The sequence below is a fragment of the Vigna umbellata genome, chromosome 5 (assembly GCF_029865625.1).
Source record: "Vigna umbellata cultivar VRB3 chromosome 5, Vumbellata_1.0, whole genome shotgun sequence".
In the NCBI taxonomy this organism is placed as follows: Eukaryota; Viridiplantae; Streptophyta; class Magnoliopsida; order Fabales; family Fabaceae; genus Vigna; species Vigna umbellata.
The window spans coordinates 40,493,908-40,565,996 of NC_142169.1; the positions used below are offsets into that span (position 1 = coordinate 40,493,908).

The 72,089-nt window shown below is 37.6% G+C and overlaps 2 protein-coding genes across 2 annotated transcripts; both read left to right on the top strand.

Moving 5' to 3' along the window:
- The first annotated feature begins 3,024 nt into the window (after window positions 1-3,024).
- LOC148198350 (uncharacterized) lies at window positions 3,025-3,489 on the top strand. The gene has a single exon (XM_088115771.1). It carries the CDS (start codon window positions 3,025-3,027, stop codon window positions 3,487-3,489), a length of 465 nt encoding a protein of 154 aa, XP_087971897.1.
- Window positions 3,490-24,305: 20,816 nt separating this feature from the next.
- Window positions 24,306-25,640, top strand: LOC148198351 (uncharacterized). The gene is made up of 3 exons (XM_088115252.1): window positions 24,306-24,593; window positions 24,685-24,789; window positions 24,875-25,640. The coding sequence occupies exons 1-3, from the start codon at window positions 24,306-24,308 to the stop codon at window positions 25,439-25,441; spliced, it is 960 nt and encodes a 319-aa protein (XP_087971378.1). The 3' UTR covers window positions 25,442-25,640.
- Window positions 25,641-72,089: the final 46,449 nt, after the last annotated feature.

Consider the following 72,089-nt stretch of genomic DNA (forward strand, 5'->3'; position numbering starts at 1 on the left):
AACTGTTATCACATTGCCTCCCAAAGAAAAAGGGAACAAGCTAAGTTTAATAGCTTCATCTGGCACGTCATTGATCTTCACAATATTGCATATTTCATTGAATGTGGTCATATTCTCATATGGATTTTCATGTGATAATCCATTGAATTGGTTGCTCTTCACTAGTTGAATCAAAGCAGGCTTCATCTCCATATTTGTAGCATTAACCCTTGGCCTTGAAATGCTATTAAAATGATGAGGTCCAATAACTATTGCATAATCTGCCAGGGTACGTCTACCATTCTGATCTTCAGCCATATTTTCTATTTCCTGGTCAGATCTTTGAGGTGAAGGTTGTAAAAGAGTCTTAGGAGAAGGGAAAAGTTCTCTAGACGTTGATAACAGTTGAAAAACTGTTATTTTCATGATTAAAATTGACACTAAAAGCAACCTTTACACTTAGAAACTAGCTTGAAATCATGCTTTTCTTCATATTTTTAGAAATAAGAGAGCTGGACAGGTTTATGCTTGATTTCAGTGTTTTTGTGCAGGTTTAAGGTGAATTTGGTGAAAGAAGTGAAGAAGGAGAGAGATGAAATCAGAAAAGACAATAAAAAGTGCAAAAGAAGAAGCCGAAGTCACCGCTCAGCGGCAGTTTACCGCTGAGCGGCACTCAGGAGCTTGCGGGAGGTCCGCTGAGTGGCAAAATGGCCGCTGAGGGGAGAAAACAAGTCACGCACTCACCGCTGAGCGGTATTTTACCGCTGAGCGGCACTTTAATGGGCTTGGATTTGACTTTTTGTAATTTACGAATGAGATATAAGCTGTAGGGTTTCCTAGGGTTAGGCATCTCTGGCAGGAACGAAGCAAACACTCTCTCTTCCACCCCTTTGAAGGAGGATTTTGGATGCTGAGGCTTCCTCTTCACCTTTTTAGGGTTTATTCTTTCATTCTTTCATTGTAATTCATCTAGGTTCACCATGAATATGGTGAACTAAACTCTGTATGTTTGTTGGGGAATCAATGTAATCTTGTGAAACTCTCATATATGGAATCTGTTTTTACATCTTTTAATTAAGACTTATGCTTTCTTTCATCATTAGTTAGGGTTTTTCCTCTTTGCTTAATGCTTGCATTGTTTAACTCATTCGATGCATGATTATTGGTTTTGTCGATACGGGCACGTACGGGGAAGTCTAGATCCGGGGAATTTCTCCCAATATGATATTGGTTGTCGTTAAGCTCCTGCACTTATGAACTGATCATTAGGAATGCTAGGAATTGTATGAACTCGTGATTAGGGAGAAGCCTTCTGGAAAGGTACATTAGAGAGTGGCATTAACAATGATGATTTGAATGTTGAATTCCGAAAATATATGAGAGTGGATAAGATGAAATTGACCCCCAACAACATATTCATATCTATATTTCATTGAAAGTGTTTACCTTTTGATTTTTGCCATTGATCAAAATTCATGCATACATGTTTATTTTCTGTCTTGCATTTTAAACCTCAAATATTTCGTTTGTAAGTCTTAGTAAATCAAGAAACCACATAACTAAACTAGGCCGTGAGTCCTTTGGGAAGAACGATACTTGGTCTAACCAAGTTTATTACTTGAACGATTCGGTCATACTTGCCGATTGAAAACAAGTTTGTGACATCATAATTTGGTGTTCATAAATTTGTCCATCAGACGTCCTGTTTCTCCTTTTTCTTCTACTGTTGTCCATACCTGCAAGAAGAGGTTAAGAGACTTTTGTGCTGCTAGTCTGAATTGTACCATGCATACACTAGAGAACAAAATACTAGAGCACCTAATTAGCACTAACAGATAGAAAAGATAAAATAAAAATTAAAGATAAAAAGATAAAAAATAAAATATAAAAAAAAATAAAAAAAAAGATAAAATTAAAGATAAAGTCTAATCGGTTAAGAATCACAAAAAAGTATAGTTTAAACCACGAGTCCTCGACAATGACGCCAAAAACTTGTTAACAACATTTTTGCATAAAGAAGAATTCTTACATACATGAGAGGAAACTTGGTGAAATACAACCCCAACAACATATTCATCTCATATTAAACAACATTCGTTCATCACTATGTTATTTTGCTATTGATCAAATTGTATTCATATTTAATTTTTTGTCTTTGCATCTGAAACCAATAATCTCGTTTTCTTGAAGTCTTAATTAATCGAATTATCACACGACTGTCTAGTGCCGAGAGTCCTTTGGGATACGATACTTGGTCCTACCATTTTATATTACTTGTTCAATTCGATACACTTGCCAATTCATCAACAAGTTTTTGGCGTCATTGTCGGGGATCAAAAATGTTGTTAATGGTTTAAACTATTCTATTTTGTGATTCATGATTAACTTTGAATTTGTTTTTGTTTTTAATTTTTGTCGTAATTTTAATTTGTGTTTAGTGTCGTTTTTCTTTGTTTTTGTGCTAACAAAGTTTTCTAGGGTTTTGTGTTAATTGCTTACAAGATGCAATTCAGACAAGGTAATGTCAACCACTGGTGGAAACCTCACTCAAATATGGGACCAAGTCAATATGGACAAGCTGCCGGACAACAACAATGGCAGCAACAACCCTCTCTATCAGAAAGAATGGCTAAGATGGATGACACACTTCAACTGCTAACATCTGATTCTCATCATAAAAGTACTGAAGTAGCATTCAGAAGGATAGAGAGGCATCTCGGTCACATAATTCAGAAGCTGGAGCATTTTGGGGGTAATATGAAAGTAAACCCTAGAGAGGAGTGCAAAGCTGTTGTTACTAGAAGTGGCAGAATTGTAGATTAGAGAAAAATAGAGAGAAAAGAAAAAGAGAGAGAGTGAAAAATAAAAAGATGAAAAAAAGAAAGAAAAAGAAGAGAGTGAGAGAAAAGAAAAAGAGAAAGAGAGGGAAGAAAAGAAAAAAAAAGACGAAGAGGATGAGCGAAAAAAGAAAGATTTGCATGAAAAACTCCTTCCTTACCCAAAGAATTATTCTAGGAAAGAAAAAAAAAACAATTTGAGCGTTTCATGGAGATTTTCAAGAAATTGGAGATTAACATACCTTTCTCCGAAGCTCTGCAACAAATGCCCTCATATGCTAAATTTCTGAAGGAACTCCTCACTAAGAAAAGGAAGTACATTGAAGAGGAAACCATTGAAGTTCAAGGAAATTGCAGTGCTATCATACAAAAGCTTCTACCCCCCAAGTTGAAAGATCCAAGAAGCTTCACTCTTCCTTGCACTATAAGGAATATCTCTGTTGGAAAAGCTCTAATTAATTTGGGAGCCAGTATCAATCTCATGCCACTCTCCATGTTTGAAAAGATTGAAGGTTTGCAACTCAAGCCTACTCGGATGACTCTTCAATTAGCAGATAGATCTTTGAAATATCCTTATGGGGTAGCTGAAGATGTGATTGTGAAGGTAGACAAATTTCCGTTTCTTGTGGATTTTGTTATCATGGAGATGGAGGAGGATGTTGATAACGGTTGAAAATACCGTTATTTGTGATATAATTTTGATACTAAATCCACCCTTTTCTGCTTAGAAACTTGCTTGGAATCATGTTTTTATGTTAAGTTTTGCGAATAAGAGAGTTGAGGTTGAATTCAATGATTTTATGACTAATTCTCCTTGTTTTGATATAAAATGAAATAATATGCAAAGCAGGGATGACGTGCTAAGGAGATGGATCTCAGAAAGGCCTGGAAAAGCACCAGAAGGGAGGGATGCTCGAAGCTTGGGCGCCCTTTTAGGAGGGTTCAGCGCAGAAGAGTGCCGCTCACCGCCCGGGCGCCCCTTTTGGGACGCTTGAGCGCCAGCAGCACGAAGCTTGAGCGTCACCTGGAAGGCTTGGTGATAACAGTTGAAAACTGTTATTTTTAGACTTAATTTTGACCTTAAAGAGAACCTTTATGACTTAGAAACTAGCTAATAATCATGCTTTTGCTTATGTTTTGGAAATAAGAGAGTTGGATGGGTTTTATGCTTGGTTTTCCTTGTTTTTGCAGGTTTTAAGACGAATTGAATGGAAGAAGTGAAGTAGCCATAAGTTGGAGTCAGAAAAGGAAGAAAAAGTACATAAAAGAAGAGCTGTAAGTACCGCTCAACGAAAATTACCGCTGAAGCGACACTTTGAAGTCCCGTAGTCACCGCTACAGGGAAAAACTGCAACTAAGCGTCAAATAGAAGAACCGCACTTACCGTTGAGCTCCATTTTAATGGGCCTTGGGCCACTTTTCTATAATCTTTAGGAGTCTATATAAGGTTTTAGTCGACCTAGGGTTAGTATCTTTTGGTATAATGAAGCAAAATCACACTTTCTTCACCCCTTGGAGAAGGAATTTTGGATGCTCAAGCTCCACTCTTCAAATTCTAGGGTTTTATCTTTCATTCTTTCATTATTTTTCATCTAGTTTCGCCATGATTATGGTGAACTAAACCTTCATTGGTGTTGGGGAATCAGTGTAATCCTTTGAAACTCTCATGTATTGAAATGGTTCTTTAATCCATATGCTTTCTTTCATTAATTGTTAGTGTTTTTCTTCTATACTGTTGATAACAATTGAAAAACTGTTATTTTCATGCTTAAAATTGATACTAAAAGTAACCTTTAACACTTAGAAACTAGCATGGAATCATGCTTTTGTTTATATTTTTGGAAATAAGAGAGTTGGACAGGTTTATGCTTGATTTCAGTGTTTTATGCAGGTTTTAAGGTGAATTTAATGAAAGAAGTGAAGAAGGATAGAGATGGAATCAGAAAAGAACTCAAAAAGTGCAAAAGAAGAGAAGCCGCAAGTATCGTTCAGCATCATTTTACCGCTGAGCGGCACTAATGAACACCCGTTGGCTCCGCTGAAGGGTGAAAGTGCAACTAAGGGGAAGAATTCAACACACACACTTACCGTTGAGCGGTAGTTTACCGCTGAGCGCCATTATTTTGGGCTTAGGCCCACTTTTCTACAATATTTCGAATAGTATATAAGCTTTAGGACTTCCTAGGGTTTGTATCTTTGGCTGGAGACGAAGCAAACACTCACTTTTCCACCCCTTGGAGGAAGATCTTGGATGCTCAGGCTACCTACTCATCTTTCTAGGGTTCTATCTTTCATTCTTTCATTATTATTCATCTAGTTTCATCATGAATATGGTGAACTAAACTTTGTATTGTTGTTGGGGAATCAATGTAATCTTTTGAAGCTCTCATATATGGAACTTGTGTTTAAACATCTTATTTGAGATACATGCTTTCTTTCATCATTAGTTAGGGTTTTTCCTCTTTGCTCAAAGCATGCATCGTTTAACTCATTCAATGTCATGATTATTGGTTTTGTCGATATGGGAACGTACGGGGAAATCTAGATCCAGGGAAATTCTCCCAATAGCATATTGCCTAGACATAGGAATATGAGGGTTGGTTGCCTTTAAGCTTCTGTGCTTCAGAATTAATTATTAGGGATGCTAGGAATTGTATGAACTCGTAATTAAGGATAAGCCTTCTTGCAAGGTGATTTAGAGAGTGGCATTAACATTGATGAAAATAATGATGAATTCCTAAAGTACATGAGAGTGCATAAGATGAAATTGATTACCCCAACAACATACTCATCCATCTAATTCGTTCAAGTGTTTGTGTTCATCTTTTCCATTGATCAAAACTCATGCATACATGTTTACTTATTGTCTTTTGCATTTAAAACCTTAAGAATTTGTTCACAAGTCTTAAATAATCAACAAATCATATAACTAACTAGGCCGTGAGTATTTTGGGAGAACGATACTTAGTCTTACCGAGTTTATTACTTGATACGATTCGGTCACACTTGCCGAGGGTTAAACAAGTTTTTGGCGCCGTTTTTCGGTGTTCATAAATTTGTCATCAACTGTATGCATGCTTTGTTTAACTCATTCAATTGCATGATCATTGATTTTATTTGTATGAACACATATAGATAAATCTAGACATGAAGAAATTCTCCCAATAGTAATATTGCCTAGACATAGGGATAGGAGGATTGGTTGCCTTTAAGCTTCTGTGCGAATGTAATGCATGAATAATTGCTAGGGAGACAAGACATTGTAAACTAGTGATTAGGAATAGGCTTTTTTCACCAAGACATTGGGTTTAAGGTAAATTAGAAAGTGACATTAACATTAATGAAGAAGATGAATTCTTGAATACATGAGAGTGGATAGGATGAATTGAAAACTCCCAACAACATCATCATTCCATATATTTCAATCACGATTTGCTTCTTTTTTTCAATTGATCAATACATGCATTCATATTTACTTTTTAGTATTTGCATTTAAATCTACAAGACTTTGTTCACAAGTTTAATTTAATCAACAAATCACATAACTGTTTAGGTCGTGAGTCCTTTTGGTCTTACCATTTCTTATTACTTGATACGATTTGATTACACTTGCCGAGGGTTAACACTTAAGCCTAGAAGAGTATCGCTCATCGCCCAGACACCCCTTTTAGAGCGCAAGCGTGAAGGACTACCGCTCACCGCCTGGGCGCCCTAAGTGGGGCGCTTGAGCGCCACTGACTCGGGCCTAGGCTTTGTTTCTGTTCTGTCTTCCCTCTATTTAAAGGACCCATGCATCCTATGTTTTGTATCTCTGGCTGGTGCAACACAACAACACACTCTTCCACTCTCTAAAGGCGGATTTGGATGCGGGAGCTTTCATCCTCTACTTTTAGGGTTTTGCTATCTCATGCTTTTCCGTTATTCATCTAGTTTCATCATGTCTATGGTGAACTAAACTCTATTTGTTGTTGGGGGATGATGTAACCTTGTGAACTCCATGTATTTGAATTGATTCTTAGTAACACATGTTTTTTCATTAATTGTTAAAGTAATTCATCTGTGCTTATTACATGCTTTGTTTAACTCATTCATAGCATGATTTATGAATTGCATGAGTGCCGGGAGGTTCCTTACAATTCAGGTTCTTGTTGAATTCTCCCAAGAGTAATATTTCTCAGGGATGAGGGTATGAGTCTTGGTCGTCTTAAAGCTCTTGATCTTCACATTGCATTGCTAGGAATGCTAGGAATTGCATGAGCTAGTACTTGAGGACATGCTTATTTCACCGAGGGATCGAGTTTAAGTGATTTAGTGAGTGACATTAACATTAATGCATAAAGAAGAATTCTTACATACATGAGAGGAAACTTGGTGAAATCTAAACCCAACAACATACTCATCTCATATTAAACAACATCCGTTCATCACTATGCTATTATACTATTGATCAAATTGCATTCATATTTAATTTTCTGTCTTTGCATCTGAAACCAATGATCTCGTTTTCTTGAAGTCTTAATTAATTGAATTATCACATGACTGTCTGATGCTGAGAGTCCTTTGGGATACGATACTTGGTCTTACTAATGGGCGTTCTGAAGCATCGCGATGGGGCTGTCGCGACCCATACAAATTTGATGTGCATTAAGAATGCAGTATAATGCTAGGAAGTGACTCCTAGGTCATCTCTCAAGGACCAAATGTGGTTCGAGAATCAGGTCAAACACGTAGTGGGGGGTTTTGAAAGTGTTTTTGTGATTAGAAATGAACTAAATTAAAAATGAAAATTAAACACAACCGAATACAATTGAAGGCATTAAAGTGCATGAAAACATTGAATTGAACACTGCAACAGATAAATATCCAAATACGATACAAGCTATAGAAATGCAACGCTTCAGCTAAAACATTAATTGAACAATGGAGCAGTAAAAATTAAAATCACAAGGTGAATGCAAGAAAATAAAATTTAAGATTAACCATGCTAAATAGCTAAACATCTGTAATCACAAAATAAGGCAATGAAAAATTGCATTGGCAAGAAATAAAGAAAGTAATGCATAAAAATCTGAAATTTAAATGCAAGAATGTAACAAGGAAAATCATAACCCCAAATTAAAAATCTCTGCAAAAGAAAGGAAATGAATGTGCTTAAACAAAAAAACAAAAAAATTATCCAGCCGTGAAAGAAAATTAAATTCTACTGGACATCACCGTCCATGTGCATCCACTTTAAAAAAAAAGAAAACAAAACAATCCTATTTGGTGGTTGTTGTAGGAAGGTAACCCATTTCTAATTGAAAACTCATAGCACCTCTCCAAAATAGCCAAGTCATTCCTACTGTAGGTGGCGGCTTTGCACAACAACAGCGTGTTCAATCCTCAAGCAATAAAAAAAAAACGTCCTCCTCCTCCGAAATGAAAACCGAGAGCTGCACTTCTTCTATTTCTATCCACCACCGCGCCCTTCCATGCCTTGCTCCACTTTGTTCTAAAATGAAAATCCCCAAAAATGTCCAGCGTGTGCTGCTTCCATTTTAAAAGAAAGACAAACTATGCACTCCACTGGACGGTGCTAGCAAAAAAACCGTGAGGGTGGTGGCTCTCATCGTCCCCCTCTTTTAAAAGCAAGCCCAAGATATAAAATTCCCTCTCAACCCCACTCACCGTGTGCTCCTCTAAAAATGAAAAGATGAATCCCCTAGTCGTCCTCCATATGCGTGGCGTCTGGACACTTTAAATGAAGGTTGAATGACCCGTGGAGACTTGGGCTCCCTGCTGCCAGCGTGTGCTTCTTTTTAGAAGGTCCAGATCCCGCTGCTTCCCTCTCATTCCAGGACGTGGCAGCTGGACTTCCCTTCCTTGTGCATCAGGCCGTGGCAGCAATTTTCCAAGGATCCAGCACCGTAAGCTTGTTGGCGCGTGAAGCTTGCTGGACCGCCCCTTACGTGCTGCTGTGTGCTCCCATTAAATCAGGGTGTTGCTCCCTCCACCACCACACCTTTCTCCCTCCACCTCCCCTTTATTATTTTGCCCCTCAGTAAAATTTTATTTTTAGGATTATTATTTTTTAATTTTACCCATTCACAACTTATTTCACTAATAACTTATTCTAGTCCCGTAGATGAGTAAAATATTTTTCTTTCATTTTAACATTATATTTCTTCCTCTCTTTCTTTCGTCATTGTGAGATACTACAAGTTGCAAAGGTGTAGTGTCGCTCTCGTGGTGTAGTGTCGCTCTCGTTGTGTAGTGCGTGGAGTGGTGCAGTGTGTGTCGTGCTTTCTCCAGGTGCGTATTCGAATAAACCTTGAAATAAAACCCTAAAATAAAAAACGTAATCTTTAAACGGAGACATCCTTCAACGAATGTCAACATCCGTTTAAGGAAAAACGGATGTCGACATCCGTTGAAGATGTCACTTTCGTTTAAAGATTACGTTTTTTATTTTAGAGTTTGTTTTATTAGGGGACATCCGTTGAAGGATGTCACCTCCGTTGATATATACTTTCTCATGCTGGTTGATGCTTTAGACGCTCCTCGATGTTCCTCCACACCACGGCGGCGACACTCCTTCACACCACGGCGGCAATGGAAGCTTTTAAACCAAAAAAAAAACTGGGAAGAAAAAGGAATGGAAGTGCGGGAGTTGGGGAAGTGAAACGGAAATGGGGAAAAGGGAAGAGAGTTTCGTGGGTGGGTGCTGGGAAAGTAAAATTAGGGTTTCAAATTATTTAAAATTGGGTAAAAGTAAAAATCTTTTTAACTTAAGGATATAATTGTATTTAAAATAATGTGGGGAGGTGGAGGAAGTATAGGGTGGGGAGGTGGAGGAAGTATAGGGTGGTGGTGGAGGGAGCAACACCCATTAAATCAACGTGTTCTTTCTCCAAAAATTCAATAAGCTCCTGCTGGTTGCGCTGGACTTCACGTTTTGCTGGACATGTGTTGTCTTTCTTCTAAGCTGCTGGGCCGACGTGTGCTTCTGTCCGCGTGAAGCCACTTCTGCTGGACTGTGCAGGCCGTGCTTCAAGATTCATTACCGAGTGCACCTCCTGGACGCTGCTGTTGGACCGAGATGCTCCTGGACGTGCAGCCTATCCAAGCTTCTTCGTCTGCTGCTGCACCTCCTAATCTCTCCAACCACACACCTAAAGCCCATCCACGCTTGATGCTCGGTGGCTGCTTCTATTTTTCTAAGCACACATGTGCCTTCTTCAGCCAACAAAACTCGTGCCCAGGTCTCCAATTTGCTCATGGGCCCGCTGCTGCCAGCCTTTCAACGTGCTGCTGCTATTGTTCTTCAGCCCGTGAGCGTGCACCTCCTAGCCAATAAAAAAGCCAAAGACCTTTAATCTGTGGGCCGTGACATACTAGAAGCCCAACAAAAATGAAGCTGCTCGTTGAGCGTGCTTTCTTCTATTTTTTAGCCAAACCAAACAGCATATTCCAACTCAAGTCTCCACGGATCAACACATCTTTTTCTATTCAACACAAAATAAATCAATGCAGCGGAGCTTCTTCCAAGTAAATAACACCGTGTGCAAATGAATGCTCTTCCAAATGTCCCAAAATGTATTTTCAAAATTTTTCCTACTCCTACAATCAATATTGCAAATAATTACCCTCAAATAATTCAACTTAATTAAAATAAGAATTTCTGGTCAAATTAAGCACAATTAGAAAAAATGGGAAAATACTCGACATTCAAGCACAATTCCCAGATTAAATCTAGCACAATAAGCTAGGTGAAATCAAGAAAATATTGACTCATCACACTGCAGTCACTATTGAAGGCTAAAACTGCAGCTGAGCGTCTTCTTGAAGAGCCGCACTTACCGCTGAGCGGCAAAAGTGCCGCTGAGCGCCATTTAATTTTGCTTGGGCCTATTTTCTATAATTCTTAATAAACTATATAAGGGTTTAGTCGACCTAGGGTTAGTATCTTTGGACAGAAAGAGACGAAATCACACTTTCTTCACCCGTTGGAGGAAGATTTTGGATGCGGAAGCTCCTTTCTTCAAATTCAAGGGTTCTATCTTTCATTCTTTCATTATTTTTCATCTAGCTTCACCATGTCTATGGTGAACTAAACCTCCAGTGTTATTGGGGAACCGATGTAATCCTTTGAAACTCTCATGTATTGAATTGGTTCTATATTTTATATGCTTTGCTTCATTAATTGTTAGGGTTTTTCCTCTTTACTCTATGCATGCTTTGTTTAACTCATTCAATTGCATGAACATTGATGTTATCTATATGGACACATATAGGTAAATCTAGAACTGAGGAAGTTCTCCCAAGAGCAATATTACCTAGACATAGGGATATGAGGATTGGTCGCCTTTAAGCTTTTGTGCGAATGTAATGCATAAATAATTGCTAGGGAGACAAGACATTTTAAACTAGTGATGAGGAGCTGAGATAGCATCTACTGATGGATGCCATCACCTCTAGAGCAGGATTTTTTCTATCTTTTGTTTTGTATTGTTGAACTTATTTGCTTATGTTATTAGAATAGGTTGTGATGTACTCAGTGTGAAACTTTATCTGCTATGATGGTTTGCTTGTGATTTATACATGATGAGTATTGCTTGATGATGCTTGGATATTGATTGATGTTGAGATTGTGCACTACATGCTGATATACAGGTGGTTGTTCACAAGCTATGGGAACAGATGCATGATGTTGTGATTGTGATTATGATGCTAAGCAAGATGTGTATGTGGAATGATTGGATGAGCTTATGTGTGAGGTGTTGAACTCCAGAGTTTTTGTGATTGAATGTTATTACATTGAAAGCATGAATGACGTTGCCCAGGTTTCTATGATTGAATAACTTGCTTGTATGTGTCATATGATCAAGGTCATTTGTTGGTAACCCTTTATTAGCCAAATGCATGATTTTAGCCCAATAAAAGAGAGCACAATATGTTCTATCCTTTGAACCTTTATCTTTGAACATGATAGAAAACCCTTTTTGAAAATCTTCACCTTGAGTTATGTTGAGAATATCTTGTGGTATTGATAAAGGTTCAAGTTTGGGGTTGTTGGGAAGTCTAAAAAGGAAATACAACAAGCATTGAGCTAAGCAAGTGAAATTAAAAATAAAAAGGAATGAAAAGAAAGAAAAAGAAAAGCTCAATGCAAAGGAAAGTTGGGAAGAAGTAAAAATGGTTGTGTTTAAATGATAATTCTCTTAACTCAAGGATTTTGTGATCTAGAAAAACCAATTTTCTTCTTAACCCAGCCACATTATAGGCCATAGAAAGTCCTTGTGATGATGCTTCCTTGTGAGTGTATTTAATTGTGGTTAAATGAAAGGCAAAGTTGATTCATGTGACATTGTAATAGTAGAGTGAATGAGTGATCTCTATACACTTGTGTGGTTGACTGATCTTTATACACTTGTGTGATCTCCATGAGCACATGATTACAACTATGCTTAGTTAATTGATCATTCATGAGAATAGCATTTGTAAGATACTTTTTGACTATGTGAACACCACAATGAGTTTGATTGAATTAAAGCATGTGTGCATCTTGACTAAATTCTTTTTGATGATCTGATTTGAGTAATTACTTGTCTTGAAAGAAATAGTTTTTGAATATGATGAACCATTGTATGGATTGATGGAAAATTGAGTTACATTTTGTTTGCTTGAGGACAAGCAAAGTTCTAAGTTTGGGGTTGTGATAATGGTTGGAAAACCGTTATTTTTATACTTAATTTTGATATTAAAAACAACCTTTAGGACTTAGAAACTAGCTAGGAATCATGCTTTTTTTTAAGCTTTGGAAATAAGAGAGTTGGATAGGTTTTATGCTTAGTTTTCCTTGTTTTTGCAAGAATTAAGATGAAAGAATTTGAAGTACTAAGGAGCTGGACTTAGGAAAGGAAGTAAAAGTGCACAAAAGAAGAGTCGCATTCACTGCTCAACGCAACTTTTACAGCTGAGCGACGTTCTGAAGCACCGTAGTCAACGCTGAGGGCTAAAACTACAGCTGAGTGTCTTCTTGAAGAGCCGCACTTACCACTGAGTGGAAAAAGTGCTGCTGAGCGCCATTTAATTGGGCTTGGGCCTATTTTCTGTAATTCTTAATAAACTATATAAGGGTTTAGTCGACCAAGGGTTTAGTCGACCTAGGGTTAGTATCTTTGGACAGAAAGAGGCGAAATCACACTTTCTTCACATTCTAAGGTTCTATCTTTCATTCTTTCATTGTTTTTCATCTAGTTTCACCATGTCTATGGTGAACTAAACCTCCATTGTTATTGGGGAACCGATGTAATCCTTTGAAACTCTCATGTATTGAATTGGTTTTATATTTTATATGCTTTGCTTCATTAATTGTTAGGGTTTTTCCTCTTTACTCTATGCATGCTTTGTTTAACTCATTCAATTGCATGAACATTGATGTTATCTATATGGACACATATAGGGAAATCTAGAACTGAGGAAATTCTCCCAAGAGTAATATTACCTAGACATACACTACAAGAAAAACAATTAATACCGACGGTTTATTACCGAAGGCTTTTTGGCCTTCGGTAAATGTAATTTACCGAAGGCTTTTCCGAGGGCTTGTGTAACATGACTTTACCGAAGGATAAAGGCCGTCTGTAATGGACATGAGTGATTATCGAAGGCAAACGACCGTCGGTAAGTGAGTAATGTTTATCAAATTAGAAAGTCAGATATTTCGGAAGCATTTCGCGAAAACTCCTTCTTCCCCCCAATTTTCACATTCTCTGCCCTAACTTCATCAACGAACTCAGTGGCTGGCTTGTGCAGACTGCTTCCCACCCTAAGCACAATCTGGATACGCTTCTTCTCCACTCCTCCATTATAGGTGAAGTGTCCCATTCTCCCATCTCATTTTGTGTTGCTGTTACTGTTTTGGATTACGCGTCAATGGTGTAACCTTTTTCCTTGTAGCGTTTTGCAGTGTTCTGAGCTGAGGAAGGTGGTGGGTGGCTGAGTTGAAGGCTACCATTGTCGAGGGAGGATATTGGACGATGCGGCATGGACGAGGCGGCGAAACCAGGGCAGTGTCGCTACGTGACAAGGTCTTCCACTACTGCTTCAGAGGCTATCGAAGGGGCTACCGTCGAGGTAAGTTGTTATTTTCATTGATGAACTATGAAAGCTAAGAAGCATTACTTCTAACTTTGTTAAATGTATGCTCTGAATTATTTTGTGCAATATGATTTGGTATAGAAAAATTGTTCAAAGTTGGCATTTTGATTGGTAATGCATTTTTTAGAATTAGGCATTTTAAAACTAAAGCAAGCTAATATCAGTAGATTATGAAAACTGATAACAGTTACTCACTGAGAGTAAAAAGCTACTGGTACACCTAAAGAGCCAATTTGATATAGCATAAGTAGCGAAATACTCAAGATATCTCTGTCCCATAACTATAGAAGGTGTAATATTCCTGTCAAGGTTAATGCATAGACCTAAGGAAGGTAAGCCTGTCACAGACATAACTGCAGAAGCAGAAGCAGATGTGTAGGCTAAGTTTTCCATCCCAAGGGTGTTTTGGGGCTGCATGCTAGTCACAGACATAACTGCCTCCGATTTTGAAACCATCTGCGAAAAACAGTCTTCTGCCACCATCCCATTCGGATCAAAGCAACTACTTTCTTCGTACATGTTTGGACCCCGAGTGATTTTGATATTTGCCTCTACAAAGAAAAGGTCTAATTAATATAACATAGGAACTAATGCAGCTTATAGAAAACAAAAGGGTCAATATATTACTGTGAGTGAAATCTGACATTACTGAACTTAGGATTGATTTATTGTTAATCTTACTACTTGATGTAGAAGGATAAAAGTATTGATGTAGAAGGATAAAAGTACCTTAAACTATTTATGGTACTAGACACAATTGTCAATGGTGCATGATGTCCATTGCTACCAAGCAAGGAATTCTTAATCTTCAGCTAATCCAGAGTTTGAACATAGTTTTGAACTCTTTTTAACTTTAAAATTAATTTGGAATCTCACATTAGAAGTACAAGTGGTCAAACAAATGTAGTTTGAGATATAGTGATAATCAAAATTCAGTAAAATGCATCTAAGTATTTGGCATGACCTGAACTTTCCTCTTTAATTTCACATCCCCTTCAACCATTATACCATCTAGTTTAAGCAATTGATTCAGCAATAACTGAATGAGATTAAGCACATCTGTTTGTGCAAATCTTCCACCTTTGTTGATAATTCACTCAAATGTTGATACCTAACCAAATCCAATCACTGATCATTAGCAACCACAACACTATTTTTTCCCTTATAGCCTATCTACTTCCAATCACTCAAATGTTTCTAAAAATGGACTGCACCTCAAAGTCTTTAGAACACCACTATTTCAGACATAAATTAGCACCAAAGCAGATAAAAAACTGCACCAGAAATGTACAAGGACAACAATTTGAACACTATAAGAGGGTCCTTTAAGGACTCCAAAATATATTTTCTCTCGGTTTTTAATTTGCCTTCAACAAGTGAAGTGAATTTTGTTCCACTTCCCAAGTTTGTCCAACATTAAAAAAAGTTTACAGTGTTTCCAAATTGGTTGTTTGAATAGAACACATAGACCCTGGTTTAGGTTCAGATGACCCCTTGGCTTGTAGCTTTGGCTAACAAGAATACTCAAAAACAAATTCAAAGAAAAAATAATTATGTTACTGGCCACTACTGCTACAGTGTAGTTTGTGGTCCAAATTCCTTGTGTAAAGCAAGATGCATGTGATCATATCAGCATGGTTTTGGACCACCTAATCAAAGTGAATTCAATACTCAAAATGAATGTAAACAGTTTTGGCTTTTCAAATGATAGAGGTTTGTTATCTGTTTAGAAACTGTCCACATAACACTCTCTCTTATTGCCAAAGATTAGCCACACAAAGGTCATAAAAATGAGTGTTATCTCTGCTGTTTAGTGCAGTGGATTAGGCAAAATGTATTTTTCAGCACTTGGTCAATCTTTCTTTCTCTTTCAATCAGTGTCCTACATTAGTGATATGTAGAGCCTAGTTTTCTTCTCAGTAGACCAGAACCTGTTTGTATGTAAACACAAGTTCACAAATCAACAAAGAAAGAAAGATTACAATTAAAAGGTTATGTGATATACAACAGTAAAGTACAAACAACCTCTAATATACGTAGATGATTCAAAGTTTAAACTTATTCTGATGCTACTCCAAAACAGATTGAGAAACATTATTATGTAAACCCAAGAAATCTGTGTCTGCTGGAATGTCGAGTCTATGAGTCCAGCACGTGTAGCCTCATAATTGTTCTTTTCACAGACATCACAGGACCTCACAAAGTCTTGGACATCTCCCTGGCCAACCCTAAAGAGATAGCAGTAGAACAGGTTTGACTTTCCCTGTCCTCTCTCCAACCAAGGCCAGTCATTTTCTTCTACAATTATCAATTTAAACTGTTTATTAGTACAGTTAAGTAGAGGGTGCAATTTCTCACCACAATGAAAGCAAATGCCTTTTTTCACTGAATGAACTCAAGGTAAAAGAAAAGTTGCAAGTATTGTACTACATAAGAGCTTGGGAAGAAAACCAAAGCTTAAGGCCCCTTCAGAGATTGTATCTCTGCCACAAAATTAGAGTAAGATTCAATCGTTAGTTGGAAGAAAATTGAACTGTTAAATAAATTAAACCTATTTTTCTAGAGTAAGATTCAATCTTTAGTTGGAAGAAAATTGAACTGTTTGACTGCATCTTCTAACCTCACTGTTGTGCCTCTCTAACTCAATGGTACTACTACTGTTTGACTGCTACCCAATAGGAGTAAGGAGGTATTATTGTTAACTTGTTGAAAAACAGAAGAGTTAGGGTCTATTATCTATATTTGGAAACTATTTTCAAAAACTAATAAAATATATTGTTTTATGAGAATAGTTTTTGTAACAGTTTTGGAAGTTAGCTATTTTCTATCATTTGCCATCTTCTTAGTGCTGTGACATCTCCCCCAACTCCTCCATATAAAGTAGTTTTTCAAATTTATTTTATAGGGCAGTTTTTAAAAACTAAAGACTCCACAAACCCTACTATAAAGAATTTGTTAGAACAATTACCATTTTCCAGTGGTTATAAGAGAATATAAACAAATGTTAACTTCATTAATTTTTTTTGTTTTGACAGTTGTCTGTTAGGCTGTTATAAACTGACACTGCTGTAACCTCATGGTTATATCATTCTACGAGGATGTTTATTTATAATTCTTGTACAATGAAAGCTTAGCATCATTGTAATCTTTCCATACTCAGTAATGCAATAATATAGTTTCCTCTTCTTGTGTCTATCTCTTCTATGTTTATTCAATATTATTTAATTTAAAATAAGCAACCACTTCCAAGGGCTTATTTGTTTTTCATCATTACTACTCCAATTGTCCAATAATTCCTAATCTAGATCACTCCTCCTTCATCTGTGTGTCCCTCTCACTCAAAAATAAAATTAAAAATCTCAAGCCAAATGAACTTGCCATGCTATCTGCTCTGTTTTCTAGCACCTAAATGAGATGATGAAATATTAGGAAGGATAAATATCTTGCTGATTTATTTCGACTTTAACATATTAAAATGTGAAGACTATCTTGGGAATTCAAGTTTCCTTTTGACTGTCCAGACTACTCTTCTCGTTGGATAAACAACATGTTTTACTTGTTTTTATTTGCAGGGTAGTACTGTGATATTGTCTGCTCCTTCAGGTCCACCATTAACATCCGTGCCTAATCAGAACTTTGAGCTGGTAAGTTCTCAGTTTTATATTGTCTTAAATTCTCTATATTTGTCACATATTGTAATGTCATGCAGTGATTCGAGCAGAAATCATTATCGAAATTATAATTGAATGTGAAACACTAATTTAATGCATCTACTTTTTTGGAAACTGTAGTATTGTAAGATAACATTCTCTGACTCCTGGGTGAAACACTTATTTGCTGTTATTCAATTGATCTCTTACAATAAATTTCATCTTCTCTAGTTCTGTCTACAAACTTAACAGACTCTTAAGTTTAGATGACCTTTTGCCTTGTAGCTTTGGCTAACAAGACAGACTCACCATTTTTTTTTCTTCGATAGGAAATCAATAGCAATATTTTCACATTCTTTAGCACATGATTCTTAGATTCCCCTAAAAAAATGAAGAAGAAGTCACTGGTTTCACATTTGAAAAACAATTTAAAAGGAAAATTATCGAAAATGAAGCCTAGGCAACCGCGATCTGGGATTGAGGGAAGAGGACAGATCGAAACATGTTTTCTTAAACATAAAGTGTTTGATGTGGAAACATATAATACTCTTTTTTTCAATATAGATAATAAAACATATTATATAACCTAAGACTTTAACTAATGTAAAGTCAAGTAATATTAAAAAACACAACAAACTAAGGTTTTAATATAATAGAATTTCTAATCTTAAACCACCATATTTAGTTACTTTACTTTGTCGTTATAAACACTCTGACTATATAGAATTGTAACAAGGAAGTAATATAAGGCAATTTTTTCTTAAAATTTAATTTATAAGAAGATTGCAATACAGTTTAGAGTTTACTTTTGATCAAGAGGAATTTATAGAATTATTTTGTTCACTGCAAACCTGTTAAGAATCTGTATAGATACTTTTTACTAGGATTTTAAAATAGTTTAAAGTAATTAAATCTGGGGTTCATTCATTAGTACTAAAAAGACTACAAATTTGCAGTATGTGATATCCCTGGACCATTTTTAGAAGATGTTGGTAACAAGTGTGATTGGTTGGGAATAGAACTAACTTCTACTTTGAAAACTGGAACACGTGAACATCTTGGTCCCGTGATGTTCTGAATGATGATAATCAAAGCTTACTTGAAACACATACAATATATGGGCGGACCATGATAGTATGCTACCACTTACACTTTTATTTCTCCAAACTAACCTTTTATGTCAAAATTTGTACATAGTTTTGCGGTCATTTGTTTTACTTCAATAAAATAACAATTTTTATTGAACAAAATCAAATAAATGATGTAGCTTCCTTTTCCCCTTCCACTGGACAATAATAGTGCATTCTGTAGCTTCCTTTTCCCCTTCCACTGGACAATGCAGGAACTGATCAAAACAATTAAAACAAAGAGCCTCCAAACAAAATGTCTCTTCATAAATTTCCTTGATGCATCTTCCACAGCGAATGCAGCGTGTTATGCAAAGAAGTAGATGAAGTAGCTCAAAATACTACTCAAACCTCAAAAATATTTACACAATTTGCAGAGTGCACTAAAGTAGGAAAATATACTACAATAAACTATCCTAACAAGTTAAGAATGGTAGAACCTACCTATTTAAGAACTCACACTAAAAGATATAGGTAAAAGTAGTAGCTTAAACTCAAATTTTGACAACTTAGAACCTAAAACTAGTATCTCAAATACACTAAAAGTGCAAACCTGCATTTAGACCATCAGTGAATGTTCATCTATATGTTGTATGTTGATGTATATATTGTATGTTCCTATATATTGTATGTTGATTTATTAGGCTACGAATTGATTAAGTTAATTAGTCATTTAAAGTCATATGGTGTTCAAAACATTCTCAGTAGAATGAGAAGGGTAACACTACCTTAACCACTTACAATTGACAAAATATATGAAAGTCCTCTATAAAAGAGAACTTTAGTAATGTCAACATATTGACAACCCCCAAATTTTATTTACAACCACTTAGGATGTTAGAGGCATTTCAATACTAAGGACTTGTCTTTGCATGCCCTTATTGAATGCCTATGACCATAGTGTTGAAATTGCCTTCCATGTTCGACTTCAATAGTAATAGGTTTATTACTTATGTCACATGGAGTGTTGCTGTTTTGGCTAAGTTTTTATTTGTTTGGCTTGTCACAGAACATGGCCCATTTTCCCAACCATCATGGATGGATGTACGACCGTTGTTATAGTGGAAGGAGAGGTTTGAAAGAATCTTTTGTCATCGGAGTTGAAGAGTTCGTGGAGACGGCACGATGATATCAATATTATGCCCTTGATGGAGGGATTCGATGTCCATGCATCAAGTGCGAATGTACAAGCATTCTGAAAGATGAAGTCGTCAAAGTTCACCTTTACCAAAAAGGGTTCATGCCTAATTACACGGTTTGGACATTTCATGGTGAAGAAATTCCTTCGACCTCCACTGCAGCTGAAAAACGGCTTGCATCAGGTTCGAATGCTATTGTAAATACATCTGAGATAGATCAATTTGCCTATATGCAAGAGATGGTCGACAATGCTCTTCGTCACCATGCTGAAGAAGCATACGATAGTCATGATGAAGAGCCTCCAAATGAAACGACGCAGAGGTTTTACAATTTACTGACAGAGGCAAATCTACATGTATTTGAAGGTTCATCTGAGTCAAAATTGTCAGTGTGCATTAGACTCATGGCTGGAAAATCTAATTGGAACGTTCCCATTCAAGCAGTGGACTTCTATACAAAATTGATGTTAGATTTGACACCACCAAACAATTTCATGCCGAAGAATTATTACCAAGCCAAAAAATGTGTTTCAAAGTTGGGATTGGATGTCAAGAAGATTGATTGTTGTGTTAATGGATGTATGTTATTCTATGACAATGACAGTGGCAAAAATGATGCATTGTTGGTTGAATGCAAGTTTTGTGGCTCACCTCGATATCATACAATGCATGCTGGACGGAGGCAAAAAAAACCAATTCCAATAAAGTCCATGTTCTACTTGCCTATAATTCCAAGATTACAAAGATTGTTTACCTCAATGCAAAGATCACAACACATGACATGGCATGATGGTAACAAAACTCCGGGATTTTTGCGTCATCCTTCTGATGGTGAAGCTTGGAAGCACTTCAATCGTAAACATCCATCCTTTGCTAGCGAACCACGTAACGTCAGACTTGGTCTATGCTCTGATGGGTTTACCCCGTACATTCAGGCGTCTGCATCACCATATTCATGCTGGCCCGTGATAGTTACCCCATACAATCTACCACCTGAGATGTGTATGACAAAGCCTTACATGTTTCTATCGTGTATAATACCAGGTCCATCTAACCCCAAATCATTGATTGATGTTTATTTGGAGCCTTTGATTGATGATTTGAAGAAGTTATGGAATGGTGTTTGGACGTATGACGTTTCAAGGAAGCAAAATTTCCTTATGAGGGCAGCCTTGATGTGGACTATTAATGACTTCCCAGCGTATGGCATGTTATCTGGTTGGAGCATGCATGGTCGATTAGCTTGTCCACATTGCATGGAACATACAAAGTCATTCCAATTGAGTTATGGTCGGAAAAGTAGTTGGTTTGACTGGCATCGACGGTTCTTGCCCATTGATCACCCCTTTAGAAGAAACAAAAAGGCATTTCGCAAAGGGCAAGTTGAAACGGATATGCCCCCACCCAAGTTCACTGGATCACACGTTTGGAGAAGAGTGAAAGACTATCCAAAAGTCACTGAATCTGGTCAGAATAGGACAGAAGGGTTTGGACAATGGCATAATTGGACTAAAAGAAGCATATTCTGGGAACTTCCCTATTGGAAAGACAACTTGCTAAGACACAACCTCGATGTCATGCACACAAAAAAGAATTTCTTTGACAATGTCTTCAACACAGTTATGAATGTTATAGGTAAAACAAAAGATAATGAGAAAGCAAGAAAAGATTTACCTTTGTATTGTGGACGAAAAGACTTAGAGTTGAAGGCGCAAGGTAACGGCCGATTATTTAAACCAAAAGCAAATTACACCATTTCAAAAGACGAGGCAAGAATAGTGTGTGGATGGATCAAGGAGCTTCGAATGCCAGATGGATATGCTTCTAACTTGTCCAGATGTGCCAATATTCAGAACGGTACTATTTAAGGGTTGAAGAGTCATGATTGTCATGTATTCATGGAGACTTTAATCCCTCTTGCGTTCAGTTGTTTGCCAATGCACGTGTTAAATCCACTGATAGAGATCAGTAACTTCTTTAAAGATTTGTGCTGCACGACACTAAAGGAAGATTCCCCTAAAAAGATGGATGAAAATATCCCGATTATTCTCTGCAAATTGGAAAGAATATTCCCTCCTGCATTCTTTGATTCAATGGAGCACATTCCAATTCATCTTGCATATGAAGCTTGGCTTGGGGGACCCGTGCAGTACAGGTGGATGTATCCCTTTGAAAGGTTTATGGGAGAATCCAAACGGTCAGTTAAAAATAAAGCTAGAGTGGAAGGCTCAATTTGTGCAGCTTACTTGCACAGAGAGACAACTTATTTTTGTTCACATTATTTCAAGAACTTCATGTTGTCCCCCACTCATGTCAGAAATGAAATGCAATGGCAAGTTGAACCACGTCAAGGTGCATTATCAGTTTTCCGACAATCAGGCCGTCACGCAGGGAAAGAATTCACTCATTGGTTAACTGATGCTGAATTAAACTCTGCACATGTCCATGTCTTGATCAATTGCAGTGAAGTCAAGCCGTACCTTGAGTATGTCATCATCCATCTCTAATCTATCAAACGGTTTAATTGTTATACACTAATGAATTTCATTTGTACCAGCTCATTTGTTGTGGCTGAGCAAGTCGCAGAAGGAAATACTTCTGCTAGAATACACTCAGAGTTTCCCCATTGGTTTAGAAATCAGGTCCGTAGTTTTTCCTACGTTTAGAGCAAGGTTAATTTGACTATTGCTTTTATAATTTTGTTAGTACCTTTGTAGGTTTTTAATCAGGCATTAACTCCCACGGTTCAAGAGTTAAGACATCTCTCCAATTGGCCAATGAGATGTGTCAAAGAATGGCACACTTACTTCATCAATGGTTACAAATTCCATACACATGAATGGTCTAAAGGAAAGAAAACATCAAATTGTGGTGTGTATGTCAAGGGCCTAACAGAGGGTTCTTATGATGATTTTTACGGCATCATTCATAAAATATATGAGTTAGAGTACAACAGCACTACTTCTCCAAACAGAGTGGTACTTTTTTATTGTGAATGGTTTGATCCTTCTAGAGCTGGTACTAGAGTCGATCCACGCTTTAATATTTTCGAACTGAACCAGAGATTAAGATATGGACCGTTTGATCCTTTCATTCTACCATCTAATGTCAGACAGGTTTATTATGTGCCATATCCACCATTTCGCAATATTGACAAGCGTGGTTGGGCCGTAGCAATACAAACGAAGCCTAGAGGTCGCATAGACTCAAATGAAGTTGAGGAAGATGTTGCCTACCAACTTGACCAAATGTCACAACCACAAGAAATTATCGAAGTTGAACGTATAACCGCATTGGTCGACCCTGATGGTGATGGAGATGAATTAGAAGCAACAATACAAGGTGATGAAGAACAAGAGGAAGAAGAAGAAGAAGAAGAAGAAGAAGATGAAGAAGAAGAAGAAGAACAAGAACAAGAAGATGATGATGATGATGACGATGAAGAAGAAGAACAAGAAGATGATGATGATGAAGACGATGCTGAAGATGAAGATGAAGATGATGATCATGATGACGATGATTGAATGTTGAACATCTATTGTAGCAAATTGGACTATCATTTGATTACCGTTATCTAAAATACCATCTTAAAGTTGTATGCAATTACTTATACATTGACTTTAAAAACAATTGATCCTTCTTTATTCATTTATATTGTTTCGCTTTATTTGTTACCATTTCAATGCAGTAATGACAGAACAAGGTTCACAACGTCCTGATAAAGGAAAGGGGGTTGCAAGGCCTACAAAGAGGCAACGGCAGGCACCAAAGTATGTACTTAGGGTGCCTGCTAGACTACCTACCACTGCTGCAGGTAGTACATCATCTGTGGGGCCTCCTCCTACCCCTATTATACAGCCTCCTACACCTGCAGCAGACCCTACTCCTACCTTTGCGGTAGACCCTTCTCCTCCTTCTACAGCTCAGCCTTCTACTACCCCTGCACCAGACCCTCTTCCTCCTCCTGTTATTATAACCCCCACTCCTCCCCCTATTGTTATTACCCTCACTCCTCTCCCTGACCCTACTTCTATACCTTCTTCCTCTTCTGTACCTCCTTTTGAGACTTTCACACCACCTGCTGATCCAGATTCAAGTGGTGATGGTGATGGTCTTGACCCGCCCCTCGGTGATCGACCATGGATTGAGCCCTATGGTAAAGGGTAAGTTTATAATCTGTTGATATAATTTGATGTTTAAACCCTATTGTAATTGAAATGACTTTTGTTATGCAGGTTTATTCCATCTAGGGTTGCTTCCCAGGCCATCACACGTTCAATTAAGCAACAGTTTTTAACTCCATGGCCTACTTGGGGAGCAATACCTGATGACGACAGAAAGCCATTCTGGCAGCGCTTTCAGGTGAGCAATCCATTACACTAATGTCCCTCTCATTTTACTATGTTTTGTAATTAATGTTTGTTCTCTTTAATGTTACAGATGAAGGTGCAGTGGAAACCTGAACATGAAAGTCAGATACACAGAAATTTCCACATGAAAGCATCTCATCGGCTGTCAAAGATGTTTAGGGATGCCCGCAATGCAGGACAACGCCCTAACTGGCTGGGTGATCAGATTTGGAACTCCTTACTGGCCCATTGGAATACAGTAGAGTTCTGCAATAAGTGTGCCAAAGCCCAGCGGAACAGAGCATCTGAAAGGGGTGGCACCCTGCATACTGGTGGGTCGATCACCATTCATGAGCATGCCATTCGTATGGTATAATCTCATTACATAACATTTTCTTTCATACATAAGTTATGTATATTCTATTTCATATGGACGCTTGTAATTCTTAATTATGTTACAGGCACAGGCTCTAGGACGGGCGGTCCATGTGGATGAGGTCTTTGCACAGACTCATGTTCGGAAGGGAACTAATCAATTTGTTGATGAAAGATCTCGGAAGACTCATGTAAGCAAATAACACTATTACTATTACTAATTTTTCATTTATGTTATACTATCGTTCCCTAACATTGCTTTTAATGTTTCAACAGGAAGACTTTTCTACGAGACTTTCACAGGTTAGATCTGAACATGAGTCAGCTCCTACACCGGATGATGGCAGTAATGCAGATGATGACATCCGTAGGACACAGTGCTGGATCGACATCGTTGGTGGGAAGAAAAAAGGACGAGTGTATGGTGCGGGACAGCTTGCTGCAAACTATACAGCATCCAGAGGAGGTACTCTGAAGCACCAGCCTTCTTCTTCCACCAGTACTCCTGACGAGGTCGTTCTTCGCCTCACGCAGGAACTCCGACAACGTGACCAGGAGATCACTGATCTCAGAGCAGAGTTTACAAACTTTAAGGCCCTGGTCATGAGAGTCTTGCCTGAAACCTCACAGGACGTACAAAATATCCCTCCGACCCAGCCACGACCCTCCTCATCACCTGCTGCCACTCAACAGCCCACATCAGTCCAACCCTCATCAGTCCAACCCTCATCAGTCCAACCCTCATCAGTCCAACCCTCATCAGTCCAACCCACACCAGTCCAGCCATCAGTAGAGGAGCAGGATGATGAAGATCATTCTAATGATAGTTATGTACATTATTAGTTTCATTTTCTTATTACTTGTTACACAAACATTTGGATATTAGAACATTTTTGACTTGATATCATTTCAATGTTAGTTAGATCTACTTCCAGACTTTTGTTTCTAGAACATCCTTTTGTTACATTGTTTTATATTTGAACTATAATTACATTATCTATACATTAATGGATGTTCTATGGATTAATTGATGTTCAATGGATATTGATAATTGATTGCATCTTTGAGATGCACATTATGCATGTTTGTATGTGCTTGAAAACTGATATGCAGGTCTGTTTGTAATTGAAATTTGATATACAGGTCTGGTATGCACAACAAATACCGTTTCTCTGAAACCTTCTCTGCAATTTACCAAAGGCTTTTGCCCTTCGGTAAATGCCCGCAGTAGGTCATTACCGAAGGCTTCTGGCCTTCGGAAATTACCGAGGGCTTCTGCCCTTCGGTAATTACCGAAGGCTTTTGGCCCTCGGTAATTACCGAAGGCTATTGGCCCTCGGTAATTACCGAAGGCTTCTGGCCCTCGGTAATTACCGAAGGGCAGAAGCCCTCGGTAATTACCGAAGGCTTCTGGCCCTCGGTAATTACCGAAGGGCAGAAGCCCTCGGTAATTACCGAAGGCTTCTGGCCCTCGGTAATTACCGAAGGGCAGAAGCCCTCGGTAATTATTAGCGACAAGAGATTTACCGAAGGATTTTTGGCCGTCGATAAGCCTTCGGTAAACACCCTTTATCGACGACTTATGGCATTTTCCGAGGGCTTCTGGCCTTCGGTAATGCCCTACTTTTTTGTAGTGATAGGGATAGGAGGATTGGTCGCCTTTAAGCTTCTGTGCGAATGTAATGCATGAATAATTGCTAGGGAGACAAGACATTGTAAACTAGTGATTAGGAGTAGGCTTTCTTCACCGAGAAATCGGGTTTAAGGTAAATTAGAAAGTGACATTAACATTAATGAAGAAAGATGAATTCTTGAATACATCAGATTGGATAAGATGAGTCGGAAACCCCAACAACATAATCATTCATATTTTACTTCAATCAATCCAATTGATCAGCACATGCATTCATATTTACTTTTCAGTATTTGCATCTAAACCTAAAAGATTTTGTTTACAAGTCTAATTTAATCTTCAAATCACATAACTGTCTAGGCCGTGAGTCCTTTGGGAAACAATACTTGGTGATGAGTCAATATTTTCTCAATTTCACTTAGCTTATTGTACCGAATTTAATTAGGGAATTGTGCTTAAATGTCCAGTATTTTCCCATTTTTCCTAATTGTGCTTAATTTGATCAGAAATTCTTATTTTAATTAATTTGAATTATTTGAGCTAATTATTTGCATTATTAATTATAGGGAAATTGTTGGATAAATTTTGGAACATTTGGAGGTCAAAAGAAAGATGCCACATCAAATATATTTTAAAATAAAATGAAAGAGAGGTGTGGATGTAAATTATGGGAGTGCACATGGAGATGGGCTTGGTTGGAGAAGCTAAGAAGTGGTGCTGGAAGAAAAAGAGGCTCACGGCCTGCACCCAACAGAAGCACGTTCAGCACCTTGATTCCTTCACGGTCCAACACTTCCAAGGGGTAGCAGGCCAACCATCTTCATTCATTTTCCAGAGCATTAAAGTGGTGTGACGGTGAGAAAAAGGGGTGTGTCTAGCAAGAAGGAACCGGTCCAGCAAAGGGTTGCACATGGGAGCATTCAACGGCACATACGTAAAGGGGAAGGACATTTATCTTCTTTAAAAATTCTGCACCAAGAAACACAATGGGCCCACGGATAAGTAAATCTCCACTAAGAATGGGTGGCTCCTATTGGTTTATGATGGCTGGAGTGCAAACCGAAATCTTCACGCTTCCAGCTAGCACCTTCAAGCATCCTTTGGTTTCATGGATAGCCAACAGCTGCACACACACGGCCCAACAGCACACTGCAGCCACGTCCTTGAAGGAAGAAGCATTCACGGTCCAGCTGTCACGGAGCAGGGGGAAGAACCGGAGAAAGAAAAGGTTACGGGATGGAGAATGGTTGAGCTGGATGGTGTAGGAGGTGTTGCACGGTGAGCTGGATGCAGCAGTGGTGCTGGTTCAAGAATGGCAGAGAGAAATATAGTGCACAAGAAGCTTTTGGTGTGATTGTTGAAGAACACTGGTGTCACGTTCTGGAGAGGCACACGGATAATAGATAGAAATCACCACCTGTTTGTTTCTTTTTACTTTGAATGTTTTTCTTTAAGAGAACTGGAAACATATTTCATGTTGAATGAATAGCTAATGTTTATGTTGAATTCGGATGGCATCTTCCATTTAGTTTTCTGCACCTTTATATCATTTCTTCTAGTCTTCTGTAATCTTGGTGAAAGAAGTACACGGTCTTGTGTAGAACAACAGATGCACGTTCCGTCATTTCATTTTAGAAGTAGATTAGCACGTTAAGGGGTTATTTACCTTTCATAGAAGTAGGCTGCCATCACCTAAAAAGTAAAAAAAAAATGTTCATTTTGGAGAAAGAAGCTCTCGGTACAGAGAAGAAGAGAAACATGTGCAACCTTGGAGGTGTGAATTTATTTTTGTTGGACGGAAAGGGAACCACATAAGCCGGTTTGCATAACGTGGAGTTGGGGAAAGGAGCTGGCACGGCTTGGAATGGGAGGCTGCACGGTGAAGAAGTGAGTTGGAGTGGTAGCAGTAGGTGTCACGGTTTTAGGGGTCACGGCTTGTGCAAGAAAAGAGTTTCGTTTTTTTATCATGTATGAAATGAGAAGCTGATGTGAAGTGGAGCAAGGAAGAGAAGCTCACGGGATGGTGATTCTAGGAAGAAGAAAAGCTGGCAGCAGTGAGCACATGGTCACATCATGGGAATTTATTTCCCTTGCCACGGCTTAGCATGGATGCACACATTCCAAATTTTTTATTAAAGTTTTTCATTGCTTCTTTGCTGGAACGGAGAAAGTACCGTGACTAATTGTTGGAGAATAAAGTTTAGATGATGGGACATTTGGCAGCAATTGCTTGGGATTGTGTGGTGCACGGTGATGGCTGGAAGAGTGGCCCACGGCTATTGGATGCATTTCTTTTATTTTTTTTAGCATGAATGGATAACTTAGGAGCAGCAAGGTACGGTGATAGCTTCAATTTTAATTGCTTTAAATCCCTTTTGCAAAAATGAGTGGACCATATGCGATTAAAGGATTATAGAAGTTGGAAGTTCATGTCTGGAAGGAAGAAACATCCAAATTGTTTTGATATTTTTTCTTTGCTTGCCACATAATGTCACGGTCATGGAGTAGTTCCTTATAAGCATTTGCAATTTTTAATTTTGGTTGGTAGATGAATTGGTCACAATTAATAGTAGAGAAATTTTACTTTCTTTATTTTCTTTTACTTTGTTTGCTTAAAATATTTTATATCATGTTGAGTTGATTTTCTTCTCTTTGGTTGTGAATGCGTAGGATAAATGACAACATTGTGTATTTAATGTTTTAGCGTAACCGTTGCATGTTTACAGCTTGAATTGTGTTTGGGTATTTATCTGTTGTAATTTCCATTTTAATGTTTTTATTCATGTTCGGTTGTGTTTAATTCCCAGATTTAATTTAGTTTATTTCCAATCACAAGAACACTTTCGAAAACCCCCCCCCCCTCACTACGTGTTTGATCCGAAACTGAACCAAATTTGGTCCTTGAGAGACGACCTAGGAGTCACTTCCTAGTCTGTACTGCATTAATTTTGCAAACAACTTTTGTGAGAGGTGCGACCCGCTCATCACTTGGTCTTACCATTTTATTATTACCTGATACGATTCGGTACACTTGCCGAGTGTTAAAAAGTTTTGCCGACGTTGCGGGGGATTAAAAATTTGTTTATCAACGGTCATAATGTGAGACCGAACGGCTGAAAAGCGGAGATTGAACGGTCTCCAAACAAAGGAAATGAAAATGTAGGAAATTGGGAAATCGAATAGTAAAAGCAACTTGAATAGCAAAGGAAAAGGCCGAACGGTTCTACAGTGAGATCGAACGGTGTGAATGTAAAACTAGCTCATGGAAATGAAAATGAGTACTTGAAAGAAGCCGAACGGTGTTAAGGTTGACCAAAAGGTATTAAACAGTCAAATGGAAATGAGTTAAAACATAAGAAAGCCGTATGGATTATAAGCAAGACCGAATGAAAATTAAAACTGGAAAATTAAACAAATGGATGCATAACAAGGCTGAACGGTCTCTAACAAAGAAGCATGTTAGAGACCGAACGGTGTAAATATAAAACCGAACGATCTAAAGCAATTGTAGAAACAATAAATGTGCAGAATTCAAAATGCAGTGCAGTGCAAATGAAACTTCAACTCCAAAATGCACAAAATGCAGAAAACGAAGCTAAATACTGATTGAAATGCACCCAATGTTACAAAAGTAAAATGCATATTGTGATTCATTCAGAAACGCAAGAACGAGAACGAAAACAACAATTGAAAAACGCGTGATCAATAACTTGCAAAATAGTAAAACGCAACCAGTAGAGAAGGAGATGATGAACAATAAAATGCAACAGCGAAGAAGACAGTGAACAGTAAGATGAAGCTGAAAAGTGGATGCAACAATGAATAGTAAAAGACCGAATGCAAAGAAGAAATGACGAAATGAAGATGAAGCTTGAGGGCAGAAAGAGATTAAACTATGAAATTGCAAAGAGAATGAGTTCAATACATGAAATTAAAAGAAAGGCAAAACCTAAACCTCCCCCAAGGGGAGGAAGAAGAAAACGCTCCCAAGAATGTAAGTGGCGGCTGAAAGACTTCCATCAAGTGAAAGTGATTTTGGGGTATATAGATCTCAAAAGACCAAACTGCCCTTCTAATGGGTTTGTCCTACAAAATGACCTAAAATTGGGGAGGAAGAAGAAAACGCTCCCAAGAATGTAAGTGGCGGCTGGAAGACTTCCGTCAAGTGAAAGTCATTTTGGGGTACATAGATCCCAAAAGATCAAACTGCCCTTCTAATGGGTTTGTCCTACAAAATGACCTAAAATTGGGCCCAAAGTCCTAAAGTTTGACCCAATGACATTCTAAAACGAAATTAAACTCTAACACTAACGTGGCCACCCTCTTGAAGTCCCAGAATATGCTTCCAACACTACTGCTGAGTTCCTCTGGTTATTGCATCTGACCGATCAGTCATGAAAGGTTTACACCGTTCGGTCATTATGTTCAATAGTGCTCAGCTGGTATCTGACTGTTCGGTTAGCTAGGCTTTCTCAGTTCGTTCGACAGTGACTTTAGCAGACCGTTCGGTTGAATCATGTAGGTCAGGAACTGGTGATCGGTGCAGACTTCAACAAACCGTTCGGTCAAGCACTGTCAAAGCGTTCGGTCAAGACATTCTCATGCAATGATGTTTTGCTGCTCGGTACAGGCTTCCGTAGACCGTTCCGTGCTCGGCCATCTAGTGCAGGCTCACAACAGGCCGTTCGGTCAAAGCTTCCAAGACCGTTCGGTATTCATTCATGGGCCATTCAGACAAGCCTTCAAAAGACCATTTGGTCAAGGCTTCAGCAGACCGTACGGTTGGGCAAATTCTCTGTCGTTCTGTACACTACTTCACAGACCGGTCGACCATCTTCAGCAAATCCTTTCTCAACCTTTCAATGGTGCTTGTCCTGCACAAAATGATTGAAATAATTAAGCACAAATTATTCAAATTTATTAAAATAAGAATTATTCATGAAATTAAGCCCAAATAGTGAAAATGAGATACAAATGGAGAATTAAACACAATTCACTAACAAAATATGGTTCGGAAAGCTAAGTGTATAATGAAGAATGGGGACTCATCAAAATAGTCCACACTTAGTCTTTTGCACTCCTGGGAAAAATCAAGACGCAGAACAAGAAACCATTCTAAACACATCAAGAGTGTGCACAACCTTTAGGAAACAAAAAAGAAAAAGACACCAAAGACATAACACAAATTTACACAATCCTAAATGATCCTGGAAAAAAAAAAGGAATAGACAACATCCTTCACATAGATAATCAGAGGATGTAGATACTCATAGAATTCATCCAAGCAATTCCAAAACATGGCAAAATAATCAATCAGCTCAAGAGGTGACTCCAACAGAACCTCACAGATGCACTATCGTGTTTCTCTCAAGTGTCTAAGGTAAGCAATGTAAACTCAATGCAGTCAAGAATGCAAACACAAACAGACTTGGGAAGCCTCTAATATCAACACTCAAAACATATGCATGTTCAAATAAAAAGGTCTTTTATGGATGAAATGGGGCCAAGGAGAAGGGCAGATAACATATGGATGAGAAGCTATAAACCAAAAGAAATAGAGGAGCAATGGGGAACAAGGGTAAACATAGTCAAATTACACCCAAAACCTCTAATTCAATCATCTTCTTGACTCTATTATTCACAAATTTTTTATTTTTCTCATTTTTCTCTATGTTTTTTCTTTCTTTTCTGTTCTCATCTTGTCTTTTTTTTCTTTTCTCTCGCCTTAAGACACAACTAAAAGAGACAAGATACACAACATATTTACAAAAACAAAACAAGAAGAGAAACCAGCTAGCCAATTCATCAGAATCCCCAAGGAGACCACACTTGTTCCCCAAACACTTCCAAAGTTCCAAAATTCCCTAAGGTTAAGGTGATCATGGTTTTTCACTTAGGGCTAGTGTATGAGCTTCAAAATAGAGTGGGGAAAGTATAGGCTCAAAAGGGGTTATCAAAAGGATTAAAACAAGGTAGGCTTCTTTGGCTAGAGAGGTTCAAGAACAAAATTTCCTTTATCACTTCCAAACATGCATATCAATCAAGAAATATCAATAAGAGTCAAGCCAAGGCATATGTGCAAGCAATCTAAGAGGTATATCACACACAAGAGAGAACATCAAGTGGCTCAAATCTCACACAAGGCATTTCTCTCACAATCAAATCAACCACTCAAACATCATAATCATCTTCCCAAGCAAAGAAAAGCAAGAATTTCAAACCATAAGTATCACTCAAGTGGAGTGAAAGACGAGTCTACAACTTAAAAAAAATCCAGAAATGAAGAGAATCGTGCAAAACTGTACACAAGACACGACAAAAACAACCTAAAATAGAAAACATTTAGCAAAGAAAACAAAAACTAAGAAAGAAAAATCAAAATCTCCCCTAATAGACCATACTTAAACTATACAGTGTCCTCAATGTGTCAGAAGCATAATATCAGAATTTAGAACAGTGAACAGATCAAGGACAAGTGCAATAAAAGTAGGGAAAGGGGGAGAAAGGAAAAAGAAAAACTCCCCTGGTCATGGTGGAAGTTGCCAATTTTGGACTATCAGGGAGATGTCTTCCACCACAAGATCCAGCAAGGAAGTTTTAAGGAAGAACTACTTCATCCTCCAGATTTGATCAAGAAGGGAAATGTCTTCCACAACTAGATCTAAGAAGCAAAGATTGTTGATGAGCGGGTTCAGCCGGTGCCTGTTGATACTCAAGCTGTTTTGTAGGCATGCACCTTTGTCTTCCACCGTGGGTGTTTGCTGGTCCAATTCATGTGTACTGTTGATGGATTGACAAGTGTACCAAATCGCACAAGTAATATAAAATGGTAAGACCAAGTATCATAAACTAGAAGACTCTCGGCACTAGACAGTTGTCTGATAACTCGATTAATTAATACTTAATTAAAAAGAGATCATTGGTTTAAAATGCAAAGACGAAAAATTAAATATGAATGCAATTGATCAATAGCAAAGAACACAATGATGAACGAAGGTTGTTTATAAAATGAGATGATTATGTTGTTAGGGTTTGATTTCACCAAGTTTACTCTCATGTATATAAGAATTCTTCTTTTTACATTAATGTTAACGTCACTCACTAAATTACTTAGAACCTGATCCCTTGGCGCAATAAGCCTGCCTTAATTCCTAGTTCGTGCAATTCCTAGCATTCTTAGAAAATTAAGTCTGAAGATCAAGAGCTTCAGATGACCAAGTACTCATACCCTCATCCCTAAGAAATATTACCCTTGAGAGAATTCAACAAGAACCTGATTGTAAGGAACCTCCCGACACTCATGCAATTCATAAATCATGCTACTAAATGAGTTAAATAGAGCAAGCATTGAAACAGATGAATTCCCTTACAATTAATGAAAAAGCATATATGATTAAGAATCAATTCAAATACATGAGAGTTAACAAGGTTACATCATTTAACAACAACAAATAGAGTTTAGTTCCCTATAGACATGGAGAAACTAGATGAATAATGGAAAAGCATAAGATAGTAAAACCCTAAAAGTAGAAGAGGAAGCTCCTGCCTCCAGATCCGCCTTCAGAGAGTAGACGAGTGTGTTGTTGTGTTGCTCCAGCCAGAGATACCAAACCTAGGCCGCCAGGGTCCTTTAAATAGAACAAAAGTAGAACAGATGCAAAGCCCAAGCCTGAGTCGCCGTCACTCAAGCGCCCCACTTAGGGCACCCGGGCAGAGAGCGGTGGTCTTCCACGCTCAAGCCTCGCAGAGGTCGCCCAAGCCTTATATATCCGGCGCTCAAGCGCCCCCAAAAGGGGCGCCCAAATGGTGAGCGACACTTCCTATGCTTAAGCCTTCCAGAGTACGCCCAAGCCTTCTTCATTTGGCGCTCAAGCGCCCCAAAAAGGGGTGCCCGAGCGGTGAGTGGCACTTCTTGCGCTTAAGCCTAAAAAAGGGCGCCCAAGCCTCGAGCTTCTTTCCTTCTGGTGCTTTTTCTGGACCTTTCTGAGCTCTATCTCCTTAGCACTTTTTCCCTGCTTTCCATATTAACTCATTTTTTATGAAAAGAAAGGGAATTAGTCATAAAATCATCAAATTCAACCTCGACTCTCTTATTCACACAACTTAACAGAAAAACATGATTTCAAGCAAGTTTCTAAGCGGAAAAGGGTGCATTTAATATTAAAATTACATCACAGATATCAGTATTTTTAATCGTTATCATGTACCTCCTACAATAAGGTTAGTACATGATGGCTCCAAAGAATCCATAAGTAGTGGTACAACACCCAATCCCAATGTATCAGACTGAAACTCAAATATACTCTCAGAACATGAATCGATTTCAAATTTAGAAGCAATATCAAGCACAGGCTCATATTCATGTTCAATGCATGGAGAATAAACATTCAGATGTGGTAGCAATAAGTGGTTCTCATCATGCAGAGAGGGAGAATTAGAAACATGATCATCAACAATATAATCATCAACATACCTATCAACAACATAATCATGAATAGCACAATCATCAATAGAATAATCAATTTGAGGTATGTTTACCTCAACTTCCCTAAAGATTGGTAAAGTGGTGGAAGATGAAAATGGTCTACCTGGCTCACAGGTGTTGCTCATACTTGCTTGGTCCTCAAAATCTTTATCAATATCATCCTCCTCAAGTGCAAGAGTAGGGTCATAGGAGGTGGGAAAGTAGATGGCACAGTGAGCACATCACTCTGGTTCCCATCCCCTAAGTCAATGGCACTAACATCATCTGGAATCTGAACAGTCTGAAATAGTAACTCTGAATCTTGAGACTGTTCCTCAGTGAGTTGAGTACCCATCTGCCCCATCATATGAGTCAAACACTTAATGGACGCTCCCATCTCCTGCTAAAACTACATGTTCTCTTGTTGGTATTGGAGGTTCTGCATGGTTATCTGCTCCAATAACTCTTGCAATGTAGGCTCAGAAGTAGAAGGCTGAGGAGCTATTTTGGTCGCCTCATGAAGCTGCAGCTGTTTTGTTTCTTGGACTGGTGGAGGAGGCATATAAGAATTTTGGAATGGTGCTTTTTGATATTGATGCTGCTGTGAAGTACCACACCATCCCAACTTAGGATCATTCCATCCAGGGTTGTTGTTATAACCATACTAAGCACGGAAGAATTCATCCAAGAACATGTGCTTAAGATCTTCCCAACTGGCGATGGACCCAGGAGGAAGAAAATACAACCAATCCTTTGTTGCACCTTGTAATGAATGTGGAAATGCCCTTAAGAAAATGTGATCATCCAAGACATGTGGAGGTTTCATTGCAGAACAAATGAGATGGAATTCCTGCAAATATTTATGTGGGCATTCACCTACAAAACCATGAAACTTAGGCAACAAATGTATCAGTCCAGTGGTGAAAACGCAATGATCATCATCCCCATTTGATGTAACCGGCTCCCAATGAGCACTCTCAAGAGTGGGAGGATGAGTCAAATTGTTCTCAACATAGAAATCAGCATGACAACCATAATTAGAGTAACACGTAGAAGGAGAATCATAATTATAGGCATAAGCAAAAGAAGCAGTATTCACATAATCAAAATAGGTAGACATGGTGAAAGTAAGGGGAGAGAAAGAATGCAATGAAAATATGCAACTAAAACTATCTAAATGCAACACACATGACAACACACACACAAAACATAATAGAACACTCACAACACAAGAAAAAACACAACACACACTAACATAACAAAAGACCTAAGACCAAACCGTTGGTCCCCGACAACGGCGCCAAAATTTGATGGGTTGTCGCGGCCCATGCAAATTTGACGTGCAATAAGAATGCAGTATATACTAGGAAGTGACTCCTAGGTCGTCTCTCAAGGACCAAATGTGGTTCAGGACATAGGTCAAACACGTAGTGGGGGGGTTTGAAAGTGTTTTCATGACTAAAATAAACTAAATTAAAGCATGAAATTAAACACAAGCAACCGTAAGAAAAACACTAAAAAATATGTAGAAGCATAAAGATCGAACGATCATAATGTGAGACCGAACGACTCAAAAGCGAAGACCGAACGGTCTACAAAGAAAGGAAATGGAAATGCAGGAAATTTGGAAACCGAACGGTAAAAGCAACTTGAACAGTAAAGGAAAAGGCCGAACGGTTCTACAGTAAGACCGAACGGTGTGAATGTAAAACTAGCTCATGGAAATGAAAATGAATACTTGAAACAAGCCGAACGGTGTTAAGGTTGACCCACTAGTGCAGAAAAGACTTTAGACGTTTATTGTTTTGGCTTTTTGACGTCGGACCTATGCCCGATGTCTTTGTGGGTGACGTTAGTCAGACGTCTGTTGTGTCAGGCCGGACGTCTATATATAGTATAGTATATATATACTATACTATATATATATATATATATATATATATATATATATATATATATATATATATATATATATATATATATATATATATATATATATATATATATGGTATAACCTACGGGTTTGGACGTCGGTTTGTGCATTGCCAGACGTCTATAGACGTCCGTTTGTGCACTAACCGACGTCTACTGGGCGTTTTTTTTAAAAAATCAATTTATTTTTGCATTAAAACCACACCTGAAAAACAGAAAATCGTTCCAGAACAATATATAGTATAGTATATTTGTGTTTCATATAAAGAAAGTTCTACTTAATGTACAAAATAATCCAATACCAAAACTATCAATATATAAACTTATAAAACTAAAATTAATCAATGTTCAACAACAAATAAAACTGTTCCTAACTCCATCTTTGCAGAAGATAAGTTGTCCACTCTTGCCTTATTTGCCTAATCGTTTCCTCTAGTATAGGAGATGTACTCTTGAAGCGCTGCAAAATTGAAGAAAGATTCATTATGGTTTCATATATGTTTAAAGATGAATTTGATTTGTAATGTATTCAAGGTATGCATCATTATCTCATTCCAGTCATCTGTAATGATAGCTCGAATGATGGTCTTAATTCAACACATGACATAGAAGTCACATTCCCATGAATCCTGCTGCTAGTTACACTAAAATGATGCACTAAATTGTCAATAATTTAGACCATTCAATAACATAGAAAATGAATTAGAACTATAAATGACAATCAACCTTTGGATATAAAATTTGAACTAGTTGACCTCGAGATTTACCAATAACTCTGTACAGATTAAAAACACAAAGTAAAATTATCATAACTATATTTATCATAAAAGTTTAAGGGAACATCAAATTCAAAGTCATTTTTGGAGAAACACTTACCCTTGAAGCATGGTTCTCACATCATTTTTCATCTTCCTGTGCAACGAACAAAACCATATAATTCTACATTGTTTGGGAATGATGACCATCAGCTGCCAGTGCGACCTATCACGAAGGACAAATAGTTATTTAACTAAGTAATTAAGGAAACTTTAATAATGAACTTTTACATATAACAGCACCTACCCAAAGAAAATTTGCTAAGACACGTGCAAAGAAGTCTACATCATAAATTTGATAAAATTTCGGCACCATTTCGCATTGGTCTCCGAAATACACGAAATGAGAGTAGTCAACGATGACCATAATCCAATATGCATCCGGAGAACAACACAAATACTGAACCGAAAGTTTTTCAATCTTATCCATGGACTCCAACTTACATGTTATTGCAAATTATGAAAATTAATTTTCTCAAACTGTCCAATCGGACAATTCAAAATTTAACACAAACAATTAAAAGATTAATCGTTTGTGTTAAATTTCAAACGGGAACTAAGGGTCACTCAATGATTTGATACTTATAATCTAACATGAAAATTATAATAACACAACTAATACATGCATATTCAAAAGACAATAACACATGCAGACCTTAAAGTCAAAAACATGCATACACAAAACCCAATAACATGCGTATAAAAAAATTATTAACGAAGAAGCTAAGCTGAAGAGCAGATTCCAAATGAAAATGGAGGAAAATGGAGGAGTGCACGACCTAAAACGAAGGCAAAAAATAGTAAAAAACGCCGCCCAAGAACACGCAAGAAACTGCACCAAAACGCACCAAAAACGAATTTTAATCGGTCCAAATGAAAGATATTTCATCATAGAACAATTTAATCGGATTAAAAGTAAATTTAAACGGTCCAAAACAGAGAAAAACCAACCTGAAAATGCAATGCGCAGAGTAAAATCGCGGGGAAGACGATGAACAGTGAGCGTAACTCCTCGCGGGTTCGCGTTTTAGTATAAAACCCACAAGACGTCCGTTACTGGAAGGCCCCGACGTCTATAATGTTATAGACGTCGGGGCAGTAACTAATATGACGTTTTTTGGTTTTAAATATTGATATTCGTGGGGGGTTTTAGACGTCCGTTAGAGGGGCACCGATGTCTATAATATTATAGACGTTCGGCCCCCCCACACCGGACGTTTGAGAGGCTGAACACCATCAACTCTTCAACTTCCCTGTCAGCAACTTAGACGTCCGTTCCGGAGGGGGCCGGACGTCTATAATATTATAGACGTCGGGGCCCCCACAACGGACGTTTAAGAGGCTGAACACCATTAACTCTTCAACTTCCTTGTCAGCAACTTAGACGTCCGTTCTGGAGGGGGCCGGACGTCTATAATATTCTAGACGTCGGGACCCCCACAACAGACGTTTAAGAGGCTGAACGCCATTAACTCTTCAACTACCCTGTCAGCAACTTAGACGTCCGTTGATGGAAGACCATCTAAGATGCACATTGGACCTCTTACTAGAGCAATGGCAAAGAGGATTCAAGAGGAAGAAGGACCACATACTATTTTGCTTCTATGGAAGGTTACTTATAAAAATCCTTTTTCTCTTAACTAAAGCACTTATACTTTGTTTTGTAGGAATTAATAAATCTTGGAGACTATGATTGAGCCATCCAAGAAGATTAATCAATAGAATCAAGCAAGGAGCCAAAAAGGAGGTGCTTACGGCATGCACCAACATTTTCCACGTGAAGTGGCTGATGTGGAAGGAAGCACACACCTTGCTGGATGAGCTGGACAGAGGCATGGACTTTGCTTGATCAAAATAAATCTGAATAATTTGAATTTAGGAGGGAATTAGAATTAGAAATTAGGCTCCTCTTCACCTATAAATAAGAGGGCCTTTTCCTTGTATTGATTCACTTTTGAGCTTAATGATATGCTGCAGAAATTGTTTTCCAGCTTTTGTGCTCTTAAGTCACCTTTGAATTGCTACTTCTTCTCCTTTCCTCAAGCTTCCTTCCTCTGTAGGAAGGCCCTCTGAGCTGTGAGGCTTCACCCATACACCTTTCCTCCATTAAAACACCTCAAACACTGCATCAATTCATCCATCCGCTGCACCATTATTCATTACTGGTTTCCTCTGGTCTGGAACCTCTTCCTACACGTTTCCAGCTGGGAATTGGATTCCATCAAGTGGTATCAGAGCTTAGGTCATCCACGCACCAGGAGCTAAGCTATTCCTCCATCTTTGCACTCCATTTCTATATTCTGTTGTGATCTCTGTTTCAGTTTTCTAGTTCTGTTTTGAGTAATTTTGTTTCTGTTTTGTGCTTTTCCAGTTATTAATTTTGTGTTTCCTGTTGCATTCTTTGTGTTTCCAGTATTCATACATGTTTTTACTCATTTTAAACGGTGAATCATTCTTGTTTATATCTCTTCCATCTTTAATTTTCAATTCCAGTTATGTTTTAGTCTTGTGCAGTCCATATTTGCAGTTTTAATTCTGTTTCACTTTGGTTTTCTGTTCTGCTGGGTTTCATTTTGGTTTATTTGAGTTTAGAGTGCTGGAAAAGTTTTAGATCAACCAAATAAGGCAATGAGAACATGTTCTAGTCTTGGTGATGGAAGCAAAAGCACTAGAAACTAATTCTGGTTCCAAATCTGCTCAAGAAATTCAAATCTGGTTTTAAAATTTGAAATCTGTTTCAGCTGATTTTATTTGATTCTGCTGCTTGGTAAACATTTCTTTGCTATTATTGGAAGTGGCTAAAGGTGTGGCAGACCACTAAAAGCAAGGAAATGAATCTAGCATAGCTTGGTTGCCTTAAAAACCAGTAGCCTTTGCTGTCCAGTTTGTTTTTTTTTTTTTTCTGTTCTAGCTTTTCACCGTGCTACCATTCTTTGCTTAGTCCAGTCTGAGTTTATTCATACTAAGCACTTTAATCCTAGCTTAGTTCAGTATAATAACATTCTCTAGAGTCATTGTGTGTACTGTCCAACCTTATATCCACAAGGTTCTTAAATCTGGTGCTGTTTTGGTGGGAATTTGCTGCATAAATAGGCTATAGCAAGGGTGAATTGTTGAGTCTTGCTATTTCTGTGCATTTACAACATTTGAGCAAGTTTAAATTGTCATTCCAAAGTTGTTTGCACTGTTCATTTGGTCATTTTCTAGCCTATATGCAGATTTGCTTTTTTAAACCTTAAAATTGCCTTTAAAATGGAAGTGCACCAGTGAATTCACATTGCAATCTGTTTTCTAGCTGTTTCAATGTTTAAACATCTTTAAAATGATGATACAAAGTTGTTTGATGCATCAATTGAACTGCTGAATCACTTCCAATCAATTTTGGGTTTAAAATCACCATTTCAATCCACTTTTTCTGGTGCAGAAATCATTTTCCAGCAACTGTTTTGGTCATTCTTGTTCAAATTCATTTCTGGATTGTAGTAAGAGCTGGTTCATTACTTTAAATTGAAAATAAATGATCAAAATAAGTCAGAGCAAGTGTTAAAAAGCCTGTTGAATCGTGCAATCCAGTTTTTGGCAGTTAAAAACCCCAAAACACCAAATCTGGTTTTCATTGGGGCATTTTAACAAACACTTTGGTAAAATATCAAACAGTTTGGTCTGGATGAGTTTGTGATCTGCTATTTCTGTTTTTGTTGCTTTCTTAATCTGTTCTAGTACCATTATTAGGTTCCTTTTGAGTGCTTTCTGTTATTCCATCCCTGTCCCCATTTGATTTCCCATTCTTGGCTTCCAAATTGTCAAACATTCAAAAAAAAAAATCTGGTTTGAAATTCTGGTGCAGTTTGCTAATTCTGTTTGGTGTGTTTGACTGGAATCTTGAGGTGCTGTGGTAACTATTGTGAGGCATCCAGAAGCATAAACCTTTCCCTACTGAGGCACCATATTAGGAAGTGAAAAGGGGGCTGAAGTGGGAACAAAAAGGGAGCTTTTGAGCAGCTGCAACTCTGCTGTTCCAGCAGCTAAAAATACACCAGAAAAGCTTGAAGTGCAACCTGTTTTGGAGTAGCAATCTGCAGCAGCAAGAGAGTGAAGCTTACATTAGTGTTAGGCCTTCTTTTAAGTTTGTTTACACCACATATCACGGAACCTTTGTTGTTTAAAGTTGATTTTCATTTCTTGGAAAAGTGACTTGGGAAAATGCTCTTGAAGCAATTCCAAGATCACATTTAAACATTGTAATAGTGCAATTTCGTTTTCTTAGTGTGGAAGTGTGTCAAGGGGCTCCAAGTGTCACTTGCACTTTCACTTAGGGCCGTTTAGCATTTACATTCTTGCATCTTTATTGCTTTCTTTAATTTCTTGCTTAATCTTTTTGTTTTTAAGTCTCCGTGGTATATATAGGATTGCATAGCATTTAGTCAACCTTTCTTTGGTTATAGGTCCATAACATTTGAAAAGAATTTGAAGAATTTCTAATTAGAAACTTAGGTAAAAGATAACTCTAAGGAAACTCTGGCTAAGGAAGAACTTGGTTTTTAAGCTTGTCCATTAGTGACTCACCTCTTCTTCCTGGGGGCTACTTAGATACATCTTTGACCTTTAGAATCTCTTTAAGAAATTTTTCACCAAAAACAAAGAAAAATTGTGAAAATCTTTTCATTCATTCTTTGTCAAATATTTTGAAAACCTTGTAAAAACCTTTTTCATTTGACAAGAATGAGTCAATCAAGTGTGCAAGGTAGCATCAAACCCAATAGTGAGAGTTCTTTAAGGGAAGAATTTCAACAAAAATTTGAACAAAGGGATAGAGAGATTAGTGAGCTAAAAGACATGATTAGTCAACTTTTGAATAATCAAGACAAAAGAAAAGAGAGATCTCCCCATAGGAGAAGAGAAGAATCATCATCTTCTAGTGAGCTTGAGCAATATAGTAGTCATCACAATGATGACCACTACCAAATGCCTCCTAGAAGACATCATAGAGTGAGAGAACACCACCCAAGAGAGCCCAAAATTGATCTACCTTCTTTTCATGGAAAGGATGATGTGGAAGAATATCTAGAGTGGGAAATGAAAGTTGAACAATTGTTTGAGTGCCACCAAATAGATGATGAAAGGAGAGTCACTATGGCTTCTCTAAGCTTTCAAGGCTATGCCTTAATTTGGTGGACAGCCTTGGTCAAAGATTATAGGCTAAGACACTTACCTCCCATTAGATATTGGAATGAGTTAAGAACTGCCTTGAGGAGGAGGCATGTACCAGCCTACTATGATAGGGAGATAATGGATAAACTCCATAAACTCCAACAAAGGAACATGACTGTTGAGGAATATAGACAAAAAATGGAATTACTCATGTTGAGGGCTGGGATAAGAGAAGAACCTAGGATAACAATAGCTAGGTTTCAAAGTGGACTTAACTATGACATAAGAGATAGGGTTGAACTTATACCCTACAATGATCTCAATGAGTTAGTCCAACTTTGTGTGAGGGTTGAGCAACAACTAAAGAGGAAAAGCTCCACCAAGAAAGATTACCCTCATAGTTCTTACCATAAGAAAGAGTATAAGAGGGAGGGTAGTCAAACCAAGCCAAGATATGAAGACAAAGAGAGAGAGAGGAAAAGAAAAAGTCAAAGAACCTTCAAGAGATCATAAGAGTAAGGAGACTAAGTGCTTTAGATGTGGGGAAAAAGGGCACTATGCATCTGAGTGCCGCAATAGAAAGTCAACTTACATCCTTGAGCATGAGAGTGAAAGTGAGGGTTCTTCATATAGTGAGTCTGAAACATCCATTTCTGAAGAAGAAGAAGAAGCTTTACCTTGTGATGGTGACTTACTTATGGTAAGGAGACTCCTGGAAAGTAAACATGTAGAATTAGAACAGTCACAAAGAGAGAACCTATTCCACACAAGATGCAAAGTTTTAGAAAAGACATGTTCAATGATAGTGGATAGTGGCTCTTGTTGCAACTGTTGTAGTTCTAGAATGGTAGAAAAGCTTGGCTTAACCACTACTCCTCATCCTAAACCTTACAAACTTCAATGGATCAAAGAGGATGATGGAATAGTAGTTAAAGAACAAGTAAGTGTACCTATTTCCATTGGCAAATATGAAGATCAAATTGTTTGTGATATAGTACCAATGGAAGCTGGGCACATATTACTTGGAAGACCTTGGCAATATGATAAACAAGCTTTACATGATGGAGTCACCAACAAAATCACCATTCAACACAAAGGAAAGAAAATTATTTTGTGTCCTCTTACACCTTCACAAGTAAGAGAGGATCAGATCATTCTTAAGAAGAAGTTGGATGGAGAAAAGAAAAAAGAAAATAAGAAATAAAGAAAGAATTTGATAACCCATGCCTCAGCCCATGAAGTTGTCCAACCTCAAACCTTGAATATTTCCAAAAATCTTTTTCTTGGACAACCTCATTTCCTTCTTTATTGCAAAGAGGCATTTTTTCAATCATTCATGAACTTGGTTCTCTACCAAAGGGGTTGCAAAAACTTTTAAAGGAATTTGATGATATATTTCCCAAAGAGGTACCAAGTGGATTACCACCTTTGAGGGGAATAGAACATCAAATAGATTTGGTGCCTGGGGCAAGTCTACCCAATAGGCCAGCCTATAGAACCAACCCTATGGAAACAAAAGAAATAGAGAAACAAGTTAATGACTTGTTGAACAAAGAGTGGATCCAAAAGAGTTTAAGTCCCTATGCTGTGCCTGTGTTGTTGGTCCCTAAAAAGGATGGGTCTTGGAGAATGTGTACAGATTGTAGGGCCATCAACAACATAACTGTCAAGTATAGGCATCCCATTCCTAGGCTAGATGACATGTTGGATGAATTACATGGAGCAAATCTCTTCACCAAAATTGATCTTAAAAGTGGATACCATCAGATAAGAATTCATGAAGGAGATGAATGGAAAACTGCTTTCAAGACCAAGTTTGGTTTGTATGAATGGTTAGTCATGCCCTTTGGCTTGACCAATGCTCCAAGTACATTCATGAGATTAATGAATCATGTGCTTAGGGAATGCATAGGCAGATTTGTAGTGGTCTACTTTGATGATATCCTAGTCTATAGTCAAGGCCTTCAAGAACATCTTAACCATGTCAGAAAAGTCTTGCTTCTTCTTAGAGAACATCATCTCTTTGCCAACTTTGACAAATGTACTTTTTGTCAAGAAAGTGTGATTTTCCTTGGATTCAAAGTGGGAAAAGAAGGTGTACATGTTGATCCAGAGAAGATCAAGGCTATACAAGAATGGCCAACCCCTAAAAATGTAGGAGAGGTGAGAAGTTTTCATGGGTTAGCAAGTTTTTATAGAAGATTTGTGAAAGACTTCTCCACCATAGCTGCTCCTTTAAATGAGCTAGTCAAGAAAGATATGCCTTTTATTTGGGGTGATAAGCAAGAGTTGTCTTTTGAGACTTTGAAATACAAGTTAACACATGCACCTATTCTAGTTTTGCCTGATTTTTCCAAAGCCTTTGAACTAGAATGTGATGCATCTGGGGTAGGAATAGGAGCTGTTTTAATACAAGGAGGACATCCCGTAGCTTATTTTAGTGAAAAACTTAGGGGGCCTACCTTAAACTATCCTACTGATGAGAGGGTCGCACCTCCCACAAAAGTTGTGCATAAAAGAATGCAGTATAGTACTAGGAAGTGACTCCTAGGTCGTCTCTCAAGGACCAAATGTGGTTCAGTCTCAGATCAAACACATAGTGGGGGGGTTTGTGAAAGGTTTGTGAATGCAATTGAACTCAACTTTAAAACACGACTGTAAACACAGGATTAAAACAGTTAAACTAACATCATGAGTAAAATATCTCAACCAAGAAAAATAGAGAACATTAAAGTGAAGATTAAAATTAAATAAAAACAGAAAAAATAAGTAACTAAAGAGAAGAACCTAGTGACATTTAAATATGCCCATATTCCAGCTAAGGCAAATGAGGCATGGAAATATAAACTTGGTGAACAACAGTAGGAAAATGAAATTTCAATCTCAACGTGTGTAATCCAATTGAATGCAATAACTGAATCAGTAAATGCATCTAACATTATATAAATGCAATGCTTCAATGAAAATCCCTTCTCTAAGAAATAAAATGCCACATGTGTGCTGGACGCCGTGCACACTACTTCTTCTACTCAAAATGAAATCAGCCCTCCTATTACTAAAATCCACATTAATTACCGCTACTGCCCTTTAAAGAAAGAAAAACCACATCCTTGCTGCTGGAATGACGCATCACTTCTCCCTGCTTCCAGCTCCACTTTCCGTGACCAAGTGTTTCTCTTATTCTCCTTACATTGCAGCTTCCTCTTTTAAATGAATGTTTGATGTGGCTTCTCCCCCTTGCTGGACGTGACACCTACTCTTCTTTATCTCCAACGCTACATTATTTTAAGCCAAAAAAACTCCCTCTTGTTGGACGCAAGGTAGATGAAATCAGCGCCCCTTTTCCTAAAAGCAAAATGAAAATAATATCCATAACCCTGTGGATGGCGGCTGCCTTCTTTTATTCCCATCCAGCACCGCATCCTCCAAGGCTCTCATCACTTTTCGGTGCAACATCTCACGCTTTTCTTCCAGCCAGCCGTGACAGCTATGTGTTTTACTAGATGAAAAGAAAATGAAACTCCATGCTCTCCTTTTGTCTTGACATGACCGTGCACAACAACACTTCAATAAAAAAAATGCATGAATCAAATGAAAAGGGCAATGAGTAAATCAGCCAAATGAAATTAAGGTGAAGCTTTTTCATTCATCTCCGTAACAGCGTTGCCACTTCCTTCCATTCATGAAAAAAAAAACGTTCATAGAAAAACTAAGTGAGGTTAGCGGCTGCTGAATGCGGCAACGTGCAGCACCTCTCCCAAAGGCGTCCAACGTGTGCACATTCTTCCAACCAGCATCACCGCTTCCTCCACCTCTGTGACCAAGTTTTCAAAATGGAACAACAATGATATCTGGAATAAATAAAACTTCAATGCAAAGTGCTAAATCAAAGCTTCATTCAATGATAAACTCCAAAAATAAAACATTCCAGCCTTTAACAAAATTCAAAGGAACAGAAAATGTGTTTTCTTTTCATTTCCCCATTCTCCGTGACAACAGCGTAAAAAAAAACAAAGCTAGCATGAGTGTGAATAAATCTGTAACAGTGCACAAGCAAAGCAAAAACTGAGAATCATCATTTCATTCTTGCTGGCGTAGCTGGCCTCCTCTCTGCTTCCTTCTTTTCCATCATCCCAAAATGTTCAAGCAAAAGCCAATAAAATCAAAACTGAGAGCCTCCTCGAAGTGAGTGGCAAGTGGCGGCTGGACCCTAGACTATCCAACCCTCGGTCGAGACACCTCAACACTGTTGGAGCTCTCCTTTTACACCTTGGACCGTGGAAGCTTGAAGACTCTATGTGGTTTGCTGCTGGACGTGTGCTGGATGCACCCCCGAAAATGCTGGACCGTGCTTCAAGATTCATTACCAAGTGCACCTCTTCCACCAAATGAGTCAGCGCCTCCGTGTTTTTTATGGGCCGTGACACCATTTCATTTTGCTTGTGCCAGCAGCCGTGAAGCAATTTTACTTGATACACCCCTGTGTTGCTCATGGGCCGTGACCCTCTTCCGTGTGGGCGTGAGTTGCTCCTAATTAATTACTTCCCAACAAAATTTAATCCCCAATAATTTTCCTATAATTAAAAATGCAAATAATTAGTCATAGATAATTCAAATTAATTAAAATAAGAATTTCTAGTCAAAATAAGCATAATTAGGAAAAATGGGAAAAAACTGGACATTTAAGCACAATTTCCTGATTAATTCTAGCACAATAAACTAAGTGAAATCAAGAAAATATTGACTCATCACCTACCTATGACAAAGAGTTGTATGCCCTCATTAGAGCTTTGAAAACTTGGGAGCATTACTTGGTAACTAGAGAATTCATCATACACACTGACCATGAATCTCTCAAGTACATTAAAGGGCAAGCAAAGCTAAACAAAAGACATGCAAAGTGGGTGGAATATCTTGAGCAATTTCCCTATGTCATCAAACACAAAAAGGGGAGTACTAATGTTGTTGCGGATGCTTTATCTAGAAGACATGCACTATTAGTAACCCTAGGATCTCAAATATTAGGATTTGATGACATAAAAGAGTTATATGAAAATGATGAAACATTTGCATCCACTTATTCATCATGTCTTAAGAAGCCTTTTGATGGATTCTATCTTTCTGAGGGGTATCTTTTTAATAAAGGAAAACTTTGTATACCCCAAGGATCCATTAGAAAACTTCTTATCAAAGAGAGTCATGGAGGAGGACTCATGGGCCATCATGGAGTTGATAAAACTCTAAACATTTTGAAAAGTAAATTTTATTGGCCACACATGTGAATAGATGTTCAAAGGCATTGTTCTAAATGTATAGCTTGTTTACAAGCTAAGTCCAAAATTATGCCTCATGGACTCTATACACCTCTTCCTATAGCTAATACCCCTTGGGAGGACATAAGCATGGACTTTGTCTTAGGATTGCCAAGAACTCAAAGGGGGTATGATTCTATATTTGTGGTAGTAGATCGTTTTAGTAAAATGGCTCATTTTATACCCTGCCACAAAGTAGATGATGCTAGCTATATCTCTAGACTCTTCTTTAAAGAAATAGTGAGATTGCATGGCTTACCCAAAACTATAGTGTCTGATAGAGATGTGAAGTTTCTAAGCCATTTTTGGAAAACTTTATGGGAAAAGCTTGGAACTAAACTTCTATTTTCTACTACATGTCACCCACAAACTGATGGGCAAACTGAAGTAGTAAATAGATCTTTATCTACATTATTAAGGGTAATATTAAGAGGAAATAACAAATCTTGGGATGAACATCTACCTCATATTGAATTTGCTTATAATAGAGTAGTCCACAAGACTACTAATCTTTCTCCTTTTGAGGTTGTTTATGGTTTTAACCCTATCACACCTCTTGATTTACTACCTCTTCCAGAATCATCTTCTTTTCTTCATAAAGAAGGTGCTTCTAAAGCGGAGTTTATCAAGAAGTTACATGAGAAAGTTAAAATCCAAATTGAAAAACAAACTCAAAAATATGCAGAATACAACAACAAAGGGAGAAAGAAAATAGTTTTTGAAAAAGGAGACCTAGTTTGGCTTCATTTGAGAAAGGAAAGATTTCCCTCTCAAAGGAAATCCAAACTTAGTCCAAGAGGAGATGGTCCATTCATGGTGGTCAAAAGGATAAATGATAATGCATACATATTAGACCTTCCTGAAAGTTATGGTGTCAGTCCTACTTTTAACATCTGCGATTTAATTCCTTTCACAGGAGATCATCAACAGGATGAAGCAGATCTGAGGACAGATCTTTTTCAAGAGGGAGGGTCTGATGGAAGACCATCTAAGATGCACATTGGACCTCTTACTAGAGCAATGGCAAAGAGGATTCAAGAGGAAGAAGGACCACATACTATTTTGCTTCTATGGAAGGTTACTTATAAAAATCCTTTTTCTCTTAACTAAAGCACTTATACTTTGTTTTGTAGGAATTAATAAATCTTGGATACTATGATTGAGCCATCCAAGAAGATTAATCAATAGAATCAAGCAAGGAGCCAAAAAGGAGGTGCTTACGGCATGCACCAACATTTTCCACGTGAAGTGGCTGATGTGGAAGGAAGCACACACCTTGCTGGATGAGCTGGACAGAGGCATGGACTTTGCTTGATCAAAATAAATCTGAATAATTTGAATTTAGGAGGGAATTAGAATTAGAAATTAGGCTCCTCTTCACCTATAAATAAGAGGGCCTTTTCCTTGTATTGATTCACTTTTGAGCTTAATGATATGCTGCAGAAATTGTTTTCCAGCTTTTGTGCTCTTAAGTCACCTTTGAATTGCTACTTCTTCTCCTTTCCTCAAGCTTCCTTCCTCTGTAGGAAGGCCCTCTAAGCTGTGAGGCTTCACCCATACACCTTTCCTCCATTAAAACACCTCAAACACTGCATCAATTCATCCATCCGCTGCACCATTATTCATTACTGGTTTCCTTTGGTCTGGAACCTCTTCCTACACGTTTCCAGCTGGGAATTGGATTCCATCATCCGTTCTAGAGGGAGCCGGACGTCTATAATATTATAGACATCGGGGCCCCCACACCGGACGTTTAAGAGGCTGAACGCCATTAACTCTTCAACTACCCTGTCAGCAACTTAAACGTGGGTTCTGGAAGGGGCCGGACGTCTCTAATATTATAGACGTCCGGCCCCCCCACAACTGACGTCTAAGTTGCTGACAGGGTAGTCGAAGAGTTCATTGCTTCAGCCTTTTAAACGTTCGTTAGAGGGGCCCCGACATCTATAATATTATAGACGTTCGTCCCCCTCCAGAACCGACGTCTACAGTCCCACTTATTTACGGATATGCACCGGTCAATTATTTACGTTGGTGTTTTTGTGGACGAACGTCTATTGGGTGACGTTAAAGGCCTATTCTGCACTAGTGACCGAAAGGTATTAAACAATATAATGGAAACGAGTTAAAACATAAGAAAGCCGAACGGAATAAAAGCAAGACCGAATGGAAATTAAAAATGGAAAACTAAACAAATGGATGCATAACAAGGTCGAACAGTCTCTAACAATGAAGCATGATAGAGACCGAACGGTTTAAATATAAAACCGAACGGTCTATATCAATTACAGAAACAGTAAACATGTAGAATTCAAAGCGTAGTGTAGTGCAAACGAAACTTCAACTCCGATAAGCACACAATGCAGAAAACAAAGCTAAATACTGATTGAAATGCACCACATGCTATAAATGTAAAATGCAAACAGTGATTCTTTCAGAAACGCAAGAACGAGAACGAAAAAAACACTTGAAAAACGCGTGAATAGTAACTCACAAAATAGTAAAACACAACCAGCAGAGAAAGAGATGATGAACAATAAAATGCAACAGTGAAGGAGACAGTGAACAATAAGATGAAACTGAAAAGTGGATGCAGCAATGAACAGTAAAAGACCAAATGCAAAGAAGAAATGACAAAATGAAGATGAAACTTGAGGGTAGAAACAGATTAAACTAGGAAATTGCAAAGAGAATGAGTTCAATACATGAAATTAAAAGAAAGGCAAAACCTAAACCTCCCCCAAGGGGAGAAAGAAGAAAATGCTCCCAGGAATGTAAGTGGTCGCTGGAAGACTTCCGTCAAGTGAAAGTGATTTTAGGGTATATAGACCCCAAAAGACCAAACTGCCCTTCTAATGGGTTTGTCCTAGAAAATGACCTAAAATTGGGCCCAAAGTCCTAAAGTTTGACCCAATGACATTTTAAAACGAAATTAAACTCTAACACCGACGTGGCCACCCTCTTGAAGTCCCAAAATGTGCTTCAAACACTGCTGCTGAGTCCTCTGGTTACTGCATCTGACCGATCGGTCATGAAAGGTTTACACTGTTCGGTCATTATGTTCAACGGTGCTCAACTGGTATCTGACCGTTTGGTGAAGGGTTCCAACAAGGCTTTCTCATTTCGTTCGGCAATGAATTTAGCAAACCGTTCGATTGAATCATGCAGGTTAGGAACTGGTGATCGGTGTAGACTTCAACAGACCGTTTAGTCAAGCACTGTTAGAGCATTCAATGAAGACATTCTCATGCAATGATGTTTTGTCGCTCGGTAGGAGGCTTCCGTAGACCGTTCCGAGCTCGGCCATCCAGTGCAGGCTCATAACAGGCCGTTGGGTCGAAGCTTCCAAGACCATTCGATATTTATTCACGGGCCATTCGGACAAGCCTTCAAAATCCAGTTCGGTCAAGGCTTCAGCAGACCGTACGATTGGGCGAATTCTCTGCCGTTCTGTACACTACTTCACAAACCGTTCGGCCATCTTTAGCAGATCCTTTCTCAACCTTTCGGTAGTGATTGTCCTGCACAAAATGATTAAAATAATTAAGCCCAAATAATTCAAATTAATTAAAATAATAATTATTCTTGAAATTAAGCCCAAATAGTTAAAATGAGATAAAAATGGAGAATTAAACATAATTCACTAACAAAATATGGCGCGAAAAGCTAAGTGTATAATGAAGAATGGCGACTCATCACTTACCATTTTATATTAGTTGTGCGATTCGGTGCACTTGATGATTCATCAACAAGTTTTTGGTGTCGTTGTCGGGGATCAAAAATGTTGTTAACAATAGGGTGCCCAAGCATGAAACGTTATAGGAAGATCGACGCTTGATGAGTCAATATTTTGTTCACTTCACTTAGTTTATTGTGCTAGAATTAATCAGGAAATTGTGCTTAAATGTCCGGTATTTTTCCGTTTTTGTTAATTGTGCTTAATTTGATCGGAAATTCGTATTTTAACTAATTTGAATTGTCTGAGCTTATTATTTTTATTATTGATTGGAGGAAAAAATTTTGGAAATACAATTTGGGACACTTGGAGGTAAAATGAGTGAAAAGGTGTGAATTTCATATTTAAGGGTGCACTGGGAGAAGATGTTGTTGATTTCACGTGGAGTCTTGGCCTTAGAAAGCTCACTAATTCCATTTGCATTTTTATAGCACAAAAGCACAATAGTTGTCACGTGAACAATTTGGTTCAATGCTTTTACTATTCAAGATTTTATTATTGAAATGTGCTTTTTGCTGTTTACATTCACGTATTGCTTCTCTTTCTTTCCTTAAGGAAAAGTGATTATTAATTGGTGAATGGAAAAGCACATGGTCCATCCGAGAAAACCAATTGGAGGTGCTGCCACGTTTTTTTTTGGAAGTGTCACAGCCCACACACTGGCAGCAGGGGGTGACGAACAACAAAGAAGCATCCAGCAGCTGGTCCAGCAAGGCAATTGGCCTAGCAGCAGAAGAGGGGTGCACAGTAATTTAATTTTGCCAGCACACTCTATGCACACGGCCAGCAGTAAAAAGAACCAGCAGGAGTTTTTGAAGAAACTGCAGCACGCTGATTGGGCTGGAAAGAAGCAGGCACCACGCGTCCATCTTTTGAGCAGGTGCAGCACGTCATGGCCCATCAGCTCACAATGGAGTCCAGCAAACATAAACGGGAAAGAGCAAGGTTTAAAGAAAGGCCTTCACTGGTCCAGCACAGCAGCACGGACAACAGCAGGCCTTCACACTTCCACGTAGACTTCACGCATCCAGAAAACAGCATGGGTGGCAAAAGAAGAAGCTGGTCCAGCTTGGCACTAGGGCACTTATACTTTTGAGTTTTCGGGAAGCATGGGGGGAGCGCGGTTACATTAGAGGATCTTTCACTTAGAAAAAGCCAGAGAGATGGAGGGTTACGGATAGGATGCTTGGGAGTGAAAGGAGGTGTGCTGGAAGGAGGTGTCTCGGCCTGGAGCTGTTCCAGCCCCCACCTGGTCTAGTAAGAGGAGCACACGGAAATGAGACTCTCGGTCTTTATTCCAGCGAAGGGAGAGCTCGAAGAGTTTTTTTTTTCGGTTTTTTTTCTTTATTCACACTTGCACCGAGAATGTTTTATAGTGTATACATTGAAATGCATTTAGCTTGGAAGCAGTCTGCTCAATTTATTTCAGCTTATTGTTCATGCATTTTGTTTTAAGTGTTAAACCCGTGATGAATCTTAATTTATTTTACAGCAGCTTATTCACTTATTTAAGTTAACTGTTCAAGCGTTTTTTTCTTGCGTCATTTCTGTAATGAATTGCTTTTCATGTTTAGCTTACTCGTTGAATTGAATTGGATTTACACACTTTGGTATTTCGTTTTATTCCAGCTACACGACGTTTTAATTGTTCCAGTTGAATGTTTTCATGAACTTTAATGCTTTCAATTATATTCGGTTGTGTTTAATTTTCATTTTATTTTAATTTAGTTCACTTCTAATCACAAAAACACTTTCAAAAGCCCCCACTACGTGTTTGATCTGAGACTAAACCACATTTGGTCCTTGAGAGACGACCTAGGAGTCACTTCCTAGTTTATACTGCATTAATTTTGCAACAACTTTTGTGTGAGGTGCGACCCTCTCATCAGCGCTCAGCGCCCCAAAAAGGGCGCTCAAGCGTGACTACGAGGCTCCTACGCTGAGGGCCCTAGAGGAGGGCGCCCAAGGGTCCTGCGACCTTTATTAGCCTTCTCTTCTGGTGCTCTTTCTGTCCTTTCTGAGTTCCAACTTCTTGACATTTTACTCCTCTTCCAATTCATCCTAGTCTCCTACAAAATCAAGGCAATTTAGTGATAAAATCTTCAAATATAACCTAAACTCTCTTATTCATCAAAATAAATTAAAAACAAGAGAACACGCAAGTTTCTAAGTCAAAAAGGGTTCATTTGTTATCAAAATTTACTCTCAAATAACGGTGAAATAAACCGTTATTAAAGATCTCTTGATTCTGATATGGTTGTTACTTTTGGTTGCCAACTCCTATTCAAGCTTTTCAGAATCTTTATGTTGATCTCCTCTTTCTCAAATGATTTTCCAAGGGAAATCAAATGGTTTACAATGTGAGTGAACCTTTACTAGACTTCATAGATGTACTCTTTTGGCTACATTCTAAACATTTCATACTCTTGTATTAGAGAACTCTTTCTAGCCTTTTTTACCTCATCGGTTCCTTCCGAAGTTACCTCAAGAACTTCCGACATTTCTTTAGCACTCTTGCATGTTGACACCCTGATAAACTAGTCAATAGTAAGTGGAGAAGAAATAATATTTCTAGCTTTTATATCATACTGTGCATGTTTATCTCATCTTCATTCCATTCAGAAAAAAATTTCAAAACAGTTTTTCCATCAATGGTTTTTGTAGGCTCAAAAGGACCATTGATTACAACATACCAAATCTCTTTATCAACATACTCTAAGAAAATCCTCATTCTAATTTTCCAAAAGGGATAATTTTCTCCTGCAAACAGAGGGGTCTATTTGTAGAACCACCTTCTCCAAAGGTCTGCGAAACTGTAGCCATCAGGATCAATTAATTGATTTCACAGAAAGAGTAATCAATTATTTTTCAAATAATTTTTGAAAAACCAGCTCTGGTGCCAATTGTAAGAAAAGATATGGCTAGTTTATCTTACCAAGAGGGGGGGAGGGGGAGGGGGCTAAAATTGTAACTGATAAAAACTCTTTCTTTTCAAATATTTCTAGAAAATTAAGATGATCCTTAAATGTGTACAATACAATTATGAATAATAAAGAAGTAAAGAGATAGAGAAAGGAAAACAAACACAATATTTTTATCTTGGTTCGACCTTAATGCCTACATCCAGTCTCTTTCAATCAACCTGAGATTGAAAGACTTTCCACTATAAAGATTTTAGTTTTTACAACAAGGATTTACAAAGAACACTTCTCAAATGTAAAACCTCTCTAAATAAACCAATCTAATATAGATAATACAACCTGCAGAAAAACAACCTTCTTAACTACAACAACCCTTTGAGACTCTTCTCAAAGTATTAAGAACCTTACGTTCTTCTTCGTGGGCAGCGCACAAGGAAACAACAATCCTCTATGATTGTAAAAATGAAATCTGATCAGAACATAATATATCTTAGTCATGCACAATTTGATTAGCCAATAAGAGCTTCAACTTTTTCTTCAAGAATCCTTTAAGAGTATCAGTTTCTTTGAATCTTGATTCTTGGAGCAATTTTGTACACCTGCAAAATCTCTCTAAAACTCTTTGATATCTGATATAAAAGTTCTCAAATGATGAAAGTGTTAAAAGTTCTTAATACAGAGCCAAATGAGTCATTATATAGTTTTTAACATATCAAACGAATTTCAATTAAAAATCTGGTTTTCTCCATAACAAGTCAGTTCTGTTCCAGCCTTAATTTTTGATTTCCGGTGCTGTTCATATGCTTATTGGTGCAGAATTTGTGTTAGGATGATGGCTTATGCTAGTGGTAGCATCTTGAGGGGTGGAAACTTGTATACCTCTTGATCCAAGTGCCTCCACAACAAGGAAAATAGCATCCTAAAACACCATACTATAGTGAGAACAAGAGTGAAAATTTGGCAACTCCATTAGCCAAATTTTGAGACACAAGCCAAATAGCCGAGGGATTGTAAGATTGAGTGTCTATCCTCTAAAAGAAACTTTCTAGAGCACCATAAAACATTTCAAAAGTGAGATTTGAGTGGGTGCACCTAAAGCCAAATAGCCCTGGCCGAGAGAAATACTGCACTATTTTTTCCAATGTTGAAAAGTTCAGTTTCTGAATCTGATTTGTGTTATGCAATTACTTATATAGTTCTGATTTGAGAGGAATTCTAAATGTTCAAAAGGATTTTTAGAACACTTGATTGAATTTTTTTTACAACTGGAAGAGTAGAATACTAATCATCAAAGCTACTCAAAACAATTTTTTCATTACTCCTTATTTAAACCAATTTAGTTTTCTAGTTTTCTGGTGCCAAAACCAGTTTGCGGTTCATTGATTTGCTTAGTTTGGAGCATTAGTTTTCTTGCAGAGATATAATAGTGCAGGTTTCTTTGAGCTGGAAAGTGAAATCATTGATCCATAAATTGCAAGTCTGACAAGTCCAAAATCAGGAACAATAAACTAACCTTCCAGATTTGTGGCAGACTTTCCAAGCAATTCTGGCCAGAATCCTTTCTCCAATACTACAACCTTCATCTTGGAAACGTGGTAGACTTCTACTCAATTTCTTCACAGCAAATCCAAGGAGGTGTAAGACCAAGGATCAGATTTAAAGCAATGCAACCAAGGGAGCAGCTGAACCAATTTCCAAAAGCGGTGCATACTTGGAGCAGCAGAATAGTATAGCTTGATACTAGCCTGTTTTAGATTTTAGTTTTCATTTGTTTTTCTTGTTAAAGGCCATTAAGATCAAGTGTTTGGAAGAGTCCTTGGTGCTCTCTCCAATCTTGGCAATTTTCTTTGCTTGCATAGATAGTAGATGGTGAGTGTGTCTTGTTAGCCAAAGCTAGAAGCTTCACCATACGAGTAGAATTTGATATTGTTTGCCTTTGATTCTTGTGTTTCACGTTTAGGGGTCATTAGAGTCTGAAAGTTTTTTATTGTTTGTGTTTGAGTCTTATCCTTTGATTTTAAAGGTAATTTTAGTTTAACGGGTAAATAGTTAGTAACCCAAGACATTTCTGGCAAGGAAAGATTTGGTACTTAAGCAGTCTTCATGACTCACCTCTCGTACCTGGGAATTGTCTAAGTGAAGCTTCTAACCCTTTAGATTAAGAAAACTTTTAAAAACAAAGATGTCTTGTTATAGTTCATATAGGTCATCTAGGTTAGTTAATGTTGATGAAATGTTTAATCAAGCTAGGAAAATTTCATTCTTTGGTAAAGACATAGGTGCATTAACATACCTAGCTTGGTGTTAAGACTTCGACAAGTGTACTGAATCGTATCAAGTAATATAAAACAGTAAGACCAAGTATCATTTCCCAAAGGACTCACGACACTAAAAAGTTATGTAATTGCTTAACCAATTAAAACTTAAGAACAATTTTTGGGGGTTAAGACTTAGAGTTGTGACTAGGACCAGAGGACAACAACTTGAAATTATATATCCTAAGGTTGGAATTCGTTGATCTTTAACCTTTAATTTTCGTAGTCAAATTTAAAGCATTACATTCGACTAAGTTCTTTCACATGTTTAGTGTAATAAGCAGAATGATTCATGGGCATGTGGCTACTACATCATGTCATGGATGAAGGCAATAATCCGAGCATAAATCAGAGGGGAATGGACTGAGGTAAAAATTTACATTTGAAAATCTTACAAATATCAATAAAGTTTTGACATTAAAATGAATATAATAGTAAAGTTTCCTTGATTATGCAGCGGTTCAGCATTACCTCTCCATTGTCCACTTCAGTAATAACGACGATAAGAGAGGATTGGGCACGATATTTGAATAAACATTTTAAATAGCTATAGCTTTAGGTTTTTCCTTTCATGATAGTAGCATTTGCTTACTTGTGCAGCTTTTAAACTGTTAATAGATTATTGTGAATAGATGAATACTGTGGAAAGCTGGGTTCTTTAAAGTTTTGATGATAGCATTAGCATCTTTTAGTTTTACCATTTAATTGGAATTGATGAATTGATTATACCATGGTTTAAATTAATTAATTATGCGAATATATATGAATTAGAAAACTGGTTTCTGTATTTTAGGTTTGCTTGAATGAGCTAAACCGAATCAAATCCAAAAAAAAAACTTTGAAGGTAACGTCGAAGTACACACCATTTGACGTTCAAACATCGACAGTAACGTCCCATATAGACAAATTCGACGTTAACCTTACGTCCATCCCCTTATACTTGACGTCAAATATTCCTTTAAATATAAATATTTATTCAAATAATACTCAAAAATTGACATCCTCTTTGAACTTCGACGTGAACATTACGTCCATTATCTTCCGCATCGACGTTAAGTTTATGTCACTTCGCTCGTACATAAGATGACAAATCTTACTATAAATATAAATATTTATTCAAATATCGAACGTCAATCTCTTTACTAACTGACGTAACCTCACGTTGTTGCACAATGTCGATGTTAGGTTTACGCAGATCTCAATATAATCGACATGAAATTGTCCTATTAACGTCGCCTCGTGATATTCAACGTAAAAGTTACGTTACCCGCTATGACGTCGGTCTCTAATTCGTCGTTAAAAGTCAAAAATAACCGACGTAATACGTTGTTTTTGCACTAGTGTTTAGAGCCATTAATTTCTTTTCTTCAATTTCTTCTTCCTCCTTTATCCTTCCAAGCTGCATTTCATGTTCTCTGAGTTTTCCAAATAAGGTGGCCATGTCATGCTGGTTAACTCTCTTGATTCAGATATGGGAGTGACTTTCAGTTGCCAACTTCTGTTGAGGCTTTTCAGGATCCTTATGTTTATTTCTTCTTTATCAAACACTTTCCCGAGAGCCATGAGGTGATTAACTATGTGTGTGAATCGTTTCTGTACTTAATAGATAGTCTCTCCCGCTTTCATTCTGAACAACTCATACTTTTGTATGAGAGAATTCTTTCTGGCCCTTTTCACTTCATTCATTCCTTCATGTGTGACTTCAAGAACCTCCCACATTTCCTTAGCAGTTTTACATTGGGAAATCCTGAAAAATTCATCGATGGTTAGGGATGATGCAATCACATTTCTAGCCTTAACATCATATTGATCTCTTTGGTTCTCATCTTTAGTCCACTCAGAAAAAAATTTCAAAACAAACTTTTCCATTTAAAACAACTTTTCTATTTGTGTGATTCTTAACCGATTAAACTTTTCATCTTTTTATCTTTTTTATCTTTTTTATTTTTTTATATTTTTTATCTCTTTCTCTTTTTATTTATTTTTCTTTATCTTTTTATCTTTTTATTTTTATTTTTTTTATCTTTTCATCTTTTTATCTTTCTATCTCTTTATCTCTTTATCTTTTTATTTTTTATCTTTTTATTTTTTTATCTTTTTATTTTTTTATCTTTTTATCTTTTTATTTTTTATCTTTTTATTTTTTTATATTTTTATCTTTCTATCTCTTTATCTTTTTATTTTTTTATCTCTAATGTAGTGTTCTTTATTGTCTACAGGATAAAATCCGAAAATTTGTACCAGGAGCACAAGATCATCAAGACCATTAAGGGCACTAAGCGCCGACCTTCAAGTGATATGTTCATCAAGACTCTGTGCTTGAAGTGGTTAAAGATATCAAAGATGGTGAACATGAAGATGTTGCAAATAAGTTGGTGTGATGAAAGAAAAAGGAACACTGACATCATAGATGCAGATTGTGCTTAATGGTGTAGGCTCGTGACGTTAAACAAGCGCTTATTGGGAAGCAACCCAATTTCTGATTTTTTTTAGTGATTATTTGTGTGGTCTGGATTTGATTTTCCTTTGCAGGAATGACAACATCTACTGATGGATGCTGGACAACATCTACTGAGGGATGCTAAGAGGATTCAGATAACAACATCTATTGATGGATGCTGCCACGATGAATGATAGCCCATTTTTCTGAACTTTTCCTTTTTAGTTGATTTAATTGTGTGGTTTTGATGACTTGATTTTTTTATTTTTTTATTTTTTTTGTGTTTGAGTTTGTTCTTTTCTTAGGTTAAATGCTGCTTCTGATGGAAGTAATGATAGCATCTGCTGATGGATGTTGGTATGATGAGGATGATGAATGACAACATCTACTAATAGATGCTGTTATGGAAGAGGACAGTAACTAGACATCTACTGATGGATGTTAGGTGATTAGGCATCTACTGATGGATGCCGATGAAGATGAGAAAGATTGGTGTCTACTTAGGGATACCAATGATGATAAGAAATATTAGCATCTACTAATGGATGCTAAATGATTAGACATCGACTGATGGATGTTACTGATGGATGCTATGATGATGATGATGGTGTCAAGCTAATGACGTTAAAGAAGCGCTTGTTGGGAGGCAATCTAGTGTTTTACAAATTTTTATTTTATTTTTCTGCTTTTATTTTATTTGTTTTCATTGACTGTATTTTGTTTCTGTTATATATTTTTTTCTTTTATTTATTTACTTCATATTGTACTTTGCTTGAATGAACTTCACTACTTTGGTTCAACTATGCTGTGTTTTATGATAAGTATTGCTTTATGATATTCTAGTGTATTGATTGATGTTGAGATGACGCATGATGTGTTGATATACAGGTGATGGCTCAAAAAAAATGAAACAGGTGCTTGAGGTAAAATTTAATTGAGATACTAAGCAGGATGTTTTCCTGAATTCTGGGACTTGAGAGTTTACCTGTGTGAGTTTTGGGCTTGATAACAGTTGAAAAACTGTTATTTTCATGCTTAAAGTTGATACTAAAAGCAACCTTTAGACTTAGAAACTAGCTTGAAATCATGCCTTTTGTTTATATTTTCAGAAATAAGAGAGCTGGACAGGTTTATGCTTGAATTAAGTGTTCTTGTGCAGGTTTTGAGGTGAATTTGGTGAAAGAAGTGAAGAATAAGAGAGAGGACATTAGAAAAGACAAGAAAGAGTGCAAAAAGGAGAAGTTGAAGGCACCGCTCAGCGGCAAACTACCGCTGAGCGGCACTCAAGAGGTGACGTTGGAACCGCTGAGGGGCAAAATGGCCGCTGAGGGGAAGAAAGAAGACGCGCAATCACCGCTGAGCGGTAAATACCGCTGAGCGGCACTTTTTGGGCTTGGACTTTTGTAATCTTTTGTAACTCTAGATTAGTATATAAGGGCTTGCACGTCTTATAGTTAGCATCTTTGGCAGAAACGAGGAAAACACTCTCTCTTTCACCCCTTTGAAGGAGGATCTTGGATGCTCAGGCTACCTCTTCACCTTTATTGGGTTTATTCTTTCATACTTTCATTGTAATTCATCTAGGTTCACCATGAATATGGTGAACTAAACCTTGTATGTTTGTTGGGGAGTCAAAGTAATCTCTTGAAGCTCTCATATATGGATTTGTTGAGTACATCTTTGAATTAAGACATATGCTTTCTTTCATCATTAGTTAGGGTTTTTCCTCTTTGCTCAATGCTTGCATTGTTTAACTCATTCTAATGCATGATTATTGGTTTTGTTGATACGGACACGTACGGGGAAATCTAGATCCGGGGAATTTCTCCCAATATTATACTGACAATATTATATTGGTTGCCTTTAAGCTCCTGCACTCATGAACTAATCATTAGGAATGCTAGGAATTGTATGAACTATATGATTAGGGAGAAGCCATCTAGAATGGTACATTAGAGAGTGGCATTAACAATGATGATTTGAATGTTGAATTCCTAAAATATATGAGAGTGGATGAGATGAAATTGACCCCCAACAACATATTCATTCATATATTTCCTTGAAAGTGTTTATCTTTTGTCTTTGTCATTGATCAATTCATGCATACATATTTAATTTTCGTCTTTGCATATTAAACTTCAATTATTGTGTTCTTAAGTTTTAGCTAATCAACAAATCACATAACTAAACTAGGTCGTGAGTCCTTTGGGAGAACGATACTTGGTCTTACCAAGTTTATTACTTGAAACGATTCGGTCATACTTGCCGATTGTGAAACAGTTTGTGACATCATATTTTGGTGCTTACAAATTTGTCCATCAAGTTTTTGGCGCCGCTGCCGGGGACTCGTGGTTTAACTGGTTAATTTGTGTGATTATTGATTATCTTTGACTTTAATTTGAATTTTTGTTTTTATTTTTCTGTTTTTATTGTATTTTATCTTTTTATCTTTTTAGATTAGATTTTATTTTATTTTATTAGATCTTTATCTTTTTATCTTTTTAGGTTAGATTTTATTTTTTTCTTATTCTATCTTTTAGGTTAGGTTAGATTTTATTTTATTTTATCTTTTAGATTAGATTTTATTTTTTAGATTAGGTTTTATTCTATTTTATTTGATTCTATCTTCTAAATCTTTTATCTTCTTATATCTTTTCAATCTTTATTTTCTTCTATATCTTTTTGTGCTAACAAATCTTTTCTAGGGTTTTGTTTTCTTGTGCATGCAGGAGGCAATTCGAACTAGAAGTAAGAAAACAACAGAACCACTACTTGAAGGGCTAGACGAGAGTAGAAGGAGGAGAAGAATCAGAACGTCCAGAGAACTTTTCCCTTCTCCTGAAACTCTCCTACAATCATCACCACAAGGTTCTGTTCATAGCACAGGGAGTATGGAGAACAATAATAATGCTAGAAGAACTCTTGCAGATTACACTAATCTTGCTGGACCTCAGCACTTCAATAGCATAGCTCGACCTAGAGTCAATGCAGCCAACATGGAGGTCAAACCAGCATTAATTCAACTGGTAAAGAGTAATCAATTTAATGGGTTATCACATGAAAGCCCATATGAGCACCTTACAACATTTAATGAGATCTGTAACACGGTCAAGATTAATGGGGTGCCAGACGAAGCTATCAAACTTAGCTTGTTTCCTTTCTCATTGGGAGGCAATGCTAAGCTTTGGTTGAACTCTTTTCCAGAAGAAAGTTTCACGGAGTGGGAAGCAGTGGTTGCAAAGTTTTTGAATAAATACTTCCCACAATCTAAAGTGACTAAGGGAAAGCAAGAGATATCTTCATTCAAGCAGGGCATGGAAGAATCACTTGGACATGCATGGGATAGGTATAAAAGCTTGTTACGTAAAACTCCCACGCATGGCTTTGAAGATCAAGAAGTAGTCCTAACTTTCCTTGGAGGGCTTGGTTCACAAACCAAGATGATGCTAGATGCCTCAGCTGGAGGCAATATCAAATGGAAGACTCCAGAGGAAGCAACTGAAATCATTGAAAATATGGCTACAAGTGATAATGAGCTGCACAATGAAAGAGGAGCTCCTATGCCACAGAAAGGGGTTCTACAATTACAAACGCATGATGCTCTGCTAGCACAGAATAAAATTCTAACTCAACAGCTAGAGACTCTGACAAAAACTTTGGCTCAATTACCTAAAGAGTTGAAGTCTGCTGCCCAGATACAAACCCAGTTGTGCGAACTATGTGGAGGTGATCACATAAATGGCCAGTGTGCTTTTCCAGTAGAGGCCGTGGAGGATGTTAACTTCATGGCTAATCAGTTTCCATACCGTCAAGGGAATTATAATCAGGGTTGGAAACCACATCCAAGCATTGGCCAAGGACAAACTGGGCAGGCTAATCAGTATAATAAGCAGCAGCAGCAACCAACCTTGTGGCAACAATTATCTATGCTTAATGACAGATCAACAAGGTTGGAAGAAACTCTTCAGCAATTCATCCAGAAAATTGAATCTTCTCAAAAGAGCACTGAAGCTGCTATAAAGAATTTGGAGATTCAGATGGGTCAGATCACCAAGCAATTGGAAGAAAGACCCAACAGAAACTTTGGGGCTAATACTGAGGTTAACCCCAGAGAAGAGTGCAAAGTGGTCAAGAGTGTAAATGAAGAGATCATTGAGTTGGAAGAAGAAGAAGAAACAGAAGAAAGAAGAGAAATAGAGAGTGAAAATAATTTTCCTTTTCCAATAAATCAAGAGAAACAAATGGATTTCACAGAATTATTTAATATGTTGGATAATGAAGCACCTTGGGAGCAGATTCTACAGAAAATCACAGTTTACACAAAATCTGATGAGAACATCTCTACAAAGAAAAGACGTAGAGATGAGGAAGCAAAGAAGTGTATAGCTGTTAAAAAAGAGCCATTCCCTCCTAAAGCATCTGATCCAGGCAGCTTTTCTATCCCTTGTACTATAGGGAAGAAAAAGGTAAAGAAAGCTCTCCTTGATTTAGGTTCAAGTGTTAACTTGATGCCTTATTCTTTACTGGAGCAAATTGGCAAGGTTAAAATGAAACCTGCAAAGGTTAGAATAGTAATGGCCGATGGATCTTCAAAGGAGTCAAGTGGAATTGTAGAGGACATTATAGTTTGTGTTGGCAAACTTCAGTTCTTGGCAGACTTTGTGGTGATGAAGATGGAGACCGAGAAGATACCTATCATACTTGGAAGACCGTTTATGAAAACGGCCAGGGCTATTATAGATGTAAATGAAGGTATAGTGGTGCTCCAGGACAGAGAGGAGAGAGTGGTGGTAGATGTCTTCAAAGATGAGACGCAAGCAAAGGAGGAAGAAGCTAGTTATAAAGCTGCATTTCGAGATGCACCCATGACTAGCCGTAAAGAAGAAAATCTTGAGGTTTCAGGTAACCATTGTTTGTTGTTTCAGGTACCCAAGGAAGAAGATATTGGAAGAGGAGAAGCAAGTCCTAGAGACTGGAAGAAAAGAGGACCCCAACTTGGCACACATGTGAGACTAAAGAACAAGTTGTGGGTTGTGAAGGGCTTTAAAGAGAAGGAGATGATAGAGATAGAGTCTCCTTATTCTAGAAGAACCAAAACAGTCCAAAGGAAGCAGTTGAGAAGTTGGTGGAAAGACATCATTAACTATACAGCAGATGGAACTTGAACTTTACTGGGTCAAGCTAATGACGTTAAAAGAGCGCTTGCTAGGAGGCAACCCAGTGGATTTAAAAACTTTTGATTTGGTATTGTAACTTTTAAATTGTGGATATTATTCTGTAATTATTTTTTGTTGGATCCAGCATCTACTGAAGGATGCTAGGTGGTTAAGCATCTACTGAAGGATGCTAGGTTTGTAACACCTGCTGATGGGTGTTGGTAAGAAAATTTTGCATCTACTGATGGGTGCTGGTGGATTTTGGGTCAGGCTCGTGACGTTAAACAAGCGCTACCTGGGAGGCAACCCAGTTGATTGATTGTTTTCTGTTTGTTTATTTTTAGGATTTGCATAAGCATTTTTAACATTGAATTGCAGGGAACCTATGAGGGGTATGCTAGGAAGGCACGTAGGTCAAGAAAAGAAGGAGAAGGGCACATCACGAAAGTGCCGCTGAGCGGCAATTACCGTTGAGCGGTACTATCGCAGATGGGCTTAAGTTCCCCTTAGCGGAACCCGAGCCCATTGGGGTATTTTTTAAACCCTAAGCTGCGCGTTTTTATATTCTTTCAAGCTCTTCTCTGCACTAAGACTCCCACATATCTCCTCTTAGGTTTCCCACATCTTTTTACTCTTCCCTCTTTAGAAAATTTCTCTTCCACTCACTTTTACACTAGTGTGCTATCAAAGTTTGGGGTTGGAAGAGAGCATTCTAGTTTGGAAGCATTCTCATATCATCTAGCATCTCCACCCAAGTAAGTAAAATGCATTTTGTTCATTCTAGGGTTCTTGAAATTGACTGTGATTGTCAAAGCATGAATATTTAGGGGTTTTGATTTCTATGCATGATTTGATGATATATTTGATGTTTGAACCGATTAAACTGCTTGATTATGAACTGGAAAACTGAAAATTGCATTTGGGTGGAGTTAGGACAGTTTAAAAACGAGATTTGCAAAAATCTGCAGATCACCGCTGAGCGGCATTTACCGCTGAGCGGCACTCTGCCAGATTTGCTTTCTCTGGTTTGTTGCATGTTTGAATGTGGCACTGGTGGCGCTGAGGGGAAATTCTGGCCCTCAGCGGTGGTTTAGCTTCAAAAGGAGTTTTGTTTTGTGTTTACTAATGATTAACATCATGTTCTGTGGTTTTGGATTTATGTTTGAATGCAGGAATGGCATCCTCTTTAGGAAAGAGATTGAAAACCATGGCAACCAAGAGAAAGGAAAAGGAACCAGAGCAGCCCCATAATGGCAGGTTCCTCTCTAGGAAACATGAGAAGCACTTTAGGGTGGTTCAGGACAGGAGACTTCTAATGGAGAGAAAGGTTGGAATGATACCTAACTTTGCTCCTCAATTTGGAGAGCAAGTGTTAGGGAATGATTGGGGAAAGCTAGCCACTTATCCAGCACCTGCCAACATAGCTGTGGTGAAGGAATTCTACACCAATGCAAAGAAGATTGGTGATTATCCAGCTGAGAATTATTTGGGCTATGTTAGAGGCCATGCTATCAGGTATGATCCTGACTCCATCAATAACTTTCTGGATACTGTGTGGGCTGGTGAGCAATGCCAGTTTGCTCTTAGCATGGAGGAAGGTGCTGACTTTGAGGATGTTGAGAGAGTATTGTGCATACCTGGAGGACACTTCCAAAGGAATAGATCTGGCTCAGTGGTTAATATTAGGAGGATAGATTTGACTCCTCTTGCAAAGTATTGGATGACATTTTCTCATGCCAACATTCAGCCATGTTCACATGTGTCAGATATTACTCTCAGCAGGGCACTCTTCATCTACTGTGCTATCAGAAACTTGAATGTTAATATTGGGCAGGTGATAGCTGATGAGATTAGTGTGTGTGCTAACACTTCAAACAACAAAGCACCACTGGGACATCCTTCTTTGATCACTCACCTTTGCAAGCTAGCTGGGGTGGACACTTCTGTTCCACCATTTGAGAGGCCAAGAAAAGCTATAGATGAGGCCTATTACAGACAGTACTGTGGAGGTGAGGAGGCAGCCCAGCCAGTGCCACCACGCCAGGCTCGTAGAGAGAGAAGGCCAGCACAGAGCAGGACTTCTGCTGATACTCATGAGGCAGAACCATTCCAGATGAGGGACATGTATATGTCTCTTATAGGTGCTCAGTTGCAGTCCATCCACAGAGGGCAGGTGGCCACGGCTGAGATGATAGTGGGGATGTATGATACCCCTCCAGCACACAGGTGGACTATGGATGAATTCCATAATGTGGTAGCTTGGCCAGAAGAACCATGGCATGGAGGAGCTGAAGCAGCTGAAGCTTCAGCCCGAGACATGGATGAAGATGAAGCTGAGGAGGAGGATGCATTTGATGAAGATGATGATGAAGAGGAAGAGGAAGATACAGAGAGCTCGGACTGATGAGGAGCTGAGATAACATTTACTGATGAATGCTATCATATGATTATGCTTTTGTGGTTTAAGTTTTCTGAACTTATTTGTTTTTGTTTTTAGATTAGGGTTTGATGTACTCTATTGAACACCTGGTTCCTTATGATGGTTTGCTATTAACTGTGATTGTGTGATAAGTAATGCTTGATGATGCTTATTGATTGATTGATGTTGAGATGATGTGCACATTAAAATGCTTATACAGGTGATTCACAAGCTTTGTGAACAAATGCATAATATCATGATTGTGATTGTGAAATTAAGCAGGATGTGCATGTCAAATGTGAATGAGCTTATATGTGAGGTTTTGAGCTCCAGAGTTGTTATTGTTGAATGCTATTACTTTGAAAGCATGAATGACTTTGCCCAGGTTTTCTATGATTGAATCAATTGCTTGTTTTGCATCATATGATCAAAGGCCGTGTTTTTGAAACCCTTTTTATTGGCCAAATTCATAAAGTTAGCCTTCTAAAAGAGAACACGTTGTGTTCTATCCTTTGAACCCTTAGCCTTAAATATACACTGAACACCCTTGATTGAAAATCTTTACCTTGAGTTAAGTAGAAGATCTTGTGTGGTATTGTTAAATGTTCAAGTTTGGGGTTATTGGGGAAACATGAAAAAGGAAAAAGCATTGAGCTAACAGCTAAAAAGTAAGAATATGCAAAGAAAAGAAAAGAAAAAGAAGCAAAGCTCAATGCAAATGCAAAAGCAAAGGCAAAAGAAAGTTGGGAATGAATAAGAAGATTGTGTTGTTATGATTCTCTTAACTCAAGGATTTTGTGATCCAGAAAAACCAATTTTCTTGTTAGCCCAGCCACATTATAAGCCATTGAAAAGTCCTTGTGATGATGCATGCTTGTGAATGTATTTGATTGTGGTTAAATGAAAGGCAAAGTTGATTCATGTGACATTGTGATAGTGGAGTGAATGAGTGAAACACTTTACCTCTTATACACTTGTGTGTTGAGTGAAACACTTTACCTAGTGAGGAAATATTCCATAAGCACATGAACATCCATGCTTAATTGATTGATCATTCATGAAAAATAGCATTTGTTGGAATTTAAATGACTTTGTGAACACTAAAGCATGTGCACATCTTGATTGAACTCTTGGTCTTAAGTTTGAGTGAAGTTATTACTTATCTTGAAAAGAGGATTTTGAATGAGTGAACCATCATATGAATTGGTTGGAGATGGAGTTACATTTTATTTGCTTGAGGACAAGCAAAGTTCTAAGTTTGGGGTTGTGATAACAGTTGAAAAACTGTTATTTTCATGCTTAAAGTTGATACTAAAAGCAACCTTTAGACTTAGAAACTAGCTTGAAATCATGCCTTTTGTTTATATTTTCAGAAATAAGAGAGCTGGACAGGTTTATGCTTGATTTAAGTGTTCTTGTGCAGGTTTTGAGGTGAATTTGGTGAAAGAAGTGAAGAATAAGAGAGAGGACATTAGAAAAGACAAGAAAGAGTGCAAAAAGGAGAAGTCGAAGGCACCGCTCAGCGGCAAACTACCGCTGAGCGGCACTCAAGAGGTGACGTTGGAACCGCTGAGGGGCAAAATGGCCGCTGAGGGGAAGAAAGAAGACGCGCAATCACCGCTGAGCGGTAAATACCGCTGAGCGGCACTTTTTGGGCTTGGACTTTTGTAATCTTTTGTAACTCTAGATTAGTATATAAGGGCTTGCACGTCTTATAGTTAGCATCTTTGGCAGAAACGAGGAAAACACTCTGTCTTTCACCCCTTTGAAGGAGGATCTTGGATGCTCAGGCTACCTCTTCACCTTTATTGGGTTTATTCTTTCATACTTTCATTGTAATTCATCTAGGTTCACCATGAATATGGTGAACTAAACCTTGTATGTTTGTTGGGGAGTCAAAGTAATCTCTTGAAGCTCTCATATATGGATTTGTTGAGTACATCTTTGAATTAAGACATATGCTTTCTTTCATCATTAGTTAGGGTTTTTCCTCTTTGCTCAATGCTTGCATTGTTTAACTCATTCTAATGCATGATTATTGGTTTTGTTGATACGGACACGTACGGGGAAATCTAGATCCGGGGAATTTCTCCCAATATTATACTGACAATATTATATTGGTTGCCTTTAAGCTCCTGCACTCATGAACTAATCATTAGGAATGCTAGGAATTGTATGAACTATATGATTAGGGAGAAGCCATCTAGAATGGTACATTAGAGAGTGGCATTAACAATGATGATTTGAATGTTGAATTCCTAAAATATATGAGAGTGGATGAGATGAAATTGACCCCCAACAACATATTCATTCATATATTTCCTTGAAAGTGTTTATCTTTTGTCTTTGTCATTGATCAATTCATGCATACATATTTAATTTTCGTCTTTGCATATTAAACTTCAATTATTGTGTTCTTAAGTTTTAGCTAATCAACAAATCACATAACTAAACTAGGCCGTGAGTCCTTTGGGAGAACGATACTTGGTCTTACCAAGTTTATTACTTGAAACGATTCGGTCATACTTGCCGATTGTGAAACAAGTTTGTGACATCATATTTTGGTGCTTACAAATTTGTCCATCAGGGCTTCAGAGTTGTTGTGAATAATTGTTATTACTTTGGAAGCATGAATGATTTTGCCCAAATTTTGTGATTGAACTACTTGTTTTCAGGTTTCATATGATCAAGGCCATCTTTTGTTATCCCTTAAATTTTTAGCCCACTCATGAAGTTTTCCAAATAAAAAGAGAACAGTTTGTTCTATCCTTTGAACCTTTGACTTTAAGCATGTTTTGAAAACCCTGTTTTAAATTCTTTACCTTGAGTTGAGTTGAGAATATTTGTGAGGTATTGATAAAGGTTCAAGTTTGGGGTTGCTAGAAATATAAGCAGTAAGCAAAAAGAAAAAGAGAAATCAAAAGAAAAGAAAAATGAAAAGAAAAGAAAGAAAAGCTCACTTCAAGGGAAAAATGTTGGGAAAGATCTTGAAAAGAGAACCTGTATAATTGTTAAATTCATAAATATCTCTCTTAACTCACGGATTTTGCATTCTTGAAAAATCATGTTTCTTCTTAGCCCAACCAAGTTACAAGCCAAGAAAAGCCCTTGTGATGAAAACATGTTTGTGAGTATGTTTGATTTTGGTTAAATGAAAGGCAAAATTAATTTGTGTGAGATTGTGATAGCAGAGTTAAAAACACCAACACCTCACTATACACCTGTGAGTTGAGTGATACACTTTTGAGTGCTTGAGTGATACACTTTTGAATGCTTGAGTGAAACACTTTCTTTAGTGAAGAGTAGTTATCTGAATTTCTGATTGAATCTCTGCTTGGTTGATTGATCATTCTTAAGAATAACATCTGTTGAAACATATGAGCATCACATTAATTTTAATTGAATTAAGACATCTACACATCTTGACTGACATCTTTATGCTGAGTTGATAAAAGTGATCTCTTGTCTTGGAAGAAAAAGTTTTTGAAAAAGGTTGAGTCATTGTAGTGATTGTTCTGAAAAGTTAAGTTACAAATTGTTTTGCTTGAGGACAAGTAAAGTTCTAAGTTTGGGGTTGTGTTAACGATTTAAAATACCATTATATGTGATGTAATTTTGATGCTAAATGCACCCTTTTTGACTTAGAAACTTGCTTTGACTCATGTTTTTGCTTTAGTTTGGTGAATAAGAGAGTTGAGGTTATTGATAACAGTTGAAAAACTATTATTTTTATACTTAAAATTGATATAAAAAACAACCTTTATGACTAGAAACTAGTTTGGAATCATGCATTTGCTTATGTTTTTAGAAATAAGAGAGTTGGAAAGGTTTTATGCTTGATTTCCTTGTTTTTGCAGGTTTTTGAGATGAATTTGATGAAATAGGAGAAGTAGGAAAGAGAAGGAATCAGAAAAGGACACAAAAAGTGCACAAGAAGAGAAAAACCAAGTGTCCCTCAGCAGAAATTACTGCCGAGCGGTGTTCTTCAAGACTCAATGATGCCGTTGAGGGGTAGAAGTGCAGCTCAGGGGTGGAATAGAGGACACGCACTCACCACTGAGCGGCATTCTGATGGACTTGGGCTCACTTTTCTGTAATTTTTAGAATATTATATAAGGTTTTAGTTAACCTAGGTCAATCATCTTTGGCTGGGATGAAGCAGAAACACACTCTTTCACCCCTTGGAGGAGGATTTTGGATGCTACAGCTCCTTTCTCACCTTTCTAAGGTTTTATCTTCCACTCTTTCATTGTATTTCATCTAGTTTCACCATGAATATGGTGAACTAAACATTTATTGTTGTTGGGGAATCAATGTAATCCTTTTGAAACTCTCATGTATGGAATTTGTTCTTCAAAATCTTCTTTAAGATACATGCTTTCTTTCATTAATTGTTAGGGTTTTTCCTCTTTGCTCAAAGCATGCATTGTTTAACTCATTCGATGTCATGATCATTGATTTTGTTGATATGGACACATATGGGGAAATCTAGATCTGGGGAATCTCTCCCAATAACAGTATAAACCTAGACATAGGAGTATGATGGTTGGTTGCCTTTAAGCTTCTGTTCACTATATAATGGATGATTAATTGCTAGGGAGACAAGACATTGTAAACTAGTGATTATGATTAGGCTTTCTTCGTCGAGACATGGGGTTAAGGTAATTTAGAAAGTGGCATTAACAATTAATGAAGAAAGATGAATTCCTGAATACATGAGAGTACATAAGGATGAAATTGATAAACCCCAACAACATAATCATCAATATATTTCAATTCACGTGTTTTGTTTCTTCTTACCATTGATCAATTCATGCATAGATATTTACTTTTGAGTATTTGCATCTAAATCATAATGAATTGGTTTTACAAGTCTTAGCTAATCAACAAACCATACAACTGTCTAGGCCGTGAGTCCTTTGGGAGAACGATACTTGGTCTTACCAGGTTTATTACTTGATACGATTCGGTTACACTTGCTGAGGGTCTAACAAGTTTTTGACTACTTTTTCGGGATTAAAAATTTGTTCACCAAGTTTTTGGCGCCGCTGCCGAGGACTCATGGTTTAACTAGTCTATTTGTGTGATTATTGATTAACTTTGATTTGATTTTTATCTTTTAATATTTTTATTTATCTTTTTATCTTTTTTGTTTATTTTTATCTTTTATTTTGATATATTTTGTTATCTTTTTAGC

Excerpts from the sequence above, each read along its gene's own strand:
- LOC148198350 (XM_088115771.1), top strand. The coding sequence starts at position 3,025 with ATGGAGATTTTCAAGAAATTGGAGATTAACATACCTTTCTCCGAAGCT.
- LOC148198351 (XM_088115252.1), top strand. The coding sequence starts at position 24,306 with ATGTTACAGATGAAGGTGCAGTGGAAACCTGAACATGAAAGTCAGATA. Across the intron at positions 24,594-24,684 it reads ATGAGCATGCCATTCGTATG|GCACAGGCTCTAGGACGGGC; the intron begins GTATAATCTCAT and ends ATTATGTTACAG. Across the intron at positions 24,790-24,874 it reads AAAGATCTCGGAAGACTCAT|GAAGACTTTTCTACGAGACT; the intron begins GTAAGCAAATAA and ends ATGTTTCAACAG.